The 61,692-nt window shown below is 36.8% G+C and overlaps 1 protein-coding gene across 2 annotated transcripts; it reads right to left on the bottom strand.

Annotated features, from left to right (window-relative positions):
* Window positions 1-9,577: 9,577 nt before the first annotated feature.
* LOC146999824 (zinc finger Y-chromosomal protein 2) lies at window positions 9,578-39,627 on the bottom strand. Of its 2 annotated transcripts, XM_085834388.1 has the most exons (7): window positions 39,567-39,627; window positions 27,962-28,513; window positions 23,680-23,829; window positions 16,618-16,758; window positions 13,226-13,348; window positions 11,806-11,946; window positions 9,578-10,761 (listed from the first exon to the last, which is right to left on the bottom strand). In XM_085834388.1, the coding sequence occupies exons 1-7, from the start codon at window positions 39,625-39,627 to the stop codon at window positions 9,578-9,580; spliced, it is 2,352 nt and encodes a 783-aa protein (XP_085690514.1). The 2 variants fall into 2 exon arrangements, with proteins under 2 accessions (XP_085690514.1, XP_085690515.1); XM_085834389.1 differs by lacking the exons at window positions 13,226-13,348; window positions 39,567-39,627 and having other exon boundaries at window positions 27,962-28,505.
* Window positions 39,628-61,692: the final 22,065 nt, after the last annotated feature.

Here is a 61,692-nt window from a genome sequence, read left to right as displayed (position 1 = left end):
CAGAGCCCCTAACTCTACTGGGGGACGTTATTGAGCCAACCTGTCATAGTAATAATGATATATATGCTAAGTTAAAAGGTCTACAGGTGGTACCAAAAGAAGTATGGTCCCAGTTGGCCACTGCCCATGAACCCCACATGCCTGAGGCATCACATCCATTCCAGATTGGAGTCTTAGTCTATGTGAGGTGACATCATGGCCATGAGGAACTTTGGTTTCTGTTGAGGGGACAGACTTCACAGGTGAGTCATGTATCCATGCAGTGATTTCGTCCACTTTAACAGCTGTTGGAGTGGTCAGCAGTACTAAGTAGGGTCCTTTCCAGAGGACAACCTGACCTAGAAGGCCCAGACTGCAGGGAACCCTCTGAAACTAATCACCAGGAAGCCTAAAGATGCGAGTCTTCCCCCAGATATGGTGCCTTAACATCCTCTCCTAATGTTTTACCAGCCCCGGTCCCCACCAACCATGTAACCTAACTTGGCAAGTAATAATAGAGTGGGAGACACTTATTTGGAGCTTATCCAAGGTCACCACTCCGTCTACTTGGTAGCCTGACCTTTCCCCGGACATCTGTAAGTTGGCTATAGGAGCCCCTCTTGGTTGTGACCTAGGGTGGTATTCTGATACTCAGAAGGCACCTTCAACACTCCTCCCTATGTAGACAAGCATCAGAAAGACCATTGGGGAAGTTGCTCTACCCGATCTGATAGAAGCATGCTCCAAATCCACCCCTTCTATGTCTGTCCTGGGTTCCACCAGGGTGGTCCCTCAATCCAAAGTGCAAAGGTAGGGCCCACTTCTTCTGCAAGAACTGGGGTTGTGAGGCTTCAGGTGAGGCCTATTGGAACCCCACCTCAAACAGGGATTATATTACAGTAAAAGCTAATTATACCCTAGATCCCTACATGCCTGGTGCCATCTGCTCTGTATTACCTTCACCAGGGAAGCAAGCTCTAGAATAGACAAAAGGATACACTTGGGGTCTTAGACTTTACAAAGAAAGATATGATAAGGGATTGTTGTTCACTATCAAATTAATAATAGAGATCCCCTACACTCCTTTAGGCCCCAACAAAGTCTTGGCACCAGTTAAAATAAACCCCAGACCATCACCATCGCCTCATTCGCATGGTACTGAGACCCCTTTGAAGAGAGTCACTGAGACTGACCCCATCAACCTGATCAATCTAGTTCAAGAGGCTTTCAGAGTTACTAATATAACTAACCCTGAAGCCACTAAATCATGTTGGCTCTGTTATGATGCGGCACCCCCTTACTATGAAGGCATGGCATTTATAAAGGCAACCAACCACTCTGATGAATCCACAACATGCCGGTGGAAACAACAGAGCACTAGGCTCACCTTATCCGCTATCACTGGGCAAGGACTATGTGTAGGAACAGTTCCCCCAGCTGCCCCATCTGCACATAACCACCTATGTAATCAAACCATGTCTAATATTTGATCCACTGGCTACCTCTTACATCTTTCAGACAGATGGTAGGCATGCACCACAGGGTCACCCCCTGTGTTAACCTCCAAGTGCTCAATTATACCCAAAATTTTGTATGTTGGTACAGCTGGTACCTTGATTATTATACCATCCTTAGGAAGAGTTGTTATCTCATTGGGATGGCGGCTCTACCAGAACCAAGAGAGGCTTGGGAATAATCCTTTCAGTTTTATTAGGAGTGGGGCTCAGTGTGGTGGGAGTTGCTACATTGTCTTCTGCACTGGCTTTGCAGAGCCAGAGTAACCAGAGTCTGAGGGCCACCATAGATGCTGATATTGTAGAGATGGAAACAGATTTTTTTGTGAGGAGCAGGTGCGGCTGCCACCCCAAGATGGCACCCGGGATGTCTGCCAGGACTTATGACCCGCGCCTGCCTTCCTCATTACCTCAGACTTAGCCACATCCCAGCCTGTGCAGACACCATGCCTGAGGTGTTGTCACTTGCTGTGAACCAATGCACTGCCATTAGGGCATTTAAGGCATGCCCCAGGGTTGTTCGGTGGATTCCTGCTCCTGCGTTGCAATGCTAAGTGTTCCTGAATATTCATGCAATCTTAGGATCACTGGTGAGTGGAACACAACATCGGTTCCAAACCAATCAAGCAGGACCTGAGACAGCAGCAAGGAAGTAGAAAAACTGACTGACCAGGGGCACAAGTAAGTCCCTTCCAGTAGGTGCCAGCTCTGGGTCACCTTGGCCATGAATAGGCAGACACCCACAAGGTCCCCAGAGGACTCTCCACACAATCTTAGGATTGTACACAACATCTGTTCTAAACAAATTGTGACAGGCCTGTGACAGCAGGAGCAAGGACATGGGAGCCCTGCCTGACCAGAGGCTTGGGTTCCTTCTGATTGACACTGGTTTACCTTGGTTTTGAACAGACCAGACAGCTCAGAGGAGACACCACTTCCAGACACTATAACATGCCCAGTATCTTAGGATAACAGGATTCCAGGATAACAGAAGCTTGGTCACACCAGGATTTCAGGGTCTCAGAGGAAGCTTGACTGCCAAGAACTCCGACACACCCAGAATTTCAGGTTCACGGGAGTCTGCAATCAAAGGATCACAGAGAAAGCTGGACTCTGAGGAGTCCTGAATCAACTGGGATTATAGGAAGGATAGGCTCCAATCAGATATATTGAGGGCAGCAAGCACTTGAGATAATCAGATGGCAGGAGGCAAGGATAAGAACAGAAGCAACAGAAGGGTTACTTGGCATCCTCAGAACCAAACTCTTCCACCATAGCAAGTCCTGGATACACCATCACACCAGAAAATCAAGACATGGATCTAAAATTACTTCTCATGGTGATAAAGGAAAACACAGGTAAACAGCTAGAAGCCCTTAAACAGGAAACACAAAAAATCCCTTAGAGAGTTTCAGGAAAACACTACCAAACAAGTGAAGGAATTGAACAAAACCATTCAGGATCTAAAAATAGAAGAAGAAACAATAAAGACATCACAACAGAAGACAACTATGAAGATAGGAAAGAAATAAGGAACCATAGATGTGAACATCAGCAACAGAATAAAAGAGATGGAAGAGAGAATCTCAGGTGCAGAAGATTCCATAATGAACCTGGACACAACAATCAAAGAAAATGCAAAATGCAAAATGCAAAATGCAAAAAGATCTTAACTCAAAACATCCAGGAAATCCAGGACACAATGAGAAGACCAAACCTAAGAATAATAGGTATAGATAAGAATGAAGAGTTTCAACTTAAAGGGCCAGCAAATATCTTCAACAAAATTGTAGAAGAAAACTTCCCTAACCTAAAGAAAAAGATGACTATGAACATACAAGAAGCCTACAGAACTCCAAATAGACTGGACCAGAAAAGAAATTCCTCCAAACACATAATAATAAGAACAACAAAGGCACCAAATAAAGATAGAATATTAAAAGCAGTAAGGGAAAAAGTCAAGTAACATATATATGCAGACCTATTAGAATTACACCTGACTTCTCATCAGAGACTATGAAAGCCAGAAGATCTTGGACAGATGTTATACATACCCTAAGAGAACACAAATGCCAGCCCAGGCTACTATACCCAGCAAAACTTTCAATTACCATAGATGGAGAAACCAAAGTATTCCATGACAAAACCAAATTTACACAATATCTTTCCATGAATCCAGCCCTTCAAAGGATAATAAAGGGAAAACACCAACACAATGGCAGAAATTTTGCCCTACAAAAAGCAATAAAGTAACCCTTCAACAAACTGAAAAGAAGACACCTTCAGGAACAGAATCCCAATTCTAATAACAAAGAATAACAGGAAGCAACAATTACTCTTCCTTAATATCTCTTAATATCAATGGACTCAATTCCCCAATAAAAGACATAAACTAACAGACTGGCTACACAAACAGGAGCCAACGTTTTGCTGCTTACAGGAAACCCACACCTCAGGGAAAAAGACAGACACTATCTCAGAGTGAAAGGCTAGAAAACAATTTTCCAAGCAAATGGTCTAAAGAAACAAGCTGGAGTAGCCATTCTAATAGCGAATAAAATTGACTTCCATCCCAAATACAAGGACATAAAAGAAGCTTTACTAAAGCTCAAAAGCACACATTAAACATCACACAATAATAGTGGGAGACTTTAACACCCCACTCTCAGCAATGGACGCATCATGGAAACAGACACTAAATAGAGATACACTGAAACTAGCAGAAGTTATGAGCCAAACAGAGATACACAGAAACTAACAGAAGTTATGAGCCAAAATGACCTAGCAGATATTTATAGAACATTTCATCATAAAGCAAAGAATATACCTTCTTCTCAGTACCTCATGGTACCTCCTCCAAAAATGACCATATAATCATCCCATGTATCCTATCAGATCACCACTGACTTACACTGGTCTTCAATAACAACAAAAACAACAGAAAGCCCACATACCCATTGAAGTTGAACAATGTTCTACTCAATTATAACTTGGTCAAGAAAGAAATGAAGAAAAAATTTAAAGACTTTTTAGAGATTACTGAAAATGAAGGCACAACACATCCAAACTTATGGGACACAATGAAAGCATTCCTGAGAGGAAAACTCATAGCTCTGAGTGCTTCCAAAAAGAAACTGGAGAGAGCTTAACAACACACCTGAAAGCTCTAGAACAAACTGAAGCAAACACACACAAGAGGAGTAGATGGCAGGAAATAATCAAACTCAGGTCTGAAATCCTGATAAAAATCCAAATAAAAAAGAAAGAACTATACAAAAAAATCAACTAAACCAGGAGCTGGTTCTTTGAGAAAAATCAACAAGATAGATAAACCTTTGGCCATACTAATCAGAAGGCACAGAGACAGTAACCAGACTAATACAATCAGAAATGAAAAGGGAGACATAAGAATGAAATATATCTTAAAACAATTAATCTGTTTTGAATATTTACAGTTGAAAATATTACAATCATGCTCTACAAACAAACAAACAAACAAACAAAAAACCCCAAAGATTATACCTATTAACACTAGAACTATATAGCAAGAAATTAGAATTTTAAAAATACCTAATTCATACAAATAGTAGTTGGGAGCTCAGTGGTTAAAAGAACACTGGCTGTTTTCCCAAGGACACTGGTTCAGTTACCAGCACACATATAGGAGCAAATAACTCCCTGAATCTCCAGGTCCTGGGGATTTGCGCTCTTTGTACACATGCTACACAGACATGCATGCAGACAAAACAACCATAAACATAAACAAACAAACAAACATGAATTTTAAAAACTACAGAGTGAAGGGATCTAACTGGCCTGAACATAGCAAACATGCTCTGGTACTCGATACAGCTTGAACTAGGTGATCATAGTTCTTGCAGTTCTTATCCTTCTCCCCTATTCCCTCTGCCTTGCTAAAAAGTCATTAGATTATGTTCCTAAAACAAGCCAAAAGGTCTATTGCCTCATTTAGCCACTTCTTCCTTCCAAGGCTGATTACCAAGAGCCAACTCTCAAATTATTGAAGTCCATCAAATAAGTCACTTTGGCTCATCGAATTAACATACCCTGTTAAAATTAAACACCTGAGCCTAATATGGGTTTCCCTTTATACCTTTATACACTGCCATTTGCCTATGTTACGTCTTGTCTCCTTTTATACAGAAGTAATCCTTTGTCCCTCTCCTTTCTGGGACAAATACTCCTCCTTCCTTCCTCCTCCATCTTTTTCTCTTATTCCCTGCCTGTTGTTTCTCTGGGGTAAACTAAGCTTTGGGCTGAGAACTTAACGCTGAGGATCCTGAGCTGTTACTTTCTCTATCACAGAAAAATGGTCAGGATGGAAGAAAGCAATGCAGAAAATATATTAAGTGTACAACGGGGTGATAACAAGCCAGATCCTGTTTCATTCCCAGGACAGGAGGCTAGAAGCCTATTTAACACATCAAAGTAGACCTGGCCTATAGGTTCTCCCAGCATTCCCCAGTCCCTACCCATTAATCAGTATGGCTAGCATACCCCACCCTCTATTTTGAATTCTTTTGCCTAGGGGTTAGGCTTGCTCCTTCCCCCAGAGGCTCACATATGAAATACACACACATATGACATTTTGGTTACCCATTCTTTTTTGTGTGTGTGTCTTTGTTCTCTTGGCTGTTGTACTTGGTTCCTCTCCCACTCTTCCCCTTCTCTTTCTCCCACATGGCTCAGGGTCATGACTACTCTGAACTCTCCAGATGTCCCTGCCTCTGGCTATGTGCTCGCTTTTATCTTCAATAAACTTTCTTGTTCACCATACCTAGGAGCAGTCGTGTACTTTCCTTTTTATTTCTTTTTTCTTCATTCACCTGGTGTCCAAAACTGGGTGTGGGTCCACCCATTAAATTTGATTCTGGAGTCTACCTCTTCAGCTGCTTTCCCCCTCCACCTTATCAAACTCCATCTCTCCTCACCTACTCAGTAAGTGTCCTCTCTCCCTGTTATACCCTTCTGGGCTGCCCACCACATTAAGCATCTCTCATTCACCTGCCTATGGGCATATCCCTACTATATTCTTTGAGACTCATCACCTGGGCAATTCTACATACTAAGACAATTGCACTTGTCCAGTTGTTTTCTCTACCTGCTCTGTCCTCTTTGTCTCTCATGTTCTACTGGCTGTCATTACAAAGCTCCCTGCTTTGTCTACTTTCATTATGAAAGCCACACCAGTGTACCAGGAAGCTTCCTCATATCCTATCAGGCTCCCATCATCTGGGAAAGGATGCTTTTCTTCTGTGCTTTGGGACATTTCTTCCTGACAAATCTCTCTTGGACCCAAAGATAGAAACAGAAAATTTATTCTTATAGCTTATCTTCTGTAACTTGGGAGACAGAGGAAGGTGGATCTCTTGGTTCAAGGCCAGTCTGGTCTACAGAATGAGTGCTAGGACAGCCAAGAGTACACAGAAAAAAACCCAATCTCCAAAAAGAAACAAACAAGCAAACAAAATAAAACAAAACAATAACAACAATGACAAAAGAAATAAAAACCCAAACAAACTACAAGTTGTTCCTGATGTCTAACATGTATACTCTGCCTGGTGTGCACTCACATATGCATACACACACACACACACACACACACACACACACACACACACATTTTCAAAAAATGATGCACTTTCTCCTCAGTAACTGTTGTTATTCCTTGGTATCAAATACAATAAACACTTATTAACAGGAAAACAATCTTATTTTATTTCTGTATTTTACTCTCAAGAATACATTTACAATATTACTTCTTTTAAGCATTTTGTTGTATTTCATAATGTGTACAAAGAAAAGATGGAATAGTTAACAGGCAATTTCAAATTCATTTCCTTTAAGACTTTGTATTTTTTATAAAGTTTTGGCTAGAACAAGTCTTCTAGCTTTGGAAATCATTTTAAAAAATTTAAACAATACTGTTATAGTAAATATATAACACTTTACCAGTAAATATATTTACTTTACCAAACTTTTAATTACTTTTCAAAATCTAATATACTAAAATAAAACAATTAAGTGTAACTATGAGAAATACAAAGTTTAAAAAGTGTCATTTTAAGTTTATTTAAATTCTTATAGTTAAGATTTTCACCCAAATGTATACTTTTATGTTACTTCAGGAAACAGCATGAACAAATTCTTAGATATAAAGAACAGAGTTTTACAGAACACTACACTGAATAGCAAGTAAATTCTGAAGAGGATAAACAAAGGTGTTAGAAAGTAGGGGAGGTTCTAGTCTGGCCTTTGCTTAGCAATAACCAAATTCCCATGTTGCTAAATAATTTTAGCAGTGAACTTAAATCTAGCATATTTCAGAGGATGTCAAGCATCAATTACTTAAGAGTTCTAATCCTATGAATATAACAGCTAATACTAAGTATCAATGGCACAAAAATAAAAGTAGCAGCAGAAACAGAATATGAAGTACCATAAGAGCCAAAGGTGCTGCTTATCAAATAGGAAAGTTCTTCCCACATACCAGTAGCTTAGTAAAGGAATAAAAGAAATGTTTTCTTCAAAATTTATAATAGTCAAATTCAACGAGCTGGATTCATTTAATATGTATTACAAGTATGAATGCCTTTAAAATGTTACTTCTCAAAAATGAAAATAACCATTTTTTATTTTCTAGTGAATACCAATATATATGCTACCAAAGGAAAAAAAGCTAAGAAAAATAAAAGACTGGCTGAAATTTCCCATTCTATATTCTTAGAGAACTTACTAATTTTGTAAAATGTTGTAACTGCTTCTATGTTTTCCTGTCCATTAAAAAGAAGATTCAAAGAAAAATAAAGTCCTGTGCTACAGTTTTCCAAAAAAATTCAAGTCCAAAGTGGAAACTGTATTTAAATATTCTCTCTATGAAAAAGCTTTACCTTCTGTTTTTCAACTATTAAGGTCAAGGGGAATATCATTATTTTTACTCTATCTAATTCTCCACCTGAGGTTTAGTTTTTCTGAATACCAAGTACAAACGATATCATATATCTCTGGGTTTTTCTAGGCTACTGTAAATTAAATAATTTCATTAAAAATTTGTTATTTTAAGGAAGGGACAGATATACCTAAATTTTAAACTGCATTTCAATGCCAAACTTATATAGTACTTTTTAGTCACAATGGACTTCTACAAATCTGCAAAATAATCTTAATCTATAGTCGTTCTTGTTTATAGAACAAAACTTCAAGACAAACAAGTCAAAACAAAACAAGAAAAAGCAAATATTTTCATTAAGATTTTCTAAAATTTGCATTCATTAAAAATTTGTTATTTTAAGGAAGGGACAGATATACCTAAAATTTAAACTGCATTTCAATGCCAAACTTATAAAGTACTTTTTACTCACAATGGACTTCTACAAATCTGCAAAACTTAATCTACACTAGTTCTTGTTTATAGAACAAAACTTCAAGACAAACAACAAGTCAAAACTAAACAAGAAAAAGCAAATATTTTCATTAAGATTTTCTAAAATTTGCTATATAAGAGGAAAAAAATACTACAAGTCAAATGAAAATGATGACTAAACAAAAATGAAAACTAAGCCCAAATCCATTTAATAATATAATCAGCAGTGGTAGACACTCAAATAAGAGTGCATTGTCAAAACTCTAAATATATTAAGACTAGGAAATTATTTCCCTATTTTCACAGTGAGACACATCAAAAAAACCTCTCATTTATGGTAGCAATGTATATATTTTGTATCAATGCTACTTTTCATGTTTCTTATATTACTTTTTTTTTTTTTTTTTTTTTTTTTTTAGAAAAATACTACCAAGATGAGTAAGGTATGAAAGCTAGGCTTCTGAGACTAACAACTCAACACAAGATCAGGGATTGTGTTGTTAAAATTTGTTTCTCTCACTTTGTCAGTCTGTAAAGGATATATAGAATACCCTATTTAATAAAACAAAGTCAAATACAAGCAATATCATATTTATATTCACTTGACAAATTCATGGCATTGAATGTGAACAAGGATGCCTACTTTTAAAATGAATTTCCTGCCTGAATGCCAATGCCCCCAGATGTTAGGATTATACACTTAGGGCAGGCCAACTTCTTTATGATGTCGCATTATGTGTTGATTCTTTTCCGAGGGTCTCCGGAATCCTTTCTTGCAGAAGTCACAGCGGTGAGGATAGTCTTTCGTATGAATGGAGATAACATGTCGCTTAAAACCTGAGGCATCTCTGGTGCTATATTCACAGTACTCACACTGATAGACTTTCCGACTACTGTGGGTCTTCATATGCTTCTGAAGCTCACACTGTTGTTGAAATTCCTTTTTACATCTCTTACACTTAAATGGAACATTCTTTGTGTGAACTGAGAGAATATGGTGACTAAGCAGAAATGGATCTGGACTCTTAAAGTCACAGTGTCTACATTGGTGCATTTTTTTACTTTTATGGGTAGCCACATGCTTCTTGAGTTCTGAAGGCCTATGAAATCCTTTGCTGCACATGTCACATTTATGAGGATACTCCTTTGTGTGAACAGAAATTATGTGTCGCTTTAAATCACTTGAGTTTGAACTCTTATGGTTGCAATGTGAACACTGATGTGTTCTGCTTTCTTGGTGCATAACAGCATGTTGCTGAGCCTCTTTGGTGTCTGAGAAAGTCAGGAGACAGATGCTGCACTTCAGTGGTATCTCTTTACTATGCTTAGATTTTATATGAGTTTTCAAGTTGGAAGAGTCTGCAGACTTGTACTCACAATACTGACATTCATAGGGCTTCTCTCCAGTGTGAACTCGTATGTGCTTTTTGAGTGCTGATGGGTGACGGAAACCTTTACCACATTCTCCACAAATGTGAGGAAATTTCTTCCTGTGGACCACCAAAAGGTGGTGATTCAATAATGTCTGTTCAGCTGTTTCGTAGTCACAGAACTTACACTTACATGTTTTGTTGACTCTTTTTTCTGTATGCATTGTTTTGTGAGTACACAAAGTCCCAGCATGAGAAAGATTTTTCCTACAGTCATTACATTCGGTGGTCTTTTCTGTCTTAATGGTTAGCTTGTGGCTCTCCATGTGATTATGTAAGCTTATCTTCTTGTTGGTACTGTAATCACAGTCAGTACAGTGATATTTTTTATTAGCAAGGTACTCAGGATGGCTTTTTATGTGTCTTTTCAAAAACCTTTTGGTCTTAAATTTTTTTCCACAAAACATGCAAGGATAGACACGTAAAGTTTGTCCATCAGGAGCAACAAATATTGCTAAAAAGGGAACAAAACAGGGAAATAATTAAACTACATACTTTTTTGTTTCTTCATTAAGTTTAAAGTACATTTCTAAACTTTATCAGTTTTTAATATTCTTTTAACTGATTTTCAACATATATAATGCAATCATAAGAAAAGAACCTGATCCACTATGAGTGGGTTACTTTCATTCCTTCCACTTTACAAAAAAAAAAAAAAAATCAATGAAGCTGTATCATATTAGAGGCCTGTAGAAAAATAATTTTCAAATAAAGCTAAATACTTCATTACATTCACTATAACCTGAACCCTGAACTTTTAATCATCTCTGACATTCTCCAACAGTGCTTATAAAAATGGAATACACACAGTTATATTCTCCTTAAACCCACATCTTAAAATCAATTCAAAGAAGAGTCACATCTTGTTAACAAACTGCTCTCCTGTCTCTCTAAGATATGTTTGTTTAAATGGTATGTTTAGAGGCCCATAATTTCAAGTATTGAGGGAAGAGGCTAGAGGACCACAAGTTCATTGCCAGCCTGACCTGCAAAGGAAGAATATGTCTTCAAAACATAGAAAACAAAGAAAAGAATGATTGTTTTAGCTTCACATTAAGGAAACTAATAGTCAAGTACGAGGGCTCATAACAATAATCACACCTTGAGGAAGCTGGGTTGCTACAAGTTTGAGGTTAGTCTTGGCTAAAATGTGAGATCCCATTAAAAAAAGGATAACACATTTATGGCTTTATTTTTTGTTTAAACAAAACAACCAAGGAGTTAAGTAATTTTTCCTTAATGTTTGATCTACAATCTGTTTATTGTTTTCCAAAGCAAGCTATTCATGACTATCAGTGAATGAAAACTTGTATTTTCAAATTCAATGCACAAAAGCTACCAGGAGGTGAGTAGTCAAAACAAAACAAAACAAATCCCAAAACCAAAAAAACAAACAAAAAAAAAAAAAAAAAAAACCATTATAATCATGTCAACATGCAACACCATTTCCTCATATAATTTTAGAACACTCTACAAATCAGAATTATTTCTTCCTTACCTGACTGGTACTGTTTGGATTCAGGTCTTTTTTTCTTTTTTGATTTTTGTTTTGGTACTCTGTCAAGGCCACCAGACTCATCATGGTGTAAGACAGCACTGGCAGTGGCATTCTGCTCTTCAATTTCATCAGAATTATTATCTAACAATGTACACAAAAAACATGATATAATGTTACAGGATATTAGGAAGTATTTATTGAGTACTACAACAGTGAAAAGTAAGATCCGATTGATAATGTCAGAAACTCCTTTTTTAATGAAATGGAATTAAGAATACATTAGTTGAAAATTACCTAACATTGCACATTGGCAGTTTGCCAAAACTGTTAAGTTATAAGCTAATACAAAAGAAACCAAATTCCATGTAGAAAGTATGTATAATTTTGATTAGGTAAAAGTTAAAGAAATATTTGAACTATATATTCTCAGTTCCATATTTTTTTAATCACTTACTGAATTTAAAATAAGATCTTGAGATCTCAGAAACCATTTCTTAGTAAATGGTAAGAAGCTGGAAAGACAGCTTACTTAGGTGAGAAAGTGCTTGCGTGAGGCTTTGGGTTTGAAAGTTACACACATGTTTTTGGCTTTTTATTTTTTTAAAGGCTGAATATAGAGGTACATTTTGTAATCCTAGTACTGGAAAAGCAGGGACAAGTGGATTCCTGGCCAGCTAGCCTACTGAGCTTCAGGTCTCAAAAAACAAGGTAGATTTTTATCTCCTGAGAAACAATACAAAAGGCTGTCAGTTGGTCTCCATTGTGAAGCAGTTTCTATTTTACTGAGAAGTTTGTTAAAACATGGGATGTTTTAAACAGAGGCAAAGCTTTCTAGACTGAGGTAAAATTCTTGAAGCTCAGGACGTACACAAAGCAAAAGCTTCAGGAAGTCCCTGAAACTGACTGTTCACACTGTGTCCCTTTTTCCTTAATCATATTTAATTAAGCAGTAGGAAAGGTAGAAAGAACTGTCAGACAGGCTAAGTGACTTTGAAGAAGTTCAGAACAGGTGTGCTCCCTGAAAATGAGAAACAATGCCTAAAACAGTCTTCAACTTCTCAAAATGTTTACACGGGTTTCCAGATATCATTTGCCATGTTGAGATAGGCTCTAGCAATGCAGTTTGCTGTCTTTGGATCATTTCTGTTATTGGAAGCAACGCAGGGTTCCTAAAAATAACTTCAATAAACTGAAGGTCTCGATAATTTGGACTTCAATGATATCCATATTTTGGTTTCTGTCATTGTTTCTCTATCTGGAATGACTAGATATGTCTTAACATCTGTCCTGGACTAATGTACACAACTGTCTTTACATACATGAGCACATCCATGCATCCACATTCATACACATCCTCATGTACTCCATACCTCCAACAAGTGTAACTAAATAAGTATTAAATTTTCAAGCTGTTACTTACCATAAGCTGCTGTCCATGCAATAGGTAGGAAAGCTGCTTTTATTTCACTGACATCCATCATTTGTTCATGGTCAGGAGTATCTGCAGCTGTGCCACCAGCATCTTCATCTCCTATAATTACTTCTATAGAAAACTCATTTATTTTGCCATAGCATTATACAAATTATCCTTTTTGTGACTATGTTTAGTATAATCTCAGCAAAAAGTAAATTACTTCCATAAAAATTGTAGTATTCAATGAAAATGGAGTACATTCCACATTTTATATCCAATAATTTATCTTTATTTGCGATTTCAAGGAAAAGTCTTACCTAATAATCCTAGCCTACTCTGAAATTCAATTTACCACAAAATTTCCCTGTTTCAGCCTTTCAAGTGCTAGGATTAAAAGTGTATGCCATCATGTCTTGGTTTCTATTTTTTCCTTTTTCTTGTTTTTGTTTTTTTCGAGACAGGGTTTCTCTGTGTAGCCTTGGCTGTCCTGGAATTCACTCTGTAGACGAGGCTGTCCTTGAACTCAGAAATCTGTCTGCCTCTGCCTCCCAAGTGCTGGGATTAAAGGCATGCACCACTACGCCTGGCTATTTTTTTTATTTTTTAAAGCAACAATTTAAACACAGGAAGAACTTCAAGTCTCTAAAGGAAAAAACTGACTAAGGCCTCAGAAGATAAAAAGATCTCCCATGCTCATAGATCTGCAGGATTGACATAGTAAAAATGGCCATCGTACCAAGAAAAATCTACAGATTCAATGCAATCCTCACCGAAATTCCAACTCAATTCTTCACAGAGATAGAAAGAGCAGTTCTCAAATTCATGTGGAAGAAGAAAAAACCCAGGATAGCAACAACTATTCTCAACAATAAGAGAACTTCTGGGAAATTACCATCCGTGGTTACAAGTTGTACTACAGAGCAATATGATAAAAACACCAAGGTATTGGTACAGAGACAGGCCAATCAATGGAATAAAATTGAAGACCCAGAATTAAACCCACACACCTATGGTCCCTTGATCTTTGAAAAGGAGCTAAAACCATCCAGTGGAGGAAAAAAAAGCCACCATCACCAACAACAGCATACTCAACAAATGGTGATGGCTCATAGAAGAATGCAAATTGATCTATTCTTATCTCCTTGTACAAAGCTCATGTCCAAGTGGATCAAGGACCTCCACATAAACCAGACACACTGAAACTAATAGAAGAGAAAGTAGGAAAGAGCCTCAAACACATGGACTAGGGAAAATTTTCCTGAACACCAATGGCTTATGCTCTCAAATGAACAATAGATAAAAGAGACCTCATAAAATTGCAAGGCTTCTGTCTGGCAAAGGACACTGTCAATAGGGCAAAATGGCAACCAACAGATTGGGAAAAGATCTTTGCCAATCCTACTTCTGATAGAGGGCTAACATCCAATATATACCAAGAACTCAAGAAGTTAGACTCCAGAGAACCAAATAATCCTATTTAAAAATGGGGTACAAAGCTAACAGAGAATTCTAAACTGAGGAAACTTGAATGGCAGAGAAGCACCTACAAGAAGCACCTTCAACATCCTTAGTCATCAGGGAAATGCAAATCAAAATCACCCTGAGATTGCACCTTACACCAGTCAGAATGGTTAAGATAAAAAAAAAAAATACTCAGATGACAGCAGATTCTGGCAAGGTTGTGGAAAAAGAGAAATACTCCTCCATTGCTAGTGGGACTGCAAACTGGTACAACCCCTCTGGAAATCAGTCTGGCGGTTCCTCAGAAAATCAGACATAGTATTACCCAAGGACCCAGCTATACCACTCCTAGGCATATACCCAAAAGATGCCCAAACATATAACAAGGACACATGCTCCACTATGTTCATAGCAGCCATATTCATAATAGCCAGAAGCTGGAAGGAACCAGATGTTCTTCAACAGAGGAATGGAAACAGAAAATGTGATACATTTACACAATGGAGTGTTACTCAGCTATTAAATTAAAAACAATGACTTCATGAAATTCACAGGCAAATGGATGGAACTAGAACGTATCATCCTGAGTGAGGTAACCCAGTCAAAAAGAACACACACTGTATGCACTCACTGATAAGTGTATGTTAGCCCCAAAGCTCAGAATACCCACAATACAACTCACAGACCACATGAAACTCAAGAAGAAGGAAAACCAAAGTATGAATGTTTTATTCCTACTTTGAAGGGGGAACAAAATAATCATAGGAGATAGATATCTGGGAGGGAGAAAGGAGGGGGAGGTAAAAAGGCGGAGTCGGGATTAGGTGTGGGAGAAGATGAGGGAGAGGTACAGAGGATCAGAAAATTGAACAGACATGTGCAGTCATGGGGGATGAGGAATTGGGGGTAGCCACTAGAAAGTCCCAGATGCCAGGAACACAAGACGCTTCCAGGACCCAACAGGGATGACCTTAGTTGAAATATCCAACAAAGTAAAGAGAGATCCCGTTTAAGATCAAATCTAGAGATTAGGCATGGCCCCCCAGTTGAGGGATGGGGTCAACCACTCATCTCTAAAATATTAATTTAGACTTGCTTCTGTCTAAAGGAAATGCATAAAGAGTGCAACAGAGACTGAAGGAAAGGCCATCCAAAGCTTGCTCCACCTAGGGATCCATGCCATCTGCAGATACCAAACCCAGACACTATTGCTTATGCCAAGAAGCACTTGCTGACAGGAACCTGGTATAGTTGTCCCCTGAGAGGCTCTGACAGAGCCTGAGCAATAGACATGCAAATGCTCACAGTCAACCATCAAACTGAACAGGGAACCCCAGTGGAGGAGTTAGTGGAAGGACTAAAGGAGCTGAAGGAGTTTTGCAACCCCATAGGAAAACAGCAGTATCAACTAACTGGACCCCAAAGAATTTCCAGGGACTGAATCACCAATGGAAGAGTAGACATGGAGGGATCAAGGGCCCCAGCTGCATATGTAGCAGAGGATGGTTTTATCTGGCATTAACAGGAGGGAGGCCCCTTGGTCCTGTAGAGGCTCAAAACCCTAGCATTGGGAAATGCTAGGATAGTGAAACTGTAGTGGGAGGATGGAGAGCAGGGGGTAGGGGGGATATGACAGTGGATTTTTGGAGGGAAAACAAGGAAGGGGGATAACGTTTCAAATGTAAATAAATAAAATAACCAAGTTAATTTATACATAATGTGTGTGTGTGTGTGTGTATATACATTTAATTACTAGGTTTAAATTTTCAAACAGAAAGTTAAATAAATACACATTCTTGAAAAAGATATTAACGTCCTTTGTGATATGGTAGCATAATAATCTCTATACAGGTCTGCTCTTATGCCGCTTGCTTTAAAAAAGAATTAGAGTTTAGAGAAACAAAATCATCTCCATTCAAAGTAAGCCATCTACTTACTAGTATCTTCTTCTTCCTTCTGAGAATCACTGGCTAACATATAAATGTTGACTCTGGGAACATGAATGCTAGTTCTCTGATCAGTGACTTCAGCTTCATTGCCATTGTTGGTCTCACTCTCTACTGCGTGTATAGTTTCTCCTATAAGAAAACCAACTATGAAAATTAATTTGGGACTTGATTTATTTAATGTACTAGGTTTACCTTTTATAATATCAGCATATTACAATACAAATGTCTTAAAGTTATGTTCAAAGAAGCTTTCCAAATTTCCAAATTAAATAGCTATTAAAAATCTATATAATATCAGGGTCTGGTGGCACATGCTTTAATTCCAATACTCTGGAGGATGAGGCAAGCATATTACTCTGAGTTTGAAGCCAAGCTGGTTCCTATACATAAGGTGAGTTCCAGTTTAGCCAGGGTTACATGTGAGACCCTGCCTCAAAAACAAACACACGCTGGGCGTGGTGGCACATGCCTTTAATCCCAGCACTTGGGAGGGAGAGGCTGGCAGTTTTCTGAGTTCAAGGCCAGCCTGGTCTACAGAGTGAGTTCTAGGACAGCCTGGGCTACACAGATAAACCCTGTTTCAAACAAACAAACAAACAAACAAACAAACAAACAAACAAACAAATGCAAACAAACAAAAAACAAAAAAACATACATACACACACAAAGAAACAATCACAAAGAATAATATAGAAAAATATAAATATTTATACACATTTAAAAATTATTGGAGGCAGAGATAGGTAGATTTCTGAGTTCTAGGACAGTCTGGTCTACAAAGTGAGTTCCAGGACAGCCAGGGCTATACAGAGAAAATCTGTCTTGGGAAAAAAATGAAAAAAATTATAGTTATAGCCTTCTGGCCCACTCGAGCACCAGGGTGCCTTGCCAGAGGAGTCTCTGGACACTCATAAGGACCCCCACAGGATTCCCCATGGGATCCTAAGACCTCTGGCGAGTGGAACACAGCGTCTGCTCCAATCCAATTGTCTGGGACCTAAGACTGCATTAACTAGGGAAGCAGGCAACCCGGCCTGAGCTGGGGCACAAGTCCCTTCCAGTCCACTTGAGCACCGGGGTGCCTTGCCAGTGGAGTCTCTGCAAGGACCCACACAGGATTCCCCACCGGATCCTAAGACTTCTAGTGAGTGGAACACAACTTCTGCCAGAAGGCAGGTTCCAACACCAGATATCTGGGTACACTCCCTGCAAGAATAGAGCTTTCCTGCAGAGAATACTCTGACCACTGATTCTAAGGAGAGAGCCAGCCTCCCAGGTCTGCTGATAGAGGCTAACGGAGTCTCCTGAGGAACAAGCTCTAACCAGAGACAACTATAACAGCTAGCTTCAGAGATTACCAGATGGCGAAAGGCAAATATAAGAATCCTACTAACAGAAATCAAGACCACTCACCATCATCAGAACACAGCACTCCCACCCCACCTAGTCCTGGGCACCCCAACACAACCGAAAATCTAGACTCAGATTTAAAAGCATATCTCATGATGATGGTAGAGGACATCAAGAAGGACTTTCATAACTCACTTAAAGAAATACAGGAGAGCTACAGGTCCTTAAAGAAAAACAGGAAAACACATCCAAACAGATGATGGAAATGAACAAAACCATACTAGACTTAAAAGGGAAGTAGACACAATAAAGAAAACCCAAAGTAAGGCAACGCTGGAAATAGAAACCCTAGGAAAGAAATCTGGAACCATAGATGTGAGCATCAGCAACAGAATACAAGAGATGGAAGAGAGAATCTCAGGTGCAGAAGATTCCATAGAGAACATCAGCACAACAATCAAAGAAAATACAAAATGCAAAAGGATCCTAACTCAAAATATCCAGGAAATCCAGGACACAATGAGAAGACAAAACCTACGGATAATAGGAGTTGATGAGAATGAAGATTTTCAACTTAAAGGGCCAGCAAATATCTTCAACAAAATATTAGAAGAAAACTTCCCAATCCTAAAGAAAGAGATACCCATGATCATACAAGAAGCCTACAGAACTCCAAATAGACTGGACCAGAAAAGAAATTCCTCTGGACACATAATAATCAGAACAACAAATGCACTAAATAAAGATAGAATATTAAAAGCAGTAAGGGAGAAAGGTCAAGTAACATATAAAGGCAGCCCTATCAGAATTACACCAGACTTTTCACCAGAGACTGTGAAAGCCAGAAGAGCCTGGACAGATGTTATACAGACTCTAAGAGAACACAAATGCCAGCCCAGGTTACTATATCCGGCCAAACTCTCAATTACCATAGATGGGGAAACCAAAGTATTCCATGACAAAACCAAATTCACACATTATCTTTCCACGAATCCAGCCCTTCAAAGGATGATAACAGAAAAAAAAAACAATACAAGGTCCGAAATCATGCCCTAGAAAAAGCAAGAAAGTAATCTCTCATCGAACATAAAAGAAGATAGCCACAAGAACAGAATGCCAACTCTAACAACAAAAATAAAAGGAAGCAACAATTACTTTTCCTTAATATCTGTTAATATCAATGGACTCAATTCCCCAATAAAAAGATATAGACTAAAAGACTGGCTACACAAACAGGACCCAACATTCTGCTGCTTACAGGAAACCCATCTCAGGGAAAAAGACAGACACTACCTCAGAGTGAAAGGCTGGAAAACAATTTTCCAAGCAAATGGTATGAAGAAACAAGCTGGAGTAGCCATTCTGATATCGAATAAAATCGATTTCCAACCCAAAGTTATCAAAAAAGACAAGGAGGGACACTTCATACTCATCAAAGGTAAAATCCTCCAAGAGGAACTCTCAATTCCAAATAACTATGCCCCAAATGCAAGGGCAGCCACATTCATTAAAGACACTTTAGTAAAGCTCAAAGCACACATTGCACCTCATACAATAATAGTGAGAGACTTCAACACACCACTTTCATCAATGGACAGATCGTGGAAACAGAAACTAAACAGGGACACAGTGAAACTAACAGAAGTTATGAAACAAATGGATCTGACAGATATCTACAGAACATTCTATCCTAAAACAAAAGCATATACCTTCTTCTCAGCACCTCACGGGACCTTCTCCAAAATTGACCATATAATTGGTCACAAAACAGGCCTCAACAGATACAAAAATATTGAAATTGTCCCATGCATCCTATCAGACCACCATGGCCTAAGGCTGATCTTCAATACCAACATAAATAATGGAAAGCCAACATTCACGTGGAAACTGAATAACACTCTTCTCAATGATACCTTGGTCAAGGATGGAATAAAGAAAGAAATTAAAGACTTTTTACAGTTTAATGAAAATGAAGCCACAACATACCCAAAACCTATGGGACACAATGAAAGCATTTCTAATAGGGAAACTCATAGCTCTGAGTGCCTCCAAAAAGAAATTAGAGAGAGCACACACTAGCAGCTTGACTACACATCTAAAAGCTCTAGAAAAAAAGGAAGAAAATTCACCCAAGAGGAGTAGACAGCAGGAAATAATCAAACTCAGGGGTGAAATCAACCAAATGGAAACAAAAGAACTATTCAAAGAATTAACCAAACGAGGAGTTGGTTATTTGAGAAAATCAACAAGATAGATAAACCCTTATCTAGACACACTAGAGGGCACAGCGACAACATCCTAATTAACAAAATCAGAAATGAAAAGGGAGACATAACAACAGATCCTGAAGAAATCCAAAACACCATCAGATCCTTCTAAAAAAGTCAACAAAACTTGAAAATCTGGACAAATTGGACAAATTTCTGGACAGATACCAGGTACTAAATTTAAATCAGGATCAAGTTAACGATTTAAACAGTCCTATATCCCCTCAAGAAATAGAAGCAGTCATTAATAGTCTCCCAGCCAAAAAAAAAGCCCAGGAGCAGATGGGTCTAGTGCAGAGTTCTACCAGACCTTCAAAGAAAATCTAATTCCAGTTCTTCACAAACTATTCCACAAAATAGAAGTAGAAGGAACTCTACCCAACTCATTCTATGAAGCCACAATTACTCTGATACCTAAACCACAAAAAGATCCAACAAAGATAGAGAACTTCAGACCAATTTCCCTTATGAATATTGATGCAAAAATACTCAATAAAATTCTCGCTAACCGAATCCAAGAACACATTAAAGCAAACATCAATCCTGACCAAGTAGGTATTATTCCAGGGATGCAGGGATGGTTTAATATACAGAAATCCATCAACCTAATCCATTATATAAACAAACTCAAAGACAAAAACCACATGATCATCTTAGATTCGGAAAAAGCATTCGACAAGATCCAACACCCATTCATGATAAAAGTCTTGGAAAGATCATGAATTCAAGGCCCATACCTAAACATGATAAAAGCAATCTACAGCAAACCAGTAGCCAACATCAAAATAAATGGTGAGAAGCTGGAAGCAATCCCACTAAAATCAGGGACTAGACAAGGCTGTCCACTCTCCCCATACCTATTCAACAATGTACTTGAAGTCCTAGCCAGAGTAATTCCACAACAAAAGGAGATTAAGGGGATACAAATTGGAAAAGATGAAGTCAAAATATCACTTTTTACAGATGATATGATAGTATATATAAGTGACCCTAAAAATTCCACCAGAGAACTCCTAAACCTGATAAACAGCTTCAGTGCAGTAGCTGGATATAAAATTAACTCAAACAAGTCAATGGCCTTTCTCTACACAAAGAATAAACAGGCTGAGAAAGAAATTAGGGAAACAACACCCTTCTCAATAGTCACAAATAATATAAAATAACTTGGCGTGACTCTAAGGAAGTGAAAGATCTGTATAATAAAAACTTCAAGTCTCTGAAGAAAGAAATTAAAGAAGATCTAGAAGATGGAAAGATCTCCCATGCTCATGGATTGGCAGGATCAACATTGTAAAAATGGCTATCTTGCCAAAAGCAATCTACAGATTCAATGCAATCCCCATCAAAGTTCCAACTCAATTCTTCAACGAATTAGAAAGGGCAATCAGCAGATTCATCTGGAATAACAAAAAACCTAGGATAGCAAAAACTCTTCTCAAGGATAAAAGAACCTCTGGTGGAATCACCATGCCTCACCTAAAGCTTTACTACAGAGCAATTGTGATAAAAACTGCATGGTACTGGTATAGTGACAGACAAATAGACCAATGGAATAGAATTGAAGACCCAGAAATGAACCCACACACCTATGGTCACTTGATCTTCGACAAGGGAGCTAAAACCATCCAGTGGAAGAAAGACAGCATTTTCAACAAATGGTGCTGGCACAACTGGTGGTTATCATGTAGAAGAATGCGAATTGATCCATTCCTATCTCCTTGTACTAAGGTCAAATCTAAGTGGATCAAGGAACTTCACATAAAACCAGAGACACTGAAACTTATAGAGGAGAAAGTGAGGAAAAGCCTTGAAGATATGGGCACAGGGGAAAAATTCCTGAATAGAACAGCAATGGCTTATGCTGTTAGATCGAGAATTGACAAATGGGACCTCATGAAACTGCAAAGCTTCTACAAGGCAAAAGACCCCGTCAATAAGACAAAAAGACCACCAACAAATTGGGAAAGGATCTTTACCTATCATAAATCAGATAGGGGACTAATATCCAATATATATAAAGAACTCAAGAAGGTGGACTCCAGAAAATCAAATAACCCCATTAAAAATGGGGCTCAGAGCTGAACAAAGAATTCTCACCTGAGGATTACCAAATGGCAGAGAAGCACCTGAAAAAATGTTCAACATCCTTAATCATCAGGGAAATGCAAATCAAAACAACCCTGAGATTCCACCTCACACCAGTCAGAATGGCTAAGATCAAAAATTCAGGTGACAGAGGATGTTGGCAAGGATGTGGAGAAAGAGGAACACTCCTCCATTGTTGGTGGGATTGCAAGTTTGTACAACCACTCTGGAAATCAGTCTAGCGGTTCCTCAGAAAATTGGATATAGTACTACCGGAGGATCCAGCAATACCTCTCCTGGGCATAAATCCAGAAGATGTCCCAACCGGTAAGAAATACACATGCTCCACTATGTTCATAGCAACCTTATTTATAATAGCTTGAAGCTGGAAAGAACCCAGCTGCCCCTCAACAGAGGAATGGATACAGAAAATGTGGTATATTTACACAATGGAGTACTACTGAGCTATTGAAAAGAATGAATTTATGAAATTCCAGCCAAATGGATGGACCTGGAGGGCATCATCTTGAGTGAGGTAACACAATCACAAAGGAACTCACACAATATGTACTCACTGATAAGTGGATATTCGCCCAAAATTTAGGATACCCAAGATATAAGATACAGTTTGCTAAACACATGAAACTCAAGAAGAATGAAGACTGAAGTGTGGACACTATGCCCCTCCTTAGAATTGGGAACAGAACACCCATGGAAGGAGTTACAGAGACAAAGTTTGGAGCTGTGGTGAAAGGATGGACCATCTAGAGACTGCCATATGCAGGAATCCACCCCATAATCAGCTTCCAAACACTGACACCATTGCATACACTAGCAAGATTTTGCTGAAAGGACCCTGATATAGCTGTCTCTTGTGAGACTATGCAGGGGCCTGGAAAACACAGAAGTGGATGCTCACAGTCAGCTAGTGGATGGCTCAAAGGCCCCCAATGGAGGAATTGGAGAAAGTACCCAAGGAGCTGAAAGGATCCGCAACGCTATGGGTGGAACAACATTATGAACTAACCATTCAATACCCAGAGCTCTTGTCTCTAGCTGCATATGTATCAAAAGATGGCCTAGTCGGCCATCACTGGAAAGAGAGGCCCATTGGACATGCAAACTTTATATGTCCCAGTACAGGGGAATGCCAGGGCCAAAAAGTGGGAGTGGGTGGGTAGGGAAATGGGGGGGAGGGTATGGGGGACTTTTGGGATAGTATTGGAAATGTAATTGAGGAAAAGATGTAATAAAAAGTATTAAAAATTATAGTTATAAAATATATTAAATAGCATATATAATTATAACAAACATATATTTATTTAAAATTAAAAGTTTTCTTCCTTACCTACATCATCCTCTTCTGAGTCAGCTTTAAGAATGCACACCTTGATAACTTCAGGAGATGTCCCATCCAATTTAGAAGAATCAGTTTCTGACTCTGCATTCATGGTCACTTCAGAGGAACCTTCATGATCTGTTTTCCCAGCCTCATCCACTAAATAGGAAATGTATTATAAACCTTTACATTAGATATAAAACAAAATAGGGCTTTTTTTTTCTTTTTTGAAACTGAGATGAGGAGGGTCTGGCGAGATTGCTCAATACTTGATTTAAGATTTGCTCTGGAGTATGAAGCCTTGAGTTTGATTCTCAGAAAAAGTAACATAAGAGAAGTGACTTTTAAAAGTTGACTTCTCCTCTGTAATTTTTTTCCTCTTTTCACATACACAGTATACACACATTGCTAGGTAAGTTTTGAAGAGAAAAAAAAATCCTTTTTTACTTCGGGCAAGAGATCTAGTTAAGAACACTTGCTGTTCTTGCACAAGACCAAGGCTCCCAAATACCCACATAGGCAACTCACAACCACCACTATCTTCATTCCAGGGGATGCATTCTTCTAGCTTTATGGGCAATGCATACTGTGGTATGTATACTCTCTCTATATCTCCTCTATCACCTCTCTCTCTCTCTCTCTCTCTCTCTCTCTCTCTCTCTCTCTGTATACACACACTCTCTCTCTCCTCTATCACCTCTCTCTCTCTCTCTCTCTCTCTCTCTCTCTCTCTATGTATACACACACTCTCTCTCTCCTCTATCACCTCTCTCTCTCTCTCTCTCTCTCTCTCTCTCTCTATGTATACACACACTCTCTCTCTCCTCTATCACCTCTCTCTCTCTCTCTCTCTCTCTCTCTCTCTCTCTCTCCCACCCTCCCTCTCTCTCTTTCTGAAATAGAAGCAGGCAAAATACTGAAATACATAAAGGAAACTAAATAAGTAAACAAATCTTTAAAAAGAAGTTTCTTAGAAATATAGTCTCAACTGTGACAAATAACTGGATGATTTCTGGCAAATATTAGATGCAAAACAACTTTTCCATTTTTCAGGACTCTACTGGAATTTAATTACCTTAGTAGGTAAGAACTGCATCATTAGACTATGTAGTTACATGCATATAAGTATAGACGTAATAATATATTAAGAGAAAAATTATTTAGAACAATCTAAACTCATATAGCTCCAAAATATACAAGGAGTAATGAAAAAGCATATTTTTTATTTACTCATCTATAAATAAAAGTACCAACATTGTAAAGCCAGCAAACATTACTCTTTAATATAATATTTTCTTGGCTCTACCTAATATTTATTTCTGAATACAATTTAATTATATGTATGTCTATGAAAATTTTAGTTTAGAAATGTGTCTCAGAAGAGTGCTTGCCTAACATCAACAACGCCTTGGGGTTCATCCTTAGCAATGCATTAATTTTGCTAGTGATATTATAACTGCAATGCCAACACTGGTCAGTGGAGATAAAAGGAGTAATAATTAGGAGCCATATTGCTACAAAATGAAGTTGCAACTAGCCTGGACTAAAAGTAACGATAAACAAACAAATGACATCTTTAAAAAAATATCAAAGTACCAGTATTAGAATAGTGCCATGTAGTGTCAACAGACAATGTGTTAAGTTCAACACAATAAATATCACTTAAGTGCAAGTATGGTAAGAGAAAAGTTTTAAATGCTTAGTCCATATTTTCTGTGGTTTATATATACTCCACCTCCTTCAAAAAAATTTTAAAGACTTATTTTATGGGTATGAGTATTTTGTTTGTGTGCATATATTTACACCTACAGAAATAAGAATAGGATACTGAAACCCCTGAGCAGAAGTTATGGGTGGTTGTGAGTTATCATGTGAATTGAACTTATGTACTCTGTAAGAACAAGTGTTTCTAAACTTTAAGTTACTTCTCCAGCCCCTTCATACCTTCATTTTCCTGTCCTCCCACTGCTCCGCTCATTTCTTTCTAGCTATCTTTCTTCTTTAAAATCACCTATCATATCATCCTCTCTAAAATTCTTTCTCTAATTTCCCATCCAAGACACTGTTTTGTCTTCTGTAGTTCAGTTTCTAGTTTTTTGGTTTTGGTTTTTCAAGACAGTGTTTTTCTGTGTAGCCCTGGCTGTCCTGGAACTCACTCTGTAGACCAGGCTGGCCTCAAACTCAAAAATCCGCCTGTCTCTGCCTCCCCATTGCTGGGATTAAAGGCATGAACCATCACTGCCTGGCCAGTTTCTAGTTTTATAATCAACTCTCCAACAGTCAGTCAGTCAGTCAGTCAGTCTCTCTCTCTCTCTCTTTCTCTTTCTGTATGTATGTATATTTGGTATACACATACACATTCACAGAGACAAAGTATATGTTGCATATACTATATATGATATACAAGATATTATATAACATATAACACACACATATAAACATATATATACTTATATATGTGTATGTATATATATATATATGCATACACACACATACATGTATTTACATGTGAAAGAAAAATGTGACGATCTGGCCACATACTTCTGGTCACCTTGGGCACCAGAGTCCACAGTACACAGACATATATGCAGGTAAAACACCCAACTATATATACTAATAATTCAAAAAATTGTCAAGTTCTTTAAAAAACAGAACAAAAAAATTTCATTGCTGATAACAGAATCCAGGCCTTGTTTTTAGTCTATAAGGATTCTAATACTTATCTATATCTAGCCCTATCTTTGACTTGGCTGAAACGACAAACTTTGCTGAGATGTTTTATCTTAATTAAAAAAAAAAAGTTAAAATAGCCATATGCTTCTAAGCTACTGAAAGAAACAATATGCCCTATGTATTTTCTTGTAAGTAAAAAAATTCAGAAATGTTAAAAATATTATTTTGAAATAAAATTTTTAATTGTCTGCAACAATAAAACACACATATATTTGTAGTGATCATTCTATGAGCTTGTAAATCTTATCAACTTCTCAATGTGCTGTTTTCATTCTTGCAAACCCAGAAACCAGATTCACACACCTACCTGCTTACTAAAATTTTTATTTTACTACTATGAAGGATGGTTTTTATGCCAACTTGAGACAAACTGAAATCATCGGAAAGGAGGAACTTTTTAAATAAAATAGATAAGACATGAGAAGGCCTAGTCCATTGTGAGTGGGACCATCTCTGTGCTGGTAGTCCTGGGTCCTATAAGAAAGCAGGCTGAGACAACTATGGGGAGCAAGCCACTAAGCAGTACCCCTCTATGGCCTCTGCATCAGCTTCTGCCTCCAGGTTCCTGGCTTGTAGGAGTTCCTGCCCTGACTTCTTTCAGTGATTAAAAAAGTGTTGTTAAGTCTAAGCCAAATAAATTTTTTCCTCTTCATGGTGTTTTATCACAGAAATAGTAACCCTAAACAAATACCTAAAATTATACACTATTAGCTATAATTTTTGGCCAAAACCAATAATACAAATGTAAATGGTCTCATGTTTAACTATGTGAAAATAAACTGGCTCTAAGTAATAGCCACATGATTTGACTTATAGAATACTATAGAGTTTTATATTTTTAAAAAATATCCATGTGCCAGAAGACAAAAAAGACATAAGATGAATAACATGGAAAAGTAGCCCCCCAAACCTACAAATGTGATTTATTAAAAACAAAACAAAACCCCATAAAACTTTAAGATGTTCAGAAGGAACAAATGTAAAGACAACATTATTTTACTGACCAAAATACAAAAAGAAATTCTGTTTTTACTGTCTTGAAATTGGGTGTTACTATGTAAACATAGCTGGACCTCAGAAATCATGATCCTCCCTTTTTTACATCAAACTCAGAAATCCACCTGCCTCTGCCTCTCTAGTGCTGGGATTAAAGGTGTGGGCCACCACGCCCGGCTTCAACAGGTGGATTCTTGAACTTTACTGGTCAGCTAGTCTAGCAGAATTGATAATCTTCAGGTACACTGAGAGATCTCAGAAGATAAAGGGAGAGTGATCTAGAAGAAAAATTTCTGGCTTCCATATTCACGATACACCAGTGCTTGTAAAACTGAATATACATACACCAACAAGTAAGCATATTCACATATAAAACGAACAGAAAAATATCCGCTTGATAATTGAGGCATTGTTGCATATACTTGAAACCCTAGTACATATCAGTGTCCAATAAGAGAATCACAAGTTTAAGTTCAGCATGAGACCCTGTCTAAAACAAAATAAAACAACAACAACAACAAAAAACCCCATACTTTTGATAAACATGTGGCTCAAGACTTACAAGACATCATCAGATAATCCTCACAGTTGATTCTGGCATCATCTTGCTGTTCCAGAGGCATCCCACTGGAATCTAAGACTGCTTCAGAAGCCCAATCTGCTACCAGTATATCTGAAATGTCGGCTGTCAAAGGATCAGTGATGACTTCTGTTTCTACTAGGCTATCATGAATCACTTGTTCAAAATGTCCTATACCAGACACATGTATAGCTTCACTCATCAAGACATGTTCAGGCATAGTCAATGAGGTTGATGTAATACCGGAAGTTAAAATGTCTGGAATTGAGAACTGTGCTAAAGATACTTCTTCAGCTGTATCTAAATCAAGAACTTGCTCAGGAATAATGACATTGTCAGATATATCTGTTTCTTCTAAAATATGGGAACAGTGAACATCTTCAATAAGAACATTTTCAATAACATCTTGAATTATAACTGAGTCTGGATCATCAGGAACGAAATTATGCACAGTTACATCTGAATTAGATAAAAAAACAGTTTCTTGTACTTCTACAGAAATCTGGTCATTATCCATGTGTACTGCATCAGCTCCTTAAAAGATAAAAAGAATTTCAAGGTAAGTACATGTATCTCAAATAAAGTAAATGCTTTTAAATTTCTATAAGAAAATCAGACTATTATCACACACACACACACACACACACACACACACACACACACACAATGAGTATCCACTTTTAGGTTATGTAACAAAAAGTAACTAACAAAACTTAAAAAGAAAAACCTTAGCTTTGTGATAGTCATAGGAAAAATATTTAGGAAAGAATTTTAATGTATCAACATATATTCATTATTATGTTAAAATCTTAAATGAAATCTTAAGTGAAAATCTTAAATAAAACAAGCAAGCAATGCAATTTAGAAACATTTCTCATATTTCAATTCCCTTTACCATATTTTATCACTTTAAAAACACTTATTGTTTACTCTGACTTGTTCTTGTTCAGTCATTTACTTATATCCTTGTCAGTGATATCTACCAACAAAAATATCATCCTTAGTGAAACTAAAATAAAAGACTCACGGCATAAATGAAAAGTATAAAGGTAAAGGTACACAGTTAACAACAAAAGACAATTGACTGAAAAAGGTATCTGACTGGATAGTACAAATGAATGAAACTTCAGTTGCCTTTTAAGGAATTTGATTTTAAGGACAGCAGAAGTGGGACCTAGACCAATAACAACAAGTAAGCAGCTTCCCTTCAGTTCTTCCTTTCAAGACCCAATTTTCCAAATTTCACTTAAGTTTCTCAGAATATTAAATACCAATCTAATTTAAGGGCACAGTTAAGAAATGGAGTGAAAAGAGTGAATCCTTGAAAACCCACTGAGATGAAATGATTTAACTGTATCACAAACCTGGCACATTATATGGTATTCAACAAATTTTATTCAGATTAAAAGCCACAAAATGGGGTCAGGGGCAGATTGGTATGCCTGCCTCCCCACCCCGCAACCTTACAGCCTGCCTGTTTCCCAAGAGGTCTGCTCTAACCAGGGGCACAGCTGAGACCCCCACACAAATACCCATACACACACAGAGCACAGTAGATTGTGGGACCTATTCTGCTCTGCCTGGGACTCCTTCTGGTCTGTCCCTCCACCTGCACGATGGCAAAGCGGCATGCCTGACCCCCACACCAATCCCAAAACCTGTTGTCTCACAGAGAGTCTACCCTAACCAGGGACACGGGAGGTATGTCCTAACCAGAGTCAGGATGCAGGCCTCCCAGAGGCCTGCTCCAACCCATGTCACAAGACACTATCTGCCTATAAAGAGACTTGCTCCAGTCTGAGCCAGGTAACACCTGAGAAAACCAGATGGCAAAAGGCAAGAGCAAGAATATAAACAACAGAAGCCAATGTAATTTAGCACAAACATAACCTAGTTCTCCTGCCACAGCAAGGCTTGGATAACCTAATACACCTGAAGAAAAAGATTTGGACCTAAAATCCCATCACATGAAGATGATAGAGGCCTTTAAGGAGGATATAAATAACTCTCTTAAAGAAATACTGGTCCTTCATGCCAGGGACAGGAAGCAGGAATGGGTGGGTTGGGGAGCATGGCAGGGGAAGGGTATAAGGGGCTTTGAGGAATAGCACTTGAAATGTAAATGAAGAAAATATCTAATAAGAAATATTAATAATAATTTAAAAAAGAAATAAAGGAAAACATGGAGAAATCCTTAAAGAAGAAACAAATCCCTTAAAGAGATACAAGAAAATAAAATCAAATAGATAAAAGAATTGAGCAAAAATGGTTCAAGACCAAAAAATGGAAATACAAACAATAAAAAAAATCACAAATGAAGATAACCCTAGAGATGGAAAATTTAGGAAAGAGATTAGGAGCTACAGATGCAAGCATCACAGAATACAAGGGAAGATAGAGAGATAATCTCAGGCATAGAAGATACTGTAGAAAATATTGACACATCATCAAAGAAACATCTGTCACATCCCTAACTGAAAACACCCAAGAAATCTCGGACACAATGAAAAGAGCAGACCGAATAAAAGGAATAGAGAGAATAAAGACCTAGTTCAAAGGACCAGAAATTCATCTTCAACAAAATCAGAAGAAAACTTTCCTAATCTAAAGAAAGAGATTCTCATAAACTTAGAAGAAGCCTACAGAACACTAAACAAATTGAATGAGAAAAAAAAATCATCCCGTTACACAATCATCAAAACACTAAATATACAGAACAAAGAATATTAAAAATCTGTAAGGGGGAAAGGCAAAGTACCATATACAGGCAGAGCTATCAGAATTACACCAGATTTCTCAACAGAGATCCTAATAGCTAGAAGATCATGGACAAATATCATGTTGACCCTAAGGGAATGCCAGCCCAGGCTATTATGCCCAGCAAAATTTTCAAACATTATAGATAAGAAACCAAGATATTCATGACAAAACCAAATTTAAACAGTATCTTTCCACAAATCTAGCCCTACAAAGAAAAATAGAAGGAAAAGTCCAACACGAGGAGGGTAACTATACCGAAAAATACACATGAGAAATTAATCATCTCACAACAAACCCAAAAGAAAAGAATTACATACACAATGCCACCCTAACAACAAAAATAACTGAAACTAACAATCATTGGTCTTTAATATATCTCAACATCAATGGACTCAATTCCCCAATAAAAAGACAGAGGCTAACAGAATGGATATGTAAACATGATCCATCATATCGGTGCACACAAAAACATGCCTTGCCAAAACAAAAAACAAAAAACAAACAAAAACAAAAACAGACAAACAAACAAACAAAAAACAGTACCTTAGAAGTATAGGGCAAGAAAAATGTTTTCCAAGCAAATGGTCCCAAGAAACAAGTTGGAGTCACTATTCTAATATCCAAAAAAAAAAAGACTTTCACATAAGTTTCTAAAAAGTTGGTGAATGGCACTTTATACTCATTAAAGAAAAAAAAAAATCTACCAAGAGGAATTCTCAGATCTGAACATCTATGCCCCAAATGCAAGGGCAGCTACATTGATAAAAGAAACTTTACTAAACCTCAAAACACCCACTAAACCACATACATTAATAGTGACTTTAATACCCTCACTCACCAATGGACAGGTCACTGAAACATAAACTAAACAGAGACACAGTGAAACTATGAGAAATTATGAACCAAATGGATTTAACAGATCTCTACAGAATATTTCACTTCAAAACAAGAAAATATACCTTCTTCTCAGCACCTAATGGAACTTTCTCCAAAACTGACCATATAATCAGACACAGAACAAGCCTCAACAGATACAAGAAGATTGAAATAATCCTATGCATTCTATCACATTACCAAGGATTAAGGATGAACTTCAAGAAAAACAAAAAGAACAGAAGGTTCACATACCCATAGAAACTGAACAATGCTCTACTGAATAATACTTGGTCAGGGCAAAAATAAAGAAAGAAATTAAAGACTTTCTAGAGTTCAATAAAAATGAAGGTACAGCATACCCAAACTTATGGGACACAAGAAAGCAGTGCTAAAAGAATAATTCATAGCACTAAGTGCCTTCATAAAGATATTGGAGAGATCCTACACTAGCAACTTAACAGTACACCTGAAAGCTCTAGAACAAAAAGAAACAAACACACCCAAGAGGAGTAGACTTCAGGAAATAGCTAAACTCAGGGCTGATATCAACCAACTAGAAACAAAGAGAAAAATACAAAGAACCAACAAAGCTAAGAGGTGGTTCTTTAAGAAAAAGTCAACAAGATAGATAAACCCCTAGACAAACTATCTAAAGGGCACAGAGACAGTATCTAAATCCACAAAAATCAGAAAAAGGAAACATAACAACAGAAACTGAGGAATTAAAAACAAAATCATTTTATCTTACTACAAAAACCTATACTCAACAAAACAGAAAAATATAGATGAATTAGATGATTTTCTAGACAAATATCATGTCTCAAAGTTAAATCAAGAGCAGGTAAAAACTATCTAAAAGGTCCATAATTCCTAAGGAAATAGAACAGTCATTAGAAATGTCTTCCCCCAAAGCTCAGTGCCAGATGGGTTTAGTGCAGAATTCTACCAGATCTTCAAAGACAAGCGAATACGAATATTCCTCAAACTATTCCACAAAACAGAAACAGAAGGAACACTAACTAATTAATTCTATGAAGCCACAGTTACCAAATCCACATAAAGACCCAACAAAGAATTAGAACCTCAGACCAATTTCTCTTATGACTATCAATGCAAAAATACAGAATAAAATGCTAGCAAATCAAATCCAGTTACACATCAGACCCATTAATCACCATAATCAAGTAAACTTCATCACAAGGATGCAGGAAGGGTTCAATATACAGAAATCCACTAATGAAATACACTATATAAACAAACCCAAAGAAAATAATTACATGATTATCTCAAATAGATGCTAAAAAATCATTTGACAAAATACAACACCCCTCCATGTTAAATGTCTTGGAACGATCCAGAATTTATGGCACATAATTAAAAGCAATAAAAGCAATATATAGCAAACCAACAGCCAGCATAAAATTAAATGGAGAGAAACTTGAAGTAATCCCATTAAATCAGACCAAAACAAGGCTGCCCACTCTCTTCTTATCTGCTTAATATAGTACTTGAAGTTCTAGCTAGTGCAATTAGAGGAAATCGAGGTGCTACAAACTGGAAAGAAAGAAGTTAAGGTATCACTATATGCAGATGATATAAGAGTATATGTAAACAACCCTCAAAATTCTACCAGAGAACTCCTATAGCTGATAAACAGCTTCAGCAAAGTGGCTGGGTATAAAATGAACCCAAACAAATCAGGATCCTTCCTTTATAAAAATTATAAGAGGACCAAGGAAGAAATTAAGGAAACAACACACTTCACAATAGCCACGAATAATATATATTGGTGTAACTCTAAGTAAACCTAAAAGATCCGTATAAGGGGTAGGGCATAGTAAAAGGTGCTGGTCTAATGGCATGTAGACAAATGCAAATTCATCCATTTTTATCACCTTGCACAAAGCTAAGTCCGAGTGGATCAAAGACCTCCACATAAAACCAGAAAAACTGAATCTAGTAGCAGAGAAAGTGGAAAAGAAGCTCAAACTTATTGGTACAGGGAAATTTTCCTGAAGAGAACAGTATTAGCTCAGGCTCTAAGATCAAGAATTGACAAATGGGACCTCATAAAAACTGTAAAGCTTCTGTAAGGCAAAGGACACTGCCAATTTGCATTCTGCAGATTGGGAAAAGATCTTCACTAACTTTATATCTGATAGAGGCATAATATTCAAAATATATAAAGAACTCAAGAAATTAGACTAAAAATTCAGATAATCCAACTTAAAAATAGGGTAAGAGGAAATCTCGAATGACAGAGAAGCACTTAAAGAAATGTTCAACATCCTTAGTTATCAAGAAAATACAAGTCAAATCTCCCCTGAGATTCCAATTTACACCAATCAGGATGGCTAAGATCAAAAACTCAAGTGACAGCACATGCTGTTGAGAATGTGGAGAAAGAGGAGCACTCTTCCGATGTTGATGGGATTGCAAATTTGTACAAGCACTCTGGAAATCAATCTGGCAGTTTCACAGAAAGTTGGAAATAGTTCTACCTGAAGACCTAGCTATACCACTTCTGGATATATACCCAAAAGATGCTCCACCATATCACAAGGACACATGTTCCACTATGTTCATAGCATCCTTATTCATAATACCCAGAAGCTGCAAAGAAGTCCCTCAACCGATGAATAGATACAGAAAATGTAGTTAATTCACACAATAAAATACCAATCAGCTATTAAAAATGGGGGCATCATGAATTTTGCAGGCAAATGAACAGAACTAGAAAATATCATCCTGAATCAGGTAACCCAGAACCAAAAGAACATGTATGGTATCTACTCACTGATAAGTGGGTATTAGCCAAAAAGTTCAGAACACCCATGATACAACTCATAGACTATAGGAACCTTAACAAGAAGGCAGACCCAACTGTGGATATTTCAAACCCACTCAGACAAGGGAATAAAATAATCACCAGAGGCAGAGGGAGGGAAGGACTTGGGTGGGAGAAGGGAGGAGCAGGAAAAGGGAGACAGGCAGAATGAGGTATGACATGAGACAAAAGAGAAGCTCAGTGGTCCAGGAGAATAAATGGAAATAAGGAGCAGTATGGGATGGGAGCAGGAGGAACTTCTTGTATGTCCCAGAGAGGAGAGACGCTTCAAGGACTCAATGGGAATGGCAATACCTGAAATGCTCAGAAGTAGAGAGATGGGTCTGAAGAGACCACATCCAGCAGATAGAGTGGCTGCCAGTTGAGGAAGGGGCTGGGCCACTCACCCATCTTCAAACTACATACAGGAACCAGGTAAAACAATTCAAATTTAAAGATCAGGTTGTACACTTAAGTTTGTAATCTTGGACAAGCCATTTAACCTTTGAACTTCAGTCTCCTTTTTCAATGAGGATAGTAGTAACTGCCATGCATGTCATAGGAGTGTGATGATGTTCAAATGCGAATGTATGAAAGGCATCATGAAAAACCGTAAAGAGAATGTTTATTATTATAATGATGGCAAAGAAAACATAGGCCCTATTATAGAGAAATAGCAGTAAGTATTAATTATCTCTACTCAAATGCCCTCCAATCTGCTACTTAGCCCAAGTTCTAAGATTACTTATGGTAAAAAAAAAAAAAAAAAACAAAAAAAAACCACTAATAGTTCTGAGTTTTCCCTTCAAAGAATCTATCTCCATTTTTGTAGTATTATGTTTCAGTATGTTTTAAAGAATTAATTATAACTTTACATTAGCTATCAGAAAATAAAACCACCAAAATGAGAATCAAAGGACCATGACAAATTAAGATACTCAGAAAATTAAGAAAGGTTAATAAAATTAAATTTATAAAATCATACAAATTTACCTTATCTACAAGAATTCTTATGTATTTTCTTATAAAGAATTTCACTATATTGCAAATGTAACAAGAGTAGTAATTGGAAATCCCACTGCTAGAACTTCATAAGTAATTTTTCATATGCAATTTTGAGACTGAGGATAACTATATTCCCGATGCTATCTCTTTTATAGGGGTACATATGAATGAAAAGGTTGCAAAGTAATATGTGATAAACACAAAAGGACTTTAAAAACATCTAAACTGCATAAGGGAATAGTAGGAGAATGACAAAAATCATGATATATGATCTAAGATTAAGACTATGTAAAAGATTTTGTTATTGTACATCCATAATGAGGTAAGTACTGAGCTCTTTGTTGACAATGAAATGAGGAAATTTAGTATGGTAAGCAAACCTCCTCTACTATCTGTATCATCCAACACAATCCATTCCACGATGCAAATATGTCCACAATATAAAAATCACTACAGCTTGTGATTGTGAGAAGTTATGCTTATCCTGCATGAAATTTTTCATGTAATTTCAATATTATGAATTTAAGCTTATTAGCCTGGATGGGATGGGTATGTTCTGCCTCACAAGATGAACCTCAAAGTACAGACTTTCCACAGTTAATTTTAAAAAGATAATGCAGAAATTGGAAAGATATTAATTTGATACTACATGAAAGAATAGGCTAGGGAAATAGCTCACTCTGTAAGTACTTGTAAACATTAAGACCTTACTTTGATCTCTAGCCCCTATGTAAAATGCTGTACGTGGTATATCTGAAAACTTTTTTGTTTCATATTACTTTGGCTATTTATTTTATCTTACTGAACTTTTGCTCATACATCATGATTTCCAATTTTGTGCTTTAATGAGTTTTGTGTATGTGTGTCTCTGAGTGTGTATGTATGTTTCTTCTTTTTGATTTTTTTAAAAGCCTGGTTTGTTTAGGGGTTTTGTTTGCCTATCTGTTTTCCAAAGAGGGAGAAAGAAGTCATGAAGTTAGAGGGATGGGAAGAATATGAGGAAGGTGAAACCATGATCAGAATTTATTTTACTATATATTAAGATAGTTTAATAAGAATAAAATAAGATACTGTGTATGGTAGATCATGTCTGTGTGTAGTAGACCATCTAGTGCTAGGAAGAAACAGGAAGGAGTATTTCTTGGCTCAATAGCTAGTTTAGCTAAAAAGTGGGCCTCAGTCTCAGTAAGAAACTCTAAAAAAAAATAAGGTGGATGGTTCCTGAGGAATGACATCCAGTGTCAACTTTGGTTTCCAAACAACATACAGTGATATAGAGGAAGAAGGCAGATGTCCTATCACATTCATTTAAGATGATTTGTTTTGAGCAAAACCAGAATGTGATTACAGAATTTCTCCTGAAACTTCATAAACATAAAAAGGTCAGTCAGTCTCTTTAATGAAGCTAATGTTGTGATATGGAGATACCTCAATAAACCATAGTATTTATGAGAAAATTAAGAATACTATCTCTCAACTACTTTAGAAGAAATAAAAAGCAGAAATAGATTTGGAAAAGCTTTGTAGATAATCCTGCTGGATTAGACATAATAAATAACATGTAATAAATGACACAAAATTGTTGAGAAACTTATTCTGACAAAAATGGAGTTAGTATAGGCTAAAAAGGACAAAGAAAGTCTCGAAGACATGGAGAGAATGTTAAAACTGTTCAGCTTAGACTTCACTGTGAAAGGTGAAGATAAGATTGACAAGCCTTCCAGATAAATTTGCTCAGTAGGGAAGCTCTATAAGGAAAAGCTGGCTCTAGTTACAATCCCTCTTAAATTGAACTCATACCATGAAGCTAAATGAAACTATATGGGGGGCAGTAAGTAATAAAACTGCAAGGGAAAGGTTGCTAATCACATACACTAGATTGTTAGGACCAGAAGAGTAAACTGCAGAAGTCCAAAAAACTACCAAGAAAGAATTTACAAATTGTCCCTTGCTATGTCACAGAATTCCAGAGAACAAAGAGGCTGCAAAGCCTGGAGGCTCTCAGCTGGCTTTTCCCAAACCCATTACAATATGTAGTCTGCTAGTGCCAGAGAGATCTGAGAACTTTCTAATTTCAATTCAGAGCAGATGAATTCAGGAAATTCATTCTCTAAACATTCTTTTTATTTCTCTTTTACTATTACTCAATCTCTACTATTGCACGTGTGTCTCATGACAGTTTTGCTTTTGTTTACATATGGCTTAATTAAGTTTTAAGATTTCTGTGTATGATTCTTTATATACTCCACCTTCAGCTATCTTGTACTATACTTTTCACACTTCACTTTCACTGTTTCTCTTTTATTCCTCTTTTTAATTATACTCTTTAATTACAACCTTCAGTAGTATTAATAATCTTTAAAATGAGTGTACCTTAACAGCATCTCAACTTTCCTCTTGAACCTACTTAATATGCACCTCGATTTTTTTAAAGTTGATTAATGCTTATCCCGTCCTACATTCTTTCCAACCCTTAATTCATTAACTAAAATCAAAGTGCTCCAAGCTGTTTTTTTATTATTTTCTCTCCAAGAGTTATTAAAATCAAAGGGATAACTATAGATAATTGTCTACTATAACAGTGCAAAATGGTAAGTTGAACATCTAGCAGCCACTGGTGTTTTTGTGATTAATATTCTACTTCAGGATAATACAGCACACATTTGAGCTCTTAGTCTGAGGGAAAGTTTTCTGAATTACGTACTTCAACTCTGCAATCAATATCTATTCCCCATATCCACAATGCAATTACTTCAACTGAAAAAAAGTCATATAAAAAACAAATAAAAAAAAACCAAGCAATCTAACTCTTCTAAAATTACCAATTCTACAGTTATAGATTATTTTTAGTTATCTAAAATCTCAAGATAGTCAATTCAAAAGATTAGAATGTGCAACAAAGAAACTCCTCATTGACAATACAAATAGCTGAATGAAATACAGAAGATGATGGTAAGATATGACAGAGTAACTCAATAAAGACGAATAATAAAAATCAACCAGAAATACTTAGGAATAAATTTAGTGGTCAAATTAAAAGCTGGGTAAAGAGTCTCACCAACAGAATGAAATAAGGAGGGACTACTAAATGGTTTTTCCAAAGTGTCTATATTAACACTATATGTATGTGTGTGTTAATATACATATGTTTATACATATTTATATAGTATATATTTATTTATAAAATCTGTATATAACATATACATATGGATTTTCATTATTTACATATATTATATATAGAATGAAAAAAGAAGCTTGGCTCATGTAATTAAGATACAGACCTTAAATAGAATTTTGAATTACTTATTTGATCCAATCTAATCAGATCAGTTCTTAGAATTGTGTCTACCAAAATGCTGATGGTAGGGTGGAGAATTAGAAGCGTGAGACAAGGTCTACTTCCTTTCCAAAGTAAGTAATGGAATGAGGGTTTCCTTTAGAAACAACCAGCTGGATGTTAAATTGGAAAGAAATAGGACTTGTTTCATAATCAAGAACTATAAATGATCAATGTCTTTCTTCCTAGTTCTTCATCTCTCAAGTTTCTTGGGAAGAATGTTGATACATTGTTTAAAATATCTTAAACTACCATTAAGTTATTTGCCAAGTACAACTGAAATTTGTATTTTCAACTCAAAGAATTCTACAATAAATTTCCTTTGTAGGATAGCAAATTGTAGAAATATATTACTGCAACAAAATAAAGCACCCTAAATCAGAACTAGGAGGATTGAGTTGTATAACTTGGACATATCAGAGTAAATGAAACTGAACCAGTTAGATTGTCTAGCAGAGAAAAGCATCTGATACCAAGCTTGATTACCTGGGATCCTTGAGACCCACTTGGTAGAAGCAGACAATTCTGCTTCTTCTTGTTGCTGTACCACACATGCCATGGCATCCCATAGTAAGTAAAGAAAATTAATGAAAAAAAAGAATAACTAAAATAAGCAGTAAGACTTGGATACTGATATCAGTGTAACTGATAGAATTAGCAATAAAATTTGGCCAGATACTAAGGTAAGTTTGTATGAAATGATATGAAATCTGACAACACATTTTGTTGAAATAACTCTAAATCTAGTAGGTAAGAATCAGAATAATCAAGAAACATTATACCTATTCCATCAAACAATGACTTTTCTTCTTCTGGGGTCAATTCAATTTCATCTTCATCCATGGCCTTCAGTTCTTACTAAGTCAGCTCCTAAACCAGGGAACAACAAATACTGATTTATATTAAATATTTGCATCTCTGAGGCATTCATTTCCAATAACCTATCAATTTCAATAAGAAGGAATAGATAGGAAACACTATAATTAAAAGTGAAGATAAATTATTCTTTATGGTTTTGCTGTTCCAACATTCCAGGAAGTAAGTTCTGAGATTTTTTTTCACTTCAAAATTAAGTAAACTTCAAATTTTACACAGAAACTAATATTACATTTTCAAATTTTACACAGAAACTAATATTACATTTTCCAGAATAAGTTATACAAACATCTCCTATACAGAGGGAAATTCCTCTACTTATAGCAACTCAGTCTTAAACCCACTTTGTATATTCCCAAGAAACTTTGGAAAGATGTTATTACAACTATAAATTTACAATATTTTTTATTTAATCTTGCTAAATTATAAATTCAATTATAAAGTTCACATTATAAAATGGTAAAATTCAAAATTCCTAAATAATTAAGGTATGTGTACACAAATGATCCATCCTAACTGATCTTCTAATTACAGAAAAAGTTTGCAAGAGACTCTGGTTTTGCTTTAATTAGCTGGACCGTAAATGAACTGATACCAGGTATAATAAATATAAATTCATGTCTGAAACAGAAAGACAAGAAAGTCCTATCAACACCTATTAACATAAGAGTCACTTTAATGTTTCAAGTAAATTTCTTAATTTGGTTTAGACTTGTATGAGAAATAGCCAATTTACCTAATCAAAAATTAAACACATTTTTTAATATTTTGTTTTAATATAAAGTAGATGTATATATATACATATATATATAATATAAAGTAGTCTTAATTTTATGCAAATACATTAACTTTCTTATATTTACCCAGTATTAAGCTTAAATTATTTTATTTTTATATGTCTTATATAAGCATAAGTACCAAAGTATTAGTGTTCAGGTTAGAGGACAACTTGTAAAATGTGGTTCTCAATTTCTGTCATGTTAGTGCCAGGAACTAAACTCAGGTTGCCATGGTTGGTATCAAGGGAATTTATAGAATGAGCCACTGTATCTTATAAAAACCTTTAACAGTATATTAGATTCAGGTCTTTGTTGTTGTTGTTTGGTTTTATGGGATAGTGTTTTATAAATCTAGGGCTATCCTCCTATTTGTTACATAGTGACCAATTACTTTGATCTTCTCATCCTCTGGTATTGAATTCTGTGGTACAGGAATTTTCAGCATAAGTCATTACTCCCAGGGTCTTATAGCTGCTAGGCAAGCACTTTACCAAATAAATTGCACCACAGTTCAAATGTATGTTTCTGTTAAAAACTGAAAGCACGATAATCTTTTTGTCTGAATGACCAATCCTTCTAGAAGACCTTGTTTTAAAAACTAGGACTAGAGTTAGGGAAGCAGAAACCGGCCTGAGTAGGGCCACAGGCCTCATCCGGCCTGATCAGCACCGGGGTAGCTAGAGCACAGGGTCGCCTGACACCCGCCAGCCACCCACGACCCCCGCCACAGGATTTTGAGACTGCTGGTGAGTGGAACACAGCTTCTGCTCCAGTCCAATCACGCGGGAACTGAGACTGCTTTGGTTGGGGAGGCAGAAATCCGGCCTACATAGAACCACAAGCCTCTTCCGGTCAGAAAAGCACCGGGGAAGCTAGGGCGCAGGGTCGGCTGACACTCGCCAGCTACCCACAACACCCGCCACAGGATCTTAAGACTTTTGGAGAGTGGAACACAGCTTCTGCTCCAATCCAATTGCGCGCGGGACCAGAGACTGTATTAGTTAGGGAAGCAGAAAACCGGCCTGAGTAGGACCACAGGCCTCTTCCGGCTGGACCAGCACCGGGGTACCACCAGCTACCCACGACCCCCGCCACAGGATTTTGAGACTGCTGGTGAGTGGAACACAGCTTCTGCTCCAATCTTTAAACAGTGACAACGACAACAACTAACCCCAGAGATTACCAGATGGCGAAAGGTAAACGTAATAATCTTACTAACAGAAACCAAGACCACTCACCATCATCAGAACCCAGCACTCCCACTTCGCCCAGTCCAGGGCACCCCAACACACCGGAGAAGCTAGACACGGATCTAAAAGCATATCTCCTGATGATGGTAGAGGACTTCAAGAAGGACTTTAATAACACACTTAAAGAAATACAAAGGAACACTGGTAAACAGGTAGAAGACAGTAAAGAGGAAGCACAAAAATCCCTTAAAGAATTGCAGGAGAACAATGCTAAAGAGTTACAAATCCTTAAAGAAAAACAGGATAACCTAATCAAACAGGTAGAAGTCCTTAATGAAAAACAGGAAAACACATCCAAACAGATGATGGAAATGAAAACCATACTAGACCTAAAAAGGGAAGTAGACACAATAAAGAAAACCCAAAATGAGGCAACACTGGAGATAGAAACCCTAGGAAAGAAATCTGGAGCCATAGATACCAGCATCAGCAACAGAATACAAGAGATGGAAGAGAGAATCTCAGGTGCAGAAGATTCCATAGAGAACATCGGCACAACAATCAAGGAAAATGTAAAATGCAAAAAGATCCTAACTCAAAACATCCAAGAAATACAGGACACAATGAGAAGACCAAACCTACGGATAATAGGAGTGGATGAGAATGAAGATTTTCAACTCAAAGGACCAGCAAACATCTTCAACAAAATTATAGAAGAAAACTTCACAAATCTAAAGAAAGAGATTCCCATGAACATACAAGAAGCCTACAGAACTCCAAATAGACTGGACCAGAAAAGAAATACCTCCCAACACATAATAATCAGAACAACAAATGCTCTAAATAAAGATAGAATACTAAAAGCAGTAAGAGAAAAAGGCCAAGTAACATATAAAGGCAAGCCTATCAGAATTACACCAGATTTTTCACCAGAGACTATGAAAGCCAGAAGATCCTGGACGGATGTTATACAGACACTAAAAGAACACAAATTCCAGCCCAGGCTACTATACCCAGCCAAACTCTCAATTAACATAGATGGAGAAACCAAAGTATTCCACAACAAAACCAAATTCACACATTATCTCTCCACCAATCCAGCCATTCAAAGGATAATAACAGAAAAAAACCAATACAAGGACAGGAACCACGCCCTAGAAAAAACAAGAAGGTAATCCCTCAACAAACCTAAAAGAAGACAGCCACAAGAACAGAATGCCAACTTTAACAACAAAAATAACAGGAAACAACAATTACTTTTTCTTAATATATCAATGGACTCAACTCCCCGATAAAAAGACATAGACTAACAAACTGGCTACACAAACAAGACCCAACATTTTGCTGCTTACAGGAAACTCATCTCAGAGAAAAAGACACTACCTCAGAATGAAAGGCTGGAAAACAATTTTCCAAGCAAATGGTATGAAGAAACAAGCTGGAGTAGCCATTCTAATATCTGATAAGATTGACTTCCAACCCAAAGTCATCAAAAAAGACAGGGAGGGACACTTCATACTCATCAAAGGTAAAATCCTCCAAGAAGAACTATCAATCCTGAATATCTATGCTCCAAATACAAAGGCAGCCACATTCATTAAAGAAACTTTAGTAAAGCTCAAAGCACACATTGCACCTCATACAATAATATTGGGAGACTTCAACACACCACTTTCACCAATGGACAGATCATGGAAACAGAAACTAAACAGGGACACAGAGAAACTAAGAGAAATTATGAATCAAATGGATCTGGCAGATATCTAATCTATCCTAAAACAAAAGGATATACCTTCTTCTCAGCACCTCATGGTACCTTTTACAAAATTGACCACATAATTGGTCACAAAACAGGCCTCAACAGATACAAAAATATTGAAATTGTCCCATGCATCCTATCAGATCACCATGGACTAAAGCTGATCTTCAATAACAAAATAAATAATAGAAAGCCAACCTTCACGTGGAAACTGAACAACACTCTTCTCAATGATACCTTGGTCAAGGAAGGAATAAAGAAAGAAATTAAGGACTTTTTAGAGTTCAATGAAAATGAAGCCACAACATACCCAAACTTATGGGACGCAATGAAAGCATTTCTAAGAGGAAAACTCATAGCTCTGAGTGCCTCCAAAAGGAAACTAGAGAGAGCACACATTAGCAGCTTGACAACATACCTAAAAGCACTAGAACAAAAGGAAGCAAATTCACCCAAGAGGAGTAGACAGCAGGAAATAATCAAACTCAGGGGTGAAATCAACCAAGTGGAAACAAGAAAAACTATTCAAAGAATCAACCAATCAAGGAGCTGGTTCTTTGAGAAAATCAACAAGATAGATAAACCCTTAGCCAGACTCACTAGAGGGCACAGGGAAAGCATCCTAATTAACAAAATCAGAAATGAAAAAGGAGACATAACAACAGATCCTGAAGACATCCAAAACACCATCAGATCCTTCTACCAAAGGCTATACTCAACAAAACTGGAGAACCTGGGTAAAATGGAGAAGTTCCTAGACAGATACCAGGTACCAAAGTTGAATCAAGATCAGGTTAATGATCTAAACAGCCCTATATCCCCCAAAGAAATAGAAGCAGTCATTAATAGTCTCCCAACTAAAAAAAGCCCAGGACCAGATGGGTTTAGTGCAGAGTTCTATCAGACCTTCAAAGAAGATCTAATCCCAGTTCTTCACAAACTATTCCACAAAATAGAAACAGAAGGTACTCTACCCAACTCATTCTATGAAGCCACAATTACTCTGATACCTAAACCACAAAAAGACCCAACAAAGATAGAAAACTTCAGACCAATATCCTTTATGAATATTGATGCAAAAATCCTCAATAAAGTTCTTGCAAACCGAATCCAAGAACACATCAAAACAATCATCCATCCTGACCAAGTAGGTCTCATCCCAGGGATGCAGGGATGGTTCAATATACGGAAATCCATCAACGTAATCCAGTATATAAACAAACTCAAAGACAAAAACCACATGGTCATCTCGTTAGATGCGGAAAAAGCATTTGACAAGATCCAACACCCATTCATGATAAAAGTCTTGGAAAGATCAGGAATTCAAGGCCCATACCTAAACATGATAAAAGCAATCTACAGCAAACCAGTAGCCAACATCAAAGTAAATGGTCAGAAGCTTGAAGCAATCCCTCTAAAATCAGGGACTAGACAAGGCTGTCCACTTTCTCCATACATATTCAACATTGTACTTGAAGTTCTAGCCAGAACAATTCGACAACAAAAGGAGATCAAAGGGATACAAATTGGAAAAGATGAAGTCAAAATATCACTCTTTGCAGATGATATGATAGTATATATAAGTGACCCTAAAAATTCCACCAGAGAACTCCTAAGCCTGATAAACAGCTTCGGTGAAGTAGCTGAATATAAAATTAACTCAAACAAATCAATGGCCTTTCTCTACACAAAGAATAAACAGGCTGAGAAAGAAATTAGGGAAACAACACCCTTCTCAATAGTCACAAATAATATTAAATATCTTGGCGTGACTCTAACTAAGGAAGTGAAAGATCTGTATAATAAAAACTTCAAGTCTCTGAAGAAAGAAATTATAGAAGATCTCAGAAGATGGAAAGATCTCCCATGCTCATGGATTGGCAGGATCAACATTGTAAAAATGGCTATCTTGCCAAAAGCAATCTACAGATTCAATGCAATCCCCATCAAAATTCCAACTCAATTCTGCAAAGAATTAGAAAGTGCAATCTGCAAATTCATCTGGAATAACAAAAAACCTAGGATAGCAAAAACTCTTCTCAAGGATAAAAGAACCTCTGGTGGAATCACCATGCCGGACCTAAAGCTCTACTACAGAGCAATTGTGATAAAAACTGCATGGTACTGGTATAGTGACAGACAAATAGACCAATTGAATAGAATTGAAGACCCAGAAATGAACCCACACACCTATGGTCACTTGATCTTCGACAAGGGAGCTAAAAACATCCAGTGGAAGAAAGACAGCATTTTCAACAAATGGTGCTGGCACAACTGGTTGTTAACATGTAGAAGAATGCGAATCGATCCATTCCTATCTCCTTGTACTAAGGTCAAGTCTAAGTGGATCAAGGAACTTCACATAAAACCAGAGACACTGAAACTTATAGAGGAGAAAGTGGGGAAAAGCCTTGAAGATATGGGCACAGGGGAAAAATTCCTGAATAGAACAGTAATGGCTTATGCTGTAAGATCGAGAATTGACAAGTGGGACCTCATGAAACTACAAAGCTTCTGCAAGGCTAAAGACACCATCAATAAGACAAAAAAACCACCAACAGATTGGGAAAGGATCTTCACCTATCCTAAATCAGATAAGGGACTAATATCCAATATATATAAAGAACTCAAGAAGTTGGACTCCAGAAAGTCAAATAACCCCATTAAAAAATGGGGCTCAGAACTGAACAAAGAATTCTCACCTGAGGAATACCGAATGGCAGAGAAACACCTTAAAAAAATGTTCAACATCCTTAATCATCAGGGAAATGCAAATCAAAACAACCCTGAGATTCCACCTCACACCAGTCAGAATGGCTAAGATCAAAAATTCAGGTGACAGCAGATGCTGGCGAGGATGTGGAGAAAGAGGAACACTTCTCCATTGTTGGTGGGATTGCAAGCTTGTACAACCACTCTGGAAATCAGTCTGGCGGTTCCTCAGAAAATTGGACATAGTACTACCGGAGGATCCAGCAATACCTCTCCTGGGCATATATCCAGAAGATGTCCCAACTGGTAAAAAGGACACATGCTCCACTATGTTCATAGCAGCCCTATTTATAGTAGCCAGAAGCTGGAAAGAACCCAGATGTCCCTCAACAGAGGAATGGATACAGAAATTATGGTACATTTACACAATGGAGTACTACTCAGCTATTAAAAAGAATGAATTTATGAAATTCCTAGCCGAATGGATGGACCTGGAGGGCATCATCCTGAGTGAAGTAACACAATCTCAAAAGATCTCACACAATATGTATTCACTGATAAGTGGATATTAGCCCAAAACTTAGGATACCCAAGATATAAGATACAATTTGATAAACGCATGAAACTCAAGAAGAATGAAGACCAAAGTGTGGACACTGTGCAACTTCTTAGAATTGGGAACAAAACACCCAGGGAAGGAGTTACAGAGACAAAGTTCGTAGCTGTGATGAAAGGATGGATTATTTAGAGACTGCCGTATCCAGGGATCCATCCCATAATCAGCTTCTAAACGCTGACACCATTGCATACACTAGCAAGATTTTGCTGAAAGGACCCAAATATAGCTGTCTCTTGTGAGACTATGCCGGGGCCTAGCAAACACAGGAGTGGATGTTCACAGTCAGCTATTGGATGTATCACAGGGCTCCCAATGGAGAAGCTAGAGAAAGCACCCAAGGAGCTAAAGGGATCTGCAACCTTATTGTTGGAACAACATGATGTACTAACCAGAACCCCGGAGCTCTTGTCTCTAGCTGCATATGTATCGAAAGATGGCCTAGTCGGCCATCAATGGAAAGAGAGGCCCACTGGACTTGCAAACTTTATATGCCCCAATATGCCAGGGCCAAAAGAATGGGAATGGGTGAGTAGGGAAGTGGGGAGCGCTATGGGGGACTTTTGGGATAGCATTGGAAATGTAATTGAGGAAAATATGTAATAAAAATATTAAAAATAAAAAAAAAAACAAAAAAAAATAGGACTAATTTTTAGAGATATCAAACACTGTTATTACACTTTTGTTACACATAAAATGTTCTTTGCCTAACTTACCTAGAACCAGATTTTGTTTTTCCTTTTAAGACAGGGTCTCTCTGCAGAGCCCTGACTGTCCTGGAATTTGCTCTTTAGATAAGGCTGGCCTTGAACTCAGAGTTCTATCTGCCTCTGCCTCCTGAGTGTTGGGATTAAGACATACACCACTACCATCTAGCTTTAGAGACAGATATTTAATATTTCTAGAGACTGTAGCACAAAGTCTGAAAAAAATCAAACTATGGGACTCAGATTTATTCACCTACTTTTTCTCATTCATTCTGTTCTCTACAAACCTAAGAGACTTGAACTATCCTCTCTTTGCTAGTGCCTCTTGACTATCCCTTGTACTTTCAAATAAGGTCTTATCTAAAACACTTTGTACTTATTTGGGGGAGGGGATTTTATACTATTCTCCATGATAATTATTTCTAACATGTAACTTGTCAAGTCCATATATAGTATAATTTAAAATACATTTAAAAATGAGAGAATTTTCTAAAACAAAATTTAAATAATGATAATTTTTCATTTAAAATGTTTAATAGTACCCTGAATAAGTTAATTCAGTCTCAGACTCATAGTTCCAATAACTGTATTTTGTTGCCTTTTACTCTTCAGAGAAACAGAAAAGAAGAAAGAAGAAAAAATGCAGGTATCCAGGAGCTGCAATAAAAGAAAAGGAGCGGGACTAATAAGATAGTTAAGGGTGTAAGACACTTACTGCTATTCCAAGTATGAAGACTCAAATTTGATCCCAAGACCTACATGATATGTTACCCTTTGACCTTCACATGTATATTTAAGAAGGCATGCACACACTCATATGCAACACATGGGTATGTGTGAACATTTTCATACAAATAAATGTCAAAATAAATAAGGTGGATTGAAAAAGGATCAGTAATAAGAACACATACTGCTTTTGCAAAGGACCTGACTTAAGTTGCTAGTATGAAAACTGCCTACTAATTTTATTTCTAAGGGATCTGATTCCACCTCTGGCTTCTGAAGAAATATGCACTTCTGTGCAAATGCTCTTCAATAACAGATAATTAAAAATAACATAAATCTTTTAAAAATTGAAATATAGTCTAAATTCACAATTCTTTTTCTAATAAAACATCTGCATTATCATGACATTAGTTCCCATTCCTCAACATGTTTTTTCCTCCTCTACACAAACAATAAAAACTACTAATAAAAGTTTTCTTTCTTCTAAGTTTCCACAGCAACTAACCCTGTCTTAGTTTATTTAATAGAACTCTCCTTGGTTACAGATGTTGAAAATTGTAAAAGCCTTTCTGACAATACTTTTTACCTCCAGAAAGTAAATTTTTCCCAGATACTGCAACCATTTAAAAAAAACACTTTGATATCATTTAAAACTATATGTTTGGGGATGTAGTGACAGTTTGATGGTTAAGAGCCTGTATTGTACTTTCAAAGGATTCCAGTTTGGTTCCCAGAAACTATGTCAGGAGTTCATAGTTATCTGTTACTATAGCTTCAAAGCATCTAGGCACCCTCTTATAGGCTCCTTGAGTGTAACCGCCCCCCCAGCCCCCTACAGCTTGAAGCAGGCTGAGCCAGGCTTGACTTTATTGTCACTAGGAGATCACCTGGGTGAGGCCTGCCTCCCTGGATCACTCTATTGTTCTGCCAATGCTGCTACCTGCTGCCTAGCTGTTCTGGAGCCTACACATGGTCACCTGCAGCTGGGCTCCAAGGATGATTTGGTGGGAATAGGCCTCCCCTCTTCTTTATAAGGTGTGTTTCCCCAACATTAAAGTTGAACCTTGAACAGACTAGCATGTCTTGGTTCCATTATTTTTCAACCCACCTAGGCTCCCTCTTTTCTTCCAGATTCCAAGATGCCTTTCAGGCTCGAACCTGGACATGTGAGCTGCTGGCTTGCCTCAACAAATTGGCGAACCAACTTGGGGCCTGGGAAAGGCAGAGGACATTTGGAAGAAGCACTGCTGGTTTGGAGCTTCATGGAAGAAGAAAAGAATTAAAATTCTTACCGGAGAAGGTTGGTATGGGCTAAGCTGGATCAGAGCTAAACCTGCAAGCTGGATTCACTTAGGTTCAGCAGTGAGCTTATCAGGAACTAGGAACTCGACAGGCAGGCAGTCGGCCGCAGCTTCCAGAAGCTGCTTTTTTAGGTGAGAGAAATAATAGGGTTTAATAAAAGAGATTTTATAATCAGGCGATGGCCGCAGTTGGAAACTGCATCAGGCGGGAGGAAAGCGGATTTTGAAACTCTCCGAGGGACAGAGAGAAAATCAGGGAATCCCCTCTTGTGTGCGTGCTGGCCAGTGTCTTCATTCTGAGTGTCTGTCTTGTTTCAGGAAACGAACATGTGCTCTTTGTGTTGGTTTGTTGTCTGTGTTTCGACCCATGTCTCTGAAACATGGCGCAGTCTGAGTTTAGATATGCCTGAGTTTGGTTTCTCTGGTGTTTATAGATAATGGGGTTTTCTGAAACTCACGCTTGGTAATTGCAGCTGTCCCTTAGGACTGGAGGACTGTGGTCAGCAGTTGTGTAGGAAGACTGCTACCTCCTCGGGGGACGCCATGGGGAGTGGGGAGAGCCAGGGATGCCTGGTGGTCTCCGGAGATCAGTCAGAGGGACCAAGTTTTGTTTATGAAATGGAAGAGTACCCTTCTAATTCTTTTGCCTGCTCCTGAAGGACGAGTAAGAGTCCCCCCATGTGTCTGGATCTGTTGGTTTCTGCTTTGTGTGTTTTGTGTATGTGTTTAGAGCTATGTGAAAATTTAGAAAAGTGCTAGTGTAGCTTCTTCATTTTTTTTTTTTTTTTTTTTTTACTGGTAATGTGCTCTGCATGTCTTCCCAATCAGCTCATAAGTTATTGGCTAGGATTAAATAATTGTTACATTGGTAACAGAGTGGTAGCCTTTAATTGGCAACTCAGGAGTCTTTTCAAACACGTGGCATAGCAGGCCAAAAACCTGGGCTTCCTACGATACTTTTAGCTGACATAATATTTAATGTGATTCTTATCCTAGAAAATAAGATTAAGATAAGATTTAAAGCAATGTCTCTTTAATGAAGCATTAAAGCTTACATACACTGTCATGCATTCATAGGTATAAACTGGCAGCCAAATCTCACAATGTAGTAGTGAAGTTTTAATGTTGATTCTTAAAGTAATAAATTGTTTTGAAATTGAGTTTTGCTTTCCCAAGGTTGTAGTTACAATCTATTATTACAAAGAAACTTAGTAGTTCTAAAATTCTGTCCTCATTACAGGAGGGCCAAATTGCTTGGGTTAGAAAATTTTTTCTAATGTTCTAGTTAATGCAAGTTCAGAGCTGCCTTGGGGAAGCTGACTTGAAATCTCCTTTGTTTCACAAACCGTGACTGGGGAACTTCCTGTGACCTCACCTCTCCCTGCCTTCAGGGAAGATTCCTTAAGATTCAGAGGCAATATCTTTTAATACTTAGGTTTTTAGCTATACTAGAAAATCGTGGTCCAAAAAATCTAAGAAGGAAAAATTGACTTGCTTCAAAATTTTATTTTCAAAAGCTTCCAGGAGATGTTAATTGGCTAAGACCTCACCTTAAACTCACCACAGGAGAACTTAAGCTTTTGTCAGGTGCTATTAAGTGAGACACAAATTAATTGGCAAAGAACACAAATTAACTTGCAGAAATTAAAGCAAGCTTTTATAGTTGTTATCAATTATAATCATGGTAATTAAATATTTGCTGCCTATTTTAGTTATTGGTTATTAAGTGTGCCCACAACAATTCCTTGGCTAGAGAAAACATTGTTGTAAAATCATCCTTCTTCCCCTCAAAGTATAGTTTCAGCATCCTATTAAGCCTCTGTGGTGCTAACAAAGAATTGTAAGATAAATTCATATATTTTAGAATAACTATAACAAAAATGATGTCTTAAAAACCTGACTAAGTGTCTGTTCCTTGTTCCAAACAGCAATTAATTTGGTTATTACAGGATATAAATATTTGATCTATTACATATCATCATTTTAAACAAAATTGATAATCATTATCCCAAAGATAAGTTAAAAATTGTTTTTATGCATGCTTCTGTATCTTCTATAAATTCATGCATGCATGCATCCCATTTACTATGTTTAAAAACAGCCTTTCTATGGGAGAAAAATATATGTGAATTGGATCACACACCTATTCTTTTGAGTCTTCCCCTGCTTCAACACAGATAATTAAACTGAGTGCTGTAGATGGTGTTTTAAAATGTTGAATAATCAAGCTTAATTTGTATCTTTATTAATATATATCTCAGAGCTTACAATTGCTTAAAATTGTTCATCCCTCAAATGCTATTAATTCTCAAGCTTGTAATTGCTTCTGCTACTCATAAGAAAAAATACTGTTCCTTCAAAAGGACTGTTTTTGGACAGAAAATGTCCTGGGTTGCCTGGAAAAGACCCCCAGGATTTGCTTTTGTGTTACAGAGATTTACAAAAAGCTTTAGCTGATAAGGATTACAGATAGCTCCTGAAAAGATAAACTCAAGATCCTTATAATTATTTGGGCTTTAGACTTACTGATCAAGCTGTTTTTCCTCAGAAGATAGTTATTCGCAGAGACAACTTAAGGACTTTAAATGATTTTCAAAAATTGTTAGGTGATATTAATTGGCTTCGCCCTATTTAAAGCTCGCTATAGGGGAGTTGAAATCTTTGATATTCTTAAAGGGAGTTCTGATCCTCCCTCTCCTAGATCCCTAAACTCAGAAGGATTGCTGGCCTTACAACAAGTGGAAAAGCTATTGAAGAGCAATTTGTCACTTATATAGAGTACTCCTTGACGTTACATCTGTTAATTTTAAAGACGATTCATATGCCTTTAAGATTGTTATGGCAAAAGTCTCCTCTAATGTAGACACATTCTCCTAAACGCAATATCTTGCCATATTATGAAGCAGTAGCCCAGATGATTATCATTAGAAGGAAACAGGCACTAACTTATTTTGGCAAAGAGCCAGATATTATTGTTCAGCCTTACAGCGTAAGTCAAGACACTTGGCTGAAACAGCACAGTACAGATTGGTTGCTTGCTCAAATAGGGTTTAACGGAACTATAGACAGCCACTACCCTCAAGATAGGTTGATAAAATTTTTACATGTACATGAGGTGATATTTCCTAAAATGACTTCCTAACAGCCTTTATATAATGCTCTATTGATTTTTACTGATGGCTCCTCTAAAGGGTGAGCTGGATATCTTATTAATAATCAACAATCATAGAGACCCCTGGCCTCTCAGCTCAATTAGCAGAATTAACAGCAGTACTGAATGTCTTTCAGTCTGTGCATGAGGCTTTTAATATTTTTATTGATAGTTTATATGTTGCACAATCAGTCCCCTTATTGGAGACTTGTGGTACGTTTAACTTTAATATGCCAGCAGGATCCTTATTTTCACAATTGCAAAACATCATTCTTGCCTGGAAATATCCGTTCTATATTGGCCACATACGATCTCATTCTGGTCTTTCTGAACCTTTAGCTGAAGGCAATGATTGTATCGACAGAGCTCTAATAGGAGAGGCCTTAATTTCAGATCCTGTTGCTTTGGCCAAGCATGATCATGAAAATTTTCATCTCTCTAGCCAGACCTTAAGGTTCCGACTTAAGATCACTAAGAACCAGGCAAGAATGATTGTAAAACAATATCCTAAATGTATTACATTATCTCCAGTGCCACATGCCTAATCATATTTGGCAAATGGATGTAACTCATTATGCAGAATTTGGAAAATTAAAATATATACATGTTTGTAGTGATACTTGTTCAGGATTTCTTTTTTTCTTCTCTGCATACAGGAGAGGCTTCTAAAAATGTAATTGATCATTGCCTACAAGTCTTTAATGCCATGGGATTGCCCAAGCTTATTAAGACAGATAATGGGCCATCCTAGTCTAGCAAAAATTTTACTTCATTTTGTAAAGAATTTGGCATCAAACACAAAACTGGAATTCCTTATAACCCCATGGGACAAGGAAGTTGAACGTGCTCATCGCACTTTAAAAAATTGGCTTTTTAAGACAAAACAGGGGCAGTTATATCCCCCAAGGTCACTAAAAGCACATCTTGCCTTTGCTTTATTTGTTCTAAATTTTTTGCAAACTGATGTTAAAGGTCAGTCTGCAGTGGATTGCCAGTGGCATCCAGTTACTTCTAGTTCTTATGCCATGGTAAAGTGGCGGGACCCATTAATTAATGAATGGAAGGGTCCAGATTTGGTCCTAATCTGGGTAACAGGCTCGGTCTGTGTTTTTTCACAAAAAGAAGATGGAGCACAATGGCTGCCTGAGAAATTAGTTCGTCATCTGGACACAGATTCTGAATCTTCTAGTAAGTATGACTCTAACCTTGATTATGGCTAAAAATCCTCTTTAGCCAAAAAGTTAAATTGGAGCACAGGCTCCACTTCCAGAAAAGCTGCAGTCTTCCTGCAATTCTCAAAGCCAGCTCCCCAACACTGGGAGGCCAGAACCTGAGCTTGATCTTTGCTAACTTGCAATTGAATGGAGTACCTGGACTTCCCCAAAAGTAGCTTTTATACTGTTGCCTTTCACTATCTGGATTTTGCTTTTCAAGCTGGTCAATCAACTCCCTTCAGCCTGGCTGCAGCAGGAGTGCATCCCCGCCCCCAAGAGCCTGCAGGTGGCAGCTACTAATTTTCATTCTAAAAGCATTCTAGTGCATATTGTGGTTTTGGGTCTGATTTGGGATTAAGGTTTGCTATGAGGGACAGACAGTCTAAAAGATGCCGAGATCTCAAAATCATATTAATCTAGACAGAGGTACAAGTCAAGAGGCCATGGTTTATTGATAGTACACCACAGAGCCATGTAAAAATCAGAGGCAAAGGTTAATAATGTCTTAAAAGTAGTAGTCTTAACAATAGGGCAGGTCATAGCTTATATTAAGGCTAGAGAGGCAGAAATTTCAGGTATTAGCAACAGTCACTTGGACACTTGGAACATTGATGAATTGGCCAGAGATTTTAAAATAACCTAAGTACATTGAGTCCCCTGGTTTGGGTTCAATATATTATCCTACTTGCTATTATTATTGGCACTATTTTATTAGTAAATCGTTGTGTTTCCACTCATCTTTAGAGCACTCCTAAGATCTGTAGCTATGACGAGGCGGGACATCCTGGAACTTTGGCTGAAAAATAAAAGAACGGGGGAGATGCCATGCACACTCCAGTAAAGTCTGCTTGACAGGCTGAGAAGCCTGGAAGCACTCATGAGGCAAAAGAGTTTCATGGAAACTCACCTACTGGAGCTTTGGTGTTCTCATTAACCCGTATATTCTTACCCTATACCCTTGTTTGTCTGGTGTATGGATCCATGTGCTCTCCTTTAGTATTATCTTATTATAGTGCCTTTTAAGATTAAATTCTGATATAGTTAAGTCTTCACCAGTATTCCAACATCCTAGAAAGACTTAGAAGCTGATAACTAGGAATTCAGTAGGAATTCAGCAAGGAAGTTTGCCTATTCAGTAACTAATTAAGCATTACAAAAGATGGAGCCAACAGCTCAGGGCTAGTCTGCAAAATGTTTACCAAAACAGTAAGGACAGTCTTAACCAAATAAGGGTTTACCATGAGAAAAGTTAGGGAATCCCACTGAGACAGGTTTCTTCACTAGGCCCAAAGAATTAAATTTTATGCCTCAGTCCAGCCTTTCTTTCTTATATTAATAACAGAGGAGATGTAACCTCCCCCACAGCCTGAAGCAGGCTGAGTCAGGCTTGACTTTATTGTCACTAGGAGATCACCTGGGGTGGAGCCTGCATCCCTGGGTCACTCTATTCTGCCACTGCCGCTGCTGCTACCTGCTGCCTAGCTGTTCCGGAGCCTACATGTGGTCACCTGCAGCTGGGCTCCAAGGATGATTTCGTGGGAATAGACCTCCCCTCTTCTTTATAAAGTGTGTTTCCCCAACATTAAAGTTGAACCTTGAACAGACTAGCATGTCTTGGTTCCATTATTTCTCAACCCGCCTAGGCTCCCTCTTTTTTTCCAGATTCCAAGACGCCTTTCAGGCTCAAACCTGGACGTGTGAGCTGCTGGCCAGCCTCAACACTTGAGCATCTTCACACATGTGAAAATATTTATAATAAGATATATGTGCATGCAAAATTAAGTAATAAACCTTTAAAAACAAACAAACCTATATAATCAACCTGTTAGTTTATTGTATACTCAGTTTAACCTGCCTTGGATTTCCCATTCAACCAACTTTTCTAATTAGGTAAATGCATAGCATTAATTTTAAACTATCTATTCTTCAATGCCCATTACTCATTTTAATATATGTGTTTGTGGTAGTCATTTGTTGGAAACAGCCAAGTGGTTGTAATCAATTTTAAAACAAAACAAATTTCCCATAAATGCTGGAAGGGCCATAGATATGGGTTACTAATATCTGTTTTAAAACTTTGTGCACTAGTCTCAATCAATAACTTCTCTTGAAAATCTCTATAAAGATTTCTGTAAAAAGTATACCCATCCTTTTCCCACACCATGCCTTCTGTGCTGTTCAATAAATAGACCAAAGGGTCAGACATATACACAACAGATTACAGATGAGGTTACAAACCACAATTTATAGACCGAAGAGAAACACACAGAGAAATAAGAGAATTCAAATTTGAGGTTGTTCTTGGTCTCAACTATATGAACAAAGCTCATTTTTCATTTCTTAACATGACATCAACACAAATGGTCCTCAGGAAAATAGAACAAAATTAACAGAACAAAATTAAAATATTGATTTTATTCATTTTCCAGAAAAAATATGGTTTTTGCTATTCAATTCCTTGAAATAAAAAGTTCTGGATTATAATATTAAGATTTGTTGCAGCTAGAAGAATGGCTCAGTTATTAAGAACATGTACTGCTCTTGAAAGTGAGCCACTTATTAGGAGACTCAGAAGCACCTGTATGATGATTTGGACTGCAAGATACACATATAGAAAAATTATATGAAATCTTTAAATTATTTTGTCAACAACAAGAAAACTCCAAATTACTGGTATTTCCTTTACTTTGTCTTTTAAGACGTTACTCATACAACAAACAAACCAAATTTATCTTCTCAGTTTGCTCAACTTACTTAACTAAAAATAATATGAACTTCAGATAACTAATATAACAAGTGTCACTGAGTTCTTTGAGGGACTTAAAAGTAGAGCAGGGAATGTTGGTATATTCCTGTAATAACAACACTTAGAATGGGGCAGAAGAGAAATATAGTTGCTGAAAAAATATTGATATATAGCAACTTCAAGGCCAAACTCAGTTACCCAAAGAGATTCTATTTCCATTAACAACAACAACAACAACAACAACAACAAATCACCAGCTACATGAACATGATCACAAAGTCCTAATATAGCCAATAGGATGCTAAAGATTTCACTTGAATAAAAGCTAGCTTTTCCTCCATCTCTACTACTTGAGTTGGCAAAAATGTATTAAGTCCTTCTTTACAATTTCTTTTGTTTTATTTTCATCAGCACTACTTGCTTTCAACTGTATTTCTTCCATTTCTCTAGAGAGAAAATAATCTCTAAAATTATCCTTTTCAATAACATCCTCAAGTAATTAAGGATCCTATGAACGGTATAAACAAGATATCTTTACACTTTATAGGTAGATTCGTCATTCAAAATCATAGGAAGGAATCTACTGTTTAGAAATTTCAGCATTTCTTAATTTTTTATGCTAAGTATATTATTATTCCAACAAGATAGTGTACTTCCTTCCCACTCTACTTTGGCACAGACTTGGTAGATGATGGCTGCAAAGAGAAGTTTGGCATACATATTTGTTATTACTGTGTCTGATAACTACAGAAAGGTTCTGCAGGTATATGTAACCAAAACTTGTGGCATTGGCAACTTATTGATGGAACTAGATAAATGAAGTTTCAGATTAATATTTATTCATTAGTTAGTGCCCAGATAATTTAATACTTAGTCATGTAATAAAACACAGAAAGATGAACTTCGGAAAGATACCAATTACTACTACAAGTTTTTATTCAGCAAAAAGACCAACTATCTGGACACTTTAAACCCAAAAGTCAGCAATAATTTTACTTTATTTGCATACATGCTAATATACATGCTAGTGTGTGAAATTATTGCTATGTATTTTTAAAAGCACAAGCAATAGTGCATTTGATTAGTTGCTTTATTTGCTATTTCAACAGAAAACAAAAAACAGCAACTAGAAATGTAGACTAGAAGTTAAACTAACAGGACAGAATGATGTCAGGTACATATTATAACTTAGTACAGATTATAACATTATTCAGATAATCTAAAAATAAGATAAAAATACTGCTTAATTTTTCTGAAAAAGTATAAGGGGAAAAATAAGGTCACTTAATGTAGCTTAGTTGAAAAATATCTGACTAGTATATGCATAAGATTCATGGATCCATCTCTACTCCTACAAGTTAGATGTAAATATATTAGAGGGATACCTCAAAAATAGTTAAGCAAACAGTTAATTAAAATAATTAAGTAAAATTACTGTACAGCCAGGATTGGAGAGATGGCTCAGCTGCTAAAACCTACACTCATGACTGTAGAACCAAAGAACAATTTTGGTTTTTTGTTTGTTTGTTTTTTGTTAGAAACACAAGGTCATACTATATTTGTCTGGTTGGCCTGGAACTTGGTAGGAGATTAAAGGTGGCTCAAACTCACAAAAATCTGCCTGCCTTTACCTCCCAAGTGCTAAAACCAAAGCTGTGAAACACCATATTCTGCCCAAAACAACTTAAAACACTGATTTGTTTGCTACGATAGTCCCTTTTTAATTGTCACCAATCTTACTAAAAAAGGAATATATCTAATCTGGTCTGCGACATTTAAATGGTTTGAATATATTTGAAATAAAACTTATCTATTTTGAAACCTATTGGTATATTTACTTATGTCTGATATATTTACAATTTTTGGAAGAACACATACAGAGATTAATGCAACATCTATTTATTATTAGGGATGTGATCTTTTCACAATATCTATTATTCAATTTGTTATTTACTATTCTTTTAGATATGTCCTCTCTTGGTTTTATGATAAGATTTTGAGAATTATCTAGGAATTTATTTAGATTTATTTCTAAGTACTGGGTGTTTTATTTCTTAAGTCTAAAAAAAAAAAGAAGAGTTTTCATCTGTAGCTATATTTCAAGGTATATGCTTTCACCTTAAAAAAAAACAATGAGCTACAGTTCCTTATGTGCTACTCTAATATCCCACTTGATACAAGGAATTCCCACTCCATCATTTAGGGTCTAGTCTGGTGATTACCACAACCTCATTTTTTTTTTTCTGAAACCTATCAGATATAGGTTTGGTTCCATAACAGTGCCCCTGCAATTTTGCCACATTCACCTGCAGCAGGCAACCTCTAAGCTTCCATGGGGTCCTGCGTCCGTCCCTTTCTCTAGCCCAGACTGACCATACTCACTAATGCCAGGCCCTATTATTCTATCAAGATCTGCCCTACATGCAACCACCCACAGGTCCCTTCTAGACCTAATCCACCATCCCACTCTATATCTAAACCTCCCATATCCTCCTCCAATGTCTATTTTGAGGAACACATCTGACCTCTCCATCTATAACATTTCTACCCATAACCAACCATATTTAGCTGGCATCCTCTGACCAGTCCGCCACATAACCTGACATTCCCTGCATGGCTGGTAAGGAGCTCAAGACTTGGGCGAGGATTCTCCATAACAATTCTCTTAACCACAGGGCTCTCCACTTTATACACAACCAAACAGATCTACCCACAGACATGAAGCTCAGTCTCCTCTGTTCACTTGACTTTAACACCCAAATCATTTCAAACCTGTTCAATATATTCATCATTATTATATCTCTACACATTTGGCTCTGCCTATAACAAACTCAGAATGAACAAATGAAGTCACATGCCCAGATCTCATTGCAAGAATTCAAACAATATGAAAATTCAAGCCAATACTTTTCTCCAAATTCTGTAAGTTCTGTAAACATGTTTCACAGTAAGAATTACCTAGATGAACCAGACTGCAGAACTGAAAATAAAACATTTATAAACCTCACCAAAGATATCAAGAAATTTATAGAAGACATAAGAAAACAGCTAAATGAAATTAAGGACAAAGAGTTTAAGAAGAACAAATGTCTGAATGATGCTAAATAAAAGACAAACATAACAATAAAAGAAATGATGAAGACAGTCTAATAATTAAGTACAGAATTTAATGAGATGAAAACATTGAAAAACCTACTACCTCTTCCAGAAAATGCAATATCTTTTTACAAATAGACTCAGACAGAAAACAGAATATCAGATTTCAAAGATAAAATATCTATATTGAATAAGGAAGAAACACAAAAATTAAAAAAAAAAAATCCAGAAAGGAAACAGATAAAATGTGAGACACATAATTGACACAGATGAGGGAGATGTACCCCAACTCAACAGCACAGAGATCTTCAACAAGGCAATACAAGAAAAGCTCAAAAAAAAAAAACAAACAAACAATCAATATCAGGTGTGAAAATACTCACACAAATTATCATTTAAACACATTTAAAGTATATTTAGCAAGAAAATGTATTGAAAGCTGCAAGAGGAAGAAAAAACTGTAAGATATATAAAGGTAAGCTCATCAGAATACCACCTGATTTTTCAATGGAAAATTTGAAAGCTAAAAGAGCCAAAAAGGATGCATTTTTAATCCAAAAAGACAGCCAGAATAGACTAACATATATAGTTAAATGATCTTCAATGATTGAAAGCTAAAGAAAAACTTTCCATGGCATAAACAACCTAAAAAATTCTATCAAACAAACAAAACCTAAATAAAATACAAGCAGCATTACCCTGGGCTAAAGAAAGCTTGGAAGAGAGACAGGAAGAGAAACAGCCATAATTTTTAAAACACAAAATAACAAATACACAAAACAGCACCAAAAATCAACACAATGACTATAATTAATACATGCATTTCAGTAACAACTTTAAATATGAATGGGCTCAATTCTCCAATGAGAATAGGTAAAGAAACAAAATCCATCTACTATTGTCTCCAAGAATAAACATGTTAGTTTTTTAAAAAGGCATTATGTTAATTTTTAAAAACTGGACAAGAGTACTCCAATCAGACAACACCAGGAAGGAAGCAAGATTCTCTATCTTAGTATTTGATGAAACAGGCTACAAACTAAAATTAATCAGAAGAAATAAAGAGGGATTTAATCAAGGAAACAGTTAAGCATGAAACAGTAACATCCCAAAGATATGAGTCAAACTCAAGGATAACCAACTTCATAAAAAATTTATTATTATAATTAAAGGCATATATTAATATTAACATCATCAACTTACTACTAAAAGGTTATTTTATTTCAATATCCCTCTTGAAAGACAGTTCATCTTAATAAAAAGAAATATAAAAATCAATTGATATCATAATCAAACTGAATTAAGAAATATTTAAGACTATTTTACCCAAAGGCTAAAGAATACCCATTCTACTCACTATCACACAGAAGCTATTCTAAACTTGATCATATTTTGAGGCTCAGAATAAATTTTCACCAATTCAGAATGGCTGTAATCACTCTTTGTATGCTACCTTGCCATAAAGCAATAAAATATAACACCGCTAGCAAAACATCTCTAATAAATTCACAAAACCTTGAAGACTAAACAATTCATTGCCTAATGATAAGTGAGTCATGAAAAAAATCTAGAAAGAAACAAAATATTTCTGGACCTCATGAAAATGGCACAATGAATTCTGGAATACATTGAAATAATTTCTACAAAGAATTATGTGTCAATATTTAAAAAATCAGACATCATACAAATAAATAGCTGATGACACAACTAAAAAGTTTTATAAGAACAAACCAAAACAAGTCAGTTGCAACAAAGAATAAACCTGAGTGCAAAATTAACAAAACAGAAACAAAGAAAACAATATTAAGACTTGAGGAGTCTTCGGAAGCAAGCTAAGCTGCCCTATAAACAGTCTGCTATTGCCTTCTGGACCTCCACTCACCTGCCATATCTCCTCCTACCTTCATCACATCTGTGTATCCTAAACCATACAAGTAAGCTTCCCTCCCCCATCACACATCTTCCCGGCTCCCTGAGTCCTCTGGATCAAGCCAAGCTGCCCTGAGCAGCCTGCTATCCCAGGGGGATCCCCATT

The sequence above is a fragment of the Mus caroli genome, unplaced genomic scaffold (genome assembly GCF_978045245.1).
Source record: "Mus caroli unplaced genomic scaffold, Mus_caroli_1 scaffold_34, whole genome shotgun sequence".
Lineage (NCBI taxonomy): Eukaryota > Metazoa > Chordata > Mammalia > Rodentia > Muridae > Mus > Mus caroli.
The sequence above is the reverse complement of the archived record's forward strand: the minus strand, read 5'-3'. Positions and strand labels throughout refer to the sequence as shown.

What these genes read in the sequence shown, in the direction of transcription:
- LOC146999824 (XM_085834388.1), bottom strand. Translation starts at nt 39,627, where the DNA reads ATGGATGAAGATGAAATTGAATTGACCCCAGAAGAAGAAAAGTCATTG. An exon ending in GGATTATCTGATGATGTCTT is followed by an intron (nt 23,830 to 27,961) that starts GTAAGTCTTGAG and finishes TTTCCTATTTAG; the next exon opens with TGGATGAGGCTGGGAAAACA. An exon ending in GAAGGAAGAAGAAGATACTA is followed by an intron (nt 13,349 to 16,617) that starts GTAAGTAGATGG and finishes AGTTTTCTATAG; the next exon opens with AAGTAATTATAGGAGATGAA.